Raw genomic sequence first — 72089 nt, forward strand, 5'->3', positions numbered from 1 at the left:
CCTCAGAACGCACTCAGACCCCATCCCTGATCACCTCGCCATTGCATTGCTTGCATCTATTCCCCCCTCTAATCACACCTTGAGACACCCATCAATCACCTCCTGTCACCCCCTAGCACACCTACCCATCAGATCAGGCCCTAATTTGCCCTGTGTGGGCTCCTGATCACTCGGCCAAACCCTCAGATCCCCCTCAGACCCCCTTCCGATCACCTCCCCAGTGCATTGATTGCATCTATTTTCCCCTCTAACCACCCCCTGAGACACCCATCAATCACCTCCTGTCACCCCTCTAGCACTCCTATCCATCAGATCAGGCCCAATACCACCTGTCATCTAAAAGGCCACCCTGCTTATGACCGGTTCCACAAAATTTGCCCCCTCATAGACCACCTGTCATCAAATTTTGCAGATGCTTATACCCCTGAACAGTCATTTTGAGACATTTGGTTTCCAGACTACTCACGGTTTTAGGCCCGTAAAATGCCAGGGCGGTATAGGAACCCCACAAGTGACCCCATTTTAGAAAAAAAGACACCCCAAGGTATTCTGTTAGGTGTATGACGAGTTCATAGAAGATTTTATTTTTTGTCAAAAGTTAGCGGAAATTGATTTTTATTGTTTTTTTTTCACAAAGTGTCATTTTTCACTAACTTGTGACAAAAAATAAAATCTTCTATGAACTCGCCATACACCTAATGGAATACCTTGGGGTGTCTTCTTTCTAAAATGGGGTCACTTGTGGGGTTCCTATACTGCCCTCGCATTTTAGGGGCCCTAAACCGTGAGGAGTAGTCTAGAAAACAAATGCCTCAAAATGACCTGTGAATAGGACGTTGGGCCCCTTAGCGCACCTAGGCTGCAAAAAAGTGTCACACATGTGGTATCGCCGTACTCAGGAGAAGTAGTATAATGTGTTTTGGGGTGTATTTTTACACATACCCAAGCTGGGTGGGAGAAATCTCTCTGTAAATGGACAATTGTGTGTAAAAAAAATCAAACAATTGTCATTTACAGAGATATTTCTCTCACCCAGCATGAGTATGTGTAAAAATACACCACAAAACACATTATACTACTTCTCCTGAGTACGGCGGTACCACATGTGTGGCACTTTTTTACACCCTAAGTGTGCTAAGGGGCCCAAAGTCCAATGAGTACCTTTAGGATTTCACAGGTCATTTTGCGACATTTGGTTTCAAGACTACTCCTCACGGTTTAGGGCCCCTAAAATACAGGGCAGTATAGGAACCCCACAAATGATCCCATTCTAGAAAGAAGACACCCAAAGGTATTCCGTTAGGAGTATGGTGAGTTCATAGAAGATTTTATATTTTGTCACAAGTTAGCGGAAAATGACACTTAGTGGAAATTAATTTTAATTGTTTTCTTTTTTGTCACAAAGTGTCATTTTCCGCTAATTTGTGACAAAAAATAAAATCTTCTATGAACTCACCATGCCTCTCAGTGAATACTTTGGGATGTCTTCTTTCCAAAATGGGGTCATTTGGGGGGTATTTATACTATCCTGGAATTCTAGCCCCTCATGAAACATGACAGGTGGTTAGAAAAGTCATACTGTAGATGCTTCAAAATGGGAAAATTCACTTTTTGCACCATAGTTTGTAAACGCTATAACTTTTAACCAAACCAATAAATATACACTGAATGGGTTTTTTTTTTATTCAAAACATGTTTGTCCACATTTTTCGTGCTGCATGTATACAGAAATTTTACTTTATTTGAAAAATGTCAACACAGAAAGTTAAAAAAAATAATTTTTTTTTAACAAAATTCATGTCTTTTTTGATGAATATAATACAAAGTAAAAATTGCAGCAGCAATCAAATAGCACCAAAAGAAAGCTTTATTAGTGACAAGAAAAGGAGCCAAAATTCATTTAGGTGGTAGTTTGTATGAGCGAGCAATAAACCGTGAAAACTACAGTGGTCTGAATGGAAAAAAAGGGTCTGGTCCTTAAGGGGGACCGTTTAATTGTTATGCTTGCTGATTCCTTGCAAAAGTCTGCCTTACAATTTGGGATTGCAATCGTTATCTTCCCGTTTAATTGGTATGCTTGCTGATTCCTTGCAAAAGTCTGCCTTACAATTTGGGACTGCAATTGTTATCTTCCCGTTTAATTGGTATGCTTGCTGATTCCTTGCAAAAGTCTGCCTTACAATTTGGGACTGCAATCGTTATCTTCCCATTTAATTGGTATGCTTGCTGATTCCTTGCAAAAGTCTGCCTTACAATTTGGGACTGCAATCGTTATCTTCCCGTTTAATTGGTATGCTTGCTGATTCCTTGCAAAAGTCTGCCTTACAATTTGGGACTGCAATCGTTATCTTCCCGTTTAATTGGTATGCTTGCTGATTCCTTGCAAAAGTCTGCCTTACAATTTGGGACTGCAATCGTTATCTTCCCGTTTAATTGGTATGCTTGCTGATTCCTTGCAAAAGTCTGCCTTACAATTTGGGACTGCAATCGTTATCTTCCCGTTTAATTGGTATGCTTGCTGATTCCTTGCAAAAGTCTGCCTTACAATTTGGGACTGCAATCGTTATCTTCCCGTTTAATTGGTATGCTTGCTGATTCCTTGCAAAAGTCTGCCTTACAATTTGGGACTGCAATCGTTATCTTCCCGTTTAATTGGTATGCTTGCTGCATACATTGCTACTAAGATTGTTTAATATAAATTTAAGTAGTTCAGCAGTGTTTGTAAATTCCCATATTACATCCTGTGAATCCTTGTGTTCCAGCCCAGTGACCACCAATTATTTATTACAGGCCTGTTTTTTGGTAGCCACTCCCATCCCCAGCTGAACTGTTTTCTCAATTTCTAATTGAGAATCACTTCCATTTCAGCCATGGCAGCTATCATACCTATTTAAACGCTGCAAGAAGGTCACTTGTGGCCTAGGTCATTTGGTGCCATTTAATTGCTAAGTGCCATTTATTACAAAGTGCTTTGCAACAATTTACCAAGAATTCACCCAGGAATTCAAACAGGAATCAACAGCCAAAGGACTCTGCTGGAAACTACTACTCTGCATCCACAACTGCCTCCAATGCTGTTGCTCAAAATGCCACTGCTGGACATATGTTGCACTACCAAGTAGACTCTTTATGTACACAGGTTTGCTTGCATTAACTGCATTCTCATATAAACTGTTTAGAGTTGGAAATTTCCTGCTGATAATCATTGACACTTACCATGTTTACTGCACTTTTTCTTATGTTCTGCCTGTCTGCAAACATCTACAAGTTGCATTGCAATATGCATCCTCCCAGTGTACCTCACTCCATATTCATTTCATCTGCTCTGCTTTGCTCACCTTACTCAGCTTTTCATGAACTGTTAGCTCTCCTGAAATCTCTCTCTCCCTCCAGCAGCTCAAAAACCTCACAAACATTTAAATCCCATTCACATTTGCTTACTCTCTCCCTCCTACTCTTACTTGCTGCTGGTGATATATCGCCTAACCCTGGGCCACAGCCTGCTGCCAGACAAGCATCCCCTGCTGACCCACTTCACAGCTCTCTGTCCACAAATAACTTCAACACCCATCCTCGCCCCAACCTCATTTCCATTCATCCCACTCACAAGCACATGCTCCCTCTACCCTGCGGTCTCTGGAATGCCAGATCCGTCCGCAATAAACTTACAGAGGTCCACAACCTCTTCCTCTCCAAATCCCTCACCATCCTCGCACTCACTGAGACATGGCTCACCCCCTCTGACTCTGCCGCAGAGGCTGCCCTCTCATACGGGGGGCTTCACCTCAGTCACACCCCCAGACCAGACAACAGGACCGGGGGAGGGGTGGGTCTGCTCCTCTCCCCATCCTGCACATTCCGTTTCCTCACTCCACCTTCCTCCCTACAATTCACATCCCAATGTTTCCAATCGATTCACTGCGCTTCCAATACCCTATAAAATCAGATTAAAACGCACATAGTGCAAAGTATTGTCTAAAAACACTATAGCTTGCACCCCGTGCTTGCACTCCTGGGGGTAGTGCCACCACCGAATGAGGGAACCAGCGTCACTCTCCCCTCGTGATTGCACTTACCAGAAGCGCATCTTGAATATCAGCATATCACAATCATCCGGAAGTCAGCTAAGGAGGACCCGATTGTAAAAGATGACATCCAACTTTATTGAACACTTTCAGCAGGTTTGACAGCAGGTACCTACGCTCCGCACCATGGATAGACTGGAGCCGCACGCCACCAAACCGTCCTTCCTACTCGCGATCACGTGACGTCAGCGCGTACACCCTTGACTCCGCCCTACGCGTTTCGTCACCAGTGCGTGACTCATTCAGGGGCTAAGGATCGCAACCCGACGTCTGCATTAAAAATATTCCGGCCGCGCCTCCTCCGCCCAGGGTTCCGCCCGCAACACCACCCTCTTCTGTTGCTAGGCTACCTCCCGGCGTGCTGACCATTATATCCACGGCTCGGATTACATAAATTAAAATACAACCTCAGTACTAATAAATATAAAAAGCTTTCAGATGTTATATCATACTCCTAAGCAATATCACCATAACGCACAGTGTCTATAAACAGCGCTTTGCATGACTCAAGTAAATTACACCATATAATACCACACCATATAGTTATGTGCTCATATATTACTACGGTATCCTAAATACCCTTTCATTACTTAATAAATGTATACTTCGATAAAGTGCTATTTAAATTCCATCTTAGCTAACCTATAAAATACATGTGATTATCTCATCAATACTACCCTCATTACCCCTCAACTACCACCCTATACAGTGACTAGGTCACATTCCTACTAGATCCATATCATTCTCTTTCTATATATCCATACGCCCATTACTATCATTGATGATATCCAATTACGTGATACATTATCTACATAAACCTCACTCTCCCTTAGGGGGGAAATCCCCCTTACATACTCAACCGTGTAAAACATAAATTACAAAATTAGTGAAAAATTACCATAAACTGTGAAATAAAGTGTCAGTGCAAATATTGTGCAACCTCAGCAATCTTATACATGTGTGATATATTAGATACCATCCTTTCTTATACGCAATACCCCATGGCTCTTAATCATGCATTAGCAATAAAACAATTGATGTCTAGTTCTATATTTAGACCCTTAGGCGAACTTGTTCCTAGCCTATAAATCCATTCAGTCTCTTTTTTACACAGTTGCTGCAGCCGATTTCCCCCGCGCCAGTGCGAACGCACATGTTCCACCGCAACAACCTTGAGACTGGAAGGATCACAGGCATGTGCTTCAGAAAAATGGGCCGATACACTGTGCCAATCATACCCCTTCCTGACATTATATATATGCTGATATATTCGCTTCTTTAACGGTTGCGTTGTTCTCCCCACATACTGCAACCCGCAGCCGCATGTTAAAACATACACCACAAATGTTGAAGAACACGTCATAAATTGTTTAATTTTAAAATCCCTCTTAAAATAGCCGGACCATATGTTGTCAACTGATTCACTTTCAGTATCCCTGCATATACAGCAATTCCTGCATCTATGATAACCCGGTCTCTGCCACGGAACAGCCCTTTGGATTGGTGGGTCCACACAGCTGGGGACCAGCATGTCCCTCAGATTGGGGGCCCTCCTATAGATGAACTTTGGTCTTGTGGGTATGATGCACTTAAGTTGTGCATCTTGTTGTAGTACTGACCAGTGCCTACTGATAATCTTCTCCACTAGTCTGTGCTGTACATTGAAGGTAGAAATGAACGGGATCTCAGATGAAATTTCCGAATCCTCCTTTATCTTACCCCTCACCAGACACTCTCTATCCATACTTTCCACCTCTCTTTCCAATTCCCCTATCCTCCCGGGGCTGTATCCCCTTTCTATAAATCTTCTGGATAATATAGATACCTGACTTTTGTACTCCGATAATTTGGAACAGTTCCTTCTAACTCGCTGAAACTGTCCCTTAGGTACTGCCTTCATCCAGGAGGGGTGATGGCAACTGGCCGTAGGTATAAAACCATTACGATCCGTCTTTTTGAAAAAACAACGGGTGAGCAATCTATCTCTTTCCTTATAAATGGTAAGGTCCAAAAAATTAACACTAGAGAAACTAATCTCTGCCTCCAGCGTGATATTAGGGTATAAAGAGTTAATGTCAGTTAGAAACCGACACCACTCATCAACAGACCCCCTCCACAAAATAAAAAGGTCGTCTATAAACCTACGCCATTCCATCACCCCTCCCAAGCCCCTACGTATGGCCAGCTCCTCCCACCTTGCCATATAAATATTAGCTAGGGACGGCGCGAAGGGCGCCCCCATCGCACATCCCTTTACCTGTGCATAGAATTCCCCCCTATACCAAAAGTAATTCCTAGACAGGGCGAAATCCAATAATTTGAGGATAAACTCAATCTGTATCACATGTAACGTTCCACTGTCCTTTAGGGATAGTTCAACCGCATCCAGTCCCCCCCGGTGGGTAATATTGGTATACAACGATGCAACGTCTGCCGTAACCAGCAGCGTTCCATCCTCCACCTTCACACCCTCCAGCACTTGGATAGTGTGAGAGGTGTCCTTAAGGACCCTGGGGAGTTTACCCACCAGGGGTTGTAGGAAACGGTCCAAGTATTGTCCAATCCTATACGTTATGGAATCGATACCATTAATTATAGGGCGCCCCGGGGGTGCACTAACCGATTTGTGGACTTTGGGCAACTGATATATTATGGGGGTTCTAGGATTCTTAGGAACCAAATGTTCAAATTCTTTGTCACTAATAAGCCCCTTGTCCAAACCCTCCTTCAGTATTCCAATTAGTTCCTTTTTGTACGCAGAGACCGGGTTACCCCTCAGTTTCTTATAAGCTGTATCATCTCCCACCAATCTGTCCAATTCACTAAAATATTGGTCCTTTCCCAAAACCACTACCCCTCCCCCTTTGTCCGCAGGTCTAATGATGAGTTCCTTATCTTTGAGCAGTTTGCATACGGCCCGATCGTTATCCCTGATCCGAGCCGTCTGCACCTTCTCAAGGTCCTCAATCACCAAATTTTTAAATATATCAATTGTATGCTTACTGGCATTATTAGATGGATTGAATACTGAATTATTTCTCATATCAGTGTGGATAAACCCACCCACCTGATTGATCCTACAATTCGGGCCTTCTTTATCCAGAAAATACCTCTTTAAATTTAATCTCCGGACAAATTTGTGCAAATCTACAAATGTTCCAAACTTGTCAAGACCCTTCTTGGGGGCATATTTCAAACCTCTATCCAACAAATTAATTTCAGCATTCTCCAATTTAATCCCACTCAGATTAAAAATGCCTTCCCCTTTCTTTATTCCTTTCTTTTCTTGTAACCTCCTTCCTCCTCTGATTCCCCTTCTGGCTCTCTTTTCCGAGCGTTCTTCGGGGTGGGATATGGTTCTATGTACCAATCGTCTTGCCGATACCGGGGTTTGTGAAAAAAAGGGGGTACCTCTTCATTAACATAGGGCTGTAATGGCTCAAACCTGTTATAAACTGGTAGTTCGGCAGGTTGGGGTCCCATATTCCTTATGGGGAACCTCCCAGGATTGTGGTAGAATCCCCCCGCCCCTCCTCCCCTGTTAATTCTCGGCGGGTTTGGGGAGTATGGCCTAACAGGGTAAGGATTATAACCCCTGCCTCTTCCCTGTCCCCCTCCCCCCCTTCCCCTGGGGGGTACATATGGGGTTGTTTGTGATTTAGGCGGGACCGGTTTTTGAGGCTCCTGCCCCCCCACAGCCCCTCCTTTGGGTCTACCTCCCATCTCCACTATTTTCTTTTCTTCCTTGGGAGTTGTTTCCTCACTGGGGTTAACCTCCATTTTATCAGTTCCTGCCTCATTACTTTTGATTTTTTGCCATTTATAAGCTTCCTTATTTTTATAAGCTAAAATATCCTTCGTGAACTGTTTTTGTTTTTCCAACATAATATCTCTTTCATTGTTATTCAATATCTCCTGTAATTTACTAGACCTTAATTGGAATTCCTCTGTATGCTTAAATGGATCTAGTTTCAATTTCTGTATATCAATCTCACCCCCTAACCTCTCCAACCTTCTCGTTTTTCTTTTGATCATTAATTTTACCATCCCCAAACCACATGTTTCCACATAATCAAACCATTCCTCATTGTTGTCATTGCTTTCCTCCCCGTCTGTGGGCATAATGTCCCACCTATATCTCTTAGGTATTAAACCTTTATTATCATATTTATGCAACGCTGCTAAATCCCACCAGGTTTGCAATTCTTTCACCATATTGTGCTGTAATTGCTTAAAGTCCTGATCCAAATCAGTTTGAACAGGTAGTTCTTCAACAAAAATTTTGTCCAAATCAATATTCCTATGTTTCCGGAATTCAAAAATCTCCATGTTTGCAGCAGCACACACAGTGAAACAGTCTTACCAACGATACAGAAGATATACTGCGCTCCAATGGAATTAGCTTCTTAAGTCACAAATAGGGGCTCGCAGAAAAAAATTAGGTCACTTCACCTCTCATATACCAATGTTTCCAATCGATTCACTGCGCTTCCAATACCCTATAAAATCAGATTAAAACGCACATAGTGCAAAGTATTGTCTAAAAACACTATAGCTTGCACCCCGTGCTTGCACTCCTGGGGGTAGTGCCACCACCGAATGAGGGAACCAGCGTCACTCTCCCCTCGTGATTGCACTTACCAGAAGCGCATCTTGAATATCAGCATATCACAATCATCCGGAAGTCAGCTAAGGAGGACCCGATTGTAAAAGATGACATCCAACTTTATTGAACACTTTCAGCAGGTTTGACAGCAGGTACCTACGCTCCGCACCATGGATAGACTGGAGCCGCACGCCACCAAACCGTCCTTCCTACTCGCGATCACGTGACGTCAGCGCGTACACCCTTGACTCCGCCCTACGCGTTTCGTCACCAGTGCGTGACTCATTCAGGGGCTAAGGATCGCAACCCGACGTCTGCATTAAAAATATTCCGGCCGCGCCTCCTCCGCCCAGGGTTCCGCCCGCAACACCACCCTCTTCTGTTGCTAGGCTACCTCCCGGCGTGCTGACCATTATATCCACGGCTCGGATTACATAAATTAAAATACAACCTCAGTACTAATAAATATAAAAAGCTTTCAGATGTTATATCATACTCCTAAGCAATATCACCATAACGCACAGTGTCTATAAACAGCGCTTTGCATGACTCAAGTAAATTACACCATATAATACCACACCATATAGTTATGTGCTCATATATTACTACGGTATCCTAAATACCCTTTCATTACTTAATAAATGTATACTTCGATAAAGTGCTATTTAAATTCCATCTTAGCTAACCTATAAAATACATGTGATTATCTCATCAATACTACCCTCATTACCCCTCAACTACCACCCTATACAGTGACTAGGTCACATTCCTACTAGATCCATATCATTCTCTTTCTATATATCCATACGCCCATTACTATCATTGATGATATCCAATTACGTGATACATTATCTACATAAACCTCACTCTCCCTTAGGGGGGAAATCCCCCTTACATACTCAACCGTGTAAAACATAAATTACAAAATTAGTGAAAAATTACCATAAACTGTGAAATAAAGTGTCAGTGCAAATATTGTGCAACCTCAGCAATCTTATACATGTGTGATATATTAGATACCATCCTTTCTTATACGCAATACCCCATGGCTCTTAATCATGCATTAGCAATAAAACAATTGATGTCTAGTTCTATATTTAGACCCTTAGGCGAACTTGTTCCTAGCCTATAAATCCATTCAGTCTCTTTTTTACACAGTTGCTGCAGCCGGTGAGGTTTATGTAGATAATGTATCACGTAATTGGATATCATCAATGATAGTAATGGGCGTATGGATATATAGAAAGAGAATGATATGGATCTAGTAGGAATGTGACCTAGTCACTGTATAGGGTGGTAGTTGAGGGGTAATGAGGGTAGTATTGATGAGATAATCACATGTATTTTATAGGTTAGCTAAGATGGAATTTAAATAGCACTTTATCGAAGTATACATTTATTAAGTAATGAAAGGGTATTTAGGATACCGTAGTAATATATGAGCACATAACTATATGGTGTGGTATTATATGGTGTAATTTACTTGAGTCATGCAAAGCGCTGTTTATAGACACTGTGCGTTATGGTGATATTGCTTAGGAGTATGATATAACATCTGAAAGCTTTTTATATTTATTAGTACTGAGGTTGTATTTTAATTTATGTAATCCGAGCCGTGGATATAATGGTCAGCACGCCGGGAGGTAGCCTAGCAACAGAAGAGGGTGGTGTTGCGGGCGGAACCCTGGGCGGAGGAGGCGCGGCCGGAATATTTTTAATGCAGACGTCGGGTTGCGATCCTTAGCCCCTGAATGAGTCACGCACTGGTGACGAAACGCGTAGGGCGGAGTCAAGGGTGTACGCGCTGACGTCACGTGATCGCGAGTAGGAAGGACGGTTTGGTGGCGTGCGGCTCCAGTCTATCCATGGTGCGGAGCGTAGGTACCTGCTGTCAAACCTGCTGAAAGTGTTCAATAAAGTTGGATGTCATCTTTTACAATCGGGTCCTCCTTAGCTGACTTCCGGATGATTGTGATATGCTGATATTCAAGATGCGCTTCTGGTAAGTGCAATCACGAGGGGAGAGTGACGCTGGTTCCCTCATTCGGTGGTGGCACTACCCCCAGGAGTGCAAGCACGGGGTGCAAGCTATAGTGTTTTTAGACAATACTTTGCACTATGTGCGTTTTAATCTGATTTTATAGGGTATTGGAAGCGCAGTGAATCGATTGGAAACATTGGTATATGAGAGGTGAAGTGACCTAATTTTTTTCTGCGAGCCCCTATTTGTGACTTAAGAAGCTAATTCCATTGGAGCGCAGTATATCTTCTGTATCGTTGGTAAGACTGTTTCACTGTGTGTGCTGCTGCAAACATGGAGATTTTTGAATTCCGGAAACATAGGAATATTGATTTGGACAAAATTTTTGTTGAAGAACTACCTGTTCAAACTGATTTGGATCAGGACTTTAAGCAATTACAGCACAATATGGTGAAAGAATTGCAAACCTGGTGGGATTTAGCAGCGTTGCATAAATATGATAATAAAGGTTTAATACCTAAGAGATATAGGTGGGACATTATGCCCACAGACGGGGAGGAAAGCAATGACAACAATGAGGAATGGTTTGATTATGTGGAAACATGTGGTTTGGGGATGGTAAAATTAATGATCAAAAGAAAAACGAGAAGGTTGGAGAGGTTAGGGGGTGAGATTGATATACAGAAATTGAAACTAGATCCATTTAAGCATACAGAGGAATTCCAATTAAGGTCTAGTAAATTACAGGAGATATTGAATAACAATGAAAGAGATATTATGTTGGAAAAACAAAAACAGTTCACGAAGGATATTTTAGCTTATAAAAATAAGGAAGCTTATAAATGGCAAAAAATCAAAAGTAATGAGGCAGGAACTGATAAAATGGAGGTTAACCCCAGTGAGGAAACAACTCCCAAGGAAGAAAAGAAAATAGTGGAGATGGGAGGTAGACCCAAAGGAGGGGCTGTGGGGGGGCAGGAGCCTCAAAAACCGGTCCCGCCTAAATCACAAACAACCCCATATGTACCCCCCAGGGGAAGGGGGGGAGGGGGACAGGGAAGAGGCAGGGGTTATAATCCTTACCCTGTTAGGCCATACTCCCCAAACCCGCCGAGAATTAACAGGGGAGGAGGGGCGGGGGGATTCTACCACAATCCTGGGAGGTTCCCCATAAGGAATATGGGACCCCAACCTGCCGAACTACCAGTTTATAGCAGGTTTGAGCCATTACAGCCCTATGTTAATGAAGAGGTACCCCCTTTTTTTCACAAACCCCGGTATCGGCAAGACGATTGGTACATAGAACCATATCCCACCCCGAAGAACGCTCGGAAAAGAGAGCCAGAAGGGGAATCAGAGGAGGAAGGAGGTTACAAGAAAAGAAAGGAATAAAGAAAGGGGAAGGCATTTTTAATCTGAGTGGGATTAAATTGGAGAATGCTGAAATTAATTTGTTGGATAGAGGTTTGAAATATGCCCCCAAGAAGGGTCTTGACAAGTTTGGAACATTTGTAGATTTGCACAAATTTGTCCGGAGATTAAATTTAAAGAGGTATTTTCTGGATAAAGAAGGCCCGAATTGTAGGATCAATCAGGTGGGTGGGTTTATCCACACTGATATGAGAAATAATTCAGTATTCAATCCATCTAATAATGCCAGTAAGCATACAATTGATATATTTAAAAATTTGGTGATTGAGGACCTTGAGAAGGTGCAGACGGCTCGGATCAGGGATAACGATCGGGCCGTATGCAAACTGCTCAAAGATAAGGAACTCATCATTAGACCTGCGGACAAAGGGGGAGGGGTAGTGGTTTTGGGAAAGGACCAATATTTTAGTGAATTGGACAGATTGGTGGGAGATGATACAGCTTATAAGAAACTGAGGGGTAACCCGGTCTCTGCGTACAAAAAGGAACTAATTGGAATACTGAAGGAGGGTTTGGACAAGGGGCTTATTAGTGACAAAGAATTTGAACATTTGGTTCCTAAGAATCCTAGAACCCCCATAATATATCAGTTGCCCAAAGTCCACAAATCGGTTAGTGCACCCCCGGGGCGCCCTATAATTAATGGTATCGATTCCATAACGTATAGGATTGGACAATACTTGGACCGTTTCCTACAACCCCTGGTGGGTAAACTCCCCAGGGTCCTTAAGGACACCTCTCACACTATCCAAGTGCTGGAGGGTGTGAAGGTGGAGGATGGAACGCTGCTGGTTACGGCAGACGTTGCATCGTTGTATACCAATATTACCCACCGGGGGGGACTGGATGCGGTTGAACTATCCCTAAAGGACAGTGGAACGTTACATGTGATACAGATTGAGTTTATCCTCAAATTATTGGATTTCGCCCTGTCTAGGAATTACTTTTGGTATAGGGGGGAATTCTATGCACAGGTAAAGGGATGTGCGATGGGGGCGCCCTTCGCGCCGTCCCTAGCTAATATTTATATGGCAAGGTGGGAGGAGCTGGCCATACGTAGGGGCTTGGGAGGGGTGATGGAATGGCGTAGGTTTATAGACGACCTTTTTATTTTGTGGAGGGGGTCTGTTGATGAGTGGTGTCGGTTTCTAACTGACATTAACTCTTTATACCCTAATATCACGCTGGAGGCAGAGATTAGTTTCTCTAGTGTTAATTTTTTGGACCTTACCATTTATAAGGAAAGAGATAGATTGCTCACCCGTTGTTTTTTCAAAAAGACGGATCGTAATGGTTTTATACCTACGGCCAGTTGCCATCACCCCTCCTGGATGAAGGCAGTACCTAAGGGACAGTTTCAGCGAGTTAGAAGGAACTGTTCCAAATTATCGGAGTACAAAAGTCAGGTATCTATATTATCCAGAAGATTTATAGAAAGGGGATACAGCCCCGGGAGGATAGGGGAATTGGAAAGAGAGGTGGAAAGTATGGATAGAGAGTGTCTGGTGAGGGGTAAGATAAAGGAGGATTCGGAAATTTCATCTGAGATCCCGTTCATTTCTACCTTCAATGTACAGCACAGACTAGTGGAGAAGATTATCAGTAGGCACTGGTCAGTACTACAACAAGATGCACAACTTAAGTGCATCATACCCACAAGACCAAAGTTCATCTATAGGAGGGCCCCCAATCTGAGGGACATGCTGGTCCCCAGCTGTGTGGACCCACCAATCCAAAGGGCTGTTCCGTGGCAGAGACCGGGTTATCATAGATGCAGGAATTGCTGTATATGCAGGGATACTGAAAGTGAATCAGTTGACAACATATGGTCCGGCTATTTTAAGAGGGATTTTAAAATTAAACAATTTATGACGTGTTCTTCAACATTTGTGGTGTATGTTTTAACATGCGGCTGCGGGTTGCAGTATGTGGGGAGAACAACGCAACCGTTAAAGAAGCGAATATATCAGCATATATATAATGTCAGGAAGGGGTATGATTGGCACAGTGTATCGGCCCATTTTTCTGAAGCACATGCCTGTGATCCTTCCAGTCTCAAGGTTGTTGCGGTGGAACATGTGCGTTCGCACTGGCGCGGGGGAAATCGGCTGCAGCAACTGTGTAAAAAAGAGACTGAATGGATTTATAGGCTAGGAACAAGTTCGCCTAAGGGTCTAAATATAGAACTAGACATCAATTGTTTTATTGCTAATGCATGATTAAGAGCCATGGGGTATTGCGTATAAGAAAGGATGGTATCTAATATATCACACATGTATAAGATTGCTGAGGTTGCACAATATTTGCACTGACACTTTATTTCACAGTTTATGGTAATTTTTCACTAATTTTGTAATTTATGTTTTACACGGTTGAGTATGTAAGGGGGATTTCCCCCCTAAGGGAGAGTGAGGTTTATGTAGATAATGTATCACGTAATTGGATATCATCAATGATAGTAATGGGCGTATGGATATATAGAAAGAGAATGATATGGATCTAGTAGGAATGTGACCTAGTCACTGTATAGGGTGGTAGTTGAGGGGTAATGAGGGTAGTATTGATGAGATAATCACATGTATTTTATAGGTTAGCTAAGATGGAATTTAAATAGCACTTTATCGAAGTATACATTTATTAAGTAATGAAAGGGTATTTAGGATACCGTAGTAATATATGAGCACATAACTATATGGTGTGGTATTATATGGTGTAATTTACTTGAGTCATGCAAAGCGCTGTTTATAGACACTGTGCGTTATGGTGATATTGCTTAGGAGTATGATATAACATCTGAAAGCTTTTTATATTTATTAGTACTGAGGTTGTATTTTAATTTATGTAATCCGAGCCGTGGATATAATGGTCAGCACGCCGGGAGGTAGCCTAGCAACAGAAGAGGGTGGTGTTGCGGGCGGAACCCTGGGCGGAGGAGGCGCGGCCGGAATATTTTTAATGCAGACGTCGGGTTGCGATCCTTAGCCCCTGAATGAGTCACGCACTGGTGACGAAACGCGTAGGGCGGAGTCAAGGGTGTACGCGCTGACGTCACGTGATCGCGAGTAGGAAGGACGGTTTGGTGGCGTGCGGCTCCAGTCTATCCATGGTGCGGAGCGTAGGTACCTGCTGTCAAACCTGCTGAAAGTGTTCAATAAAGTTGGATGTCATCTTTTACAATCGGGTCCTCCTTAGCTGACTTCCGGATGATTGTGATATGCTGATATTCAAGATGCGCTTCTGGTAAGTGCAATCACGAGGGGAGAGTGACGCTGGTTCCCTCATTCGGTGGTGGCACTACCCCCAGGAGTGCAAGCACGGGGTGCAAGCTATAGTGTTTTTAGACAATACTTTGCACTATGTGCGTTTTAATCTGATTTTATAGGGTATTGGAAGCGCAGTGAATCGATTGGAAACATTGGTATATGAGAGGTGAAGTGACCTAATTTTTTTCTGCGAGCCCCTATTTGTGACTTAAGAAGCTAATTCCATTGGAGCGCAGTATATCTTCTGTATCGTTGGTACAATTCACATCATTTGAGGCCCACACTATCCGCCTCTACAATCCCCTCCCAGCCATTGTTGCAGTCTTATACCGCTTTCCGGGCTCCACACGACAATTTCTCGACAACCTTGCCTCCTGGCTCCCACACATCCTCTCCTCTGACCTCCCCACCATCATCCTCGGGGATTTCAATATACCCATCAATGAACCCAAGAACTCTGTTGCGACCCGGCTACTCACCATAGCCAACTCACATGGCCTAGTACAACACACCAACGCCCCCACTCACACTGCACGTCACACTCTCGACCTTATATTCACTAAATCCACCACCATTGCAGACCTCGACATCGCACCATTTCCACCCTCAGACCATTACCTTCTCGCCTTCAACCTCCTCACGGAAGGCACCTCCAAACTGCCCGCCCACCCACCTGGTCGATGGCAGCGAGACCTACGCAAGCTCAACCCTGGCGTCCTTGCTGACTCCCTCCATGGCCTATCCTCCACTCTCCCCACCCTAACCTGTCCTAATCTTGCTGCAGCTCAGTATCACCAAATTCTCTCATCAGCCCCAGAGAAAGCTGCTCCACCAATATTCCGCCGCAACCGACCCCCTAACCCCCAGCCCTGGCGCACTACCCATACTCGCAACCTCCAGAGGGAAACACGCGCCACTGAACGAAAATGGCGGAAAACTCGACTAAACCAGGATTTCCTACAGTACAAGACTAACCTGCAGCAGTTCCACACTGCCCTTGCTCATGCGAAGCAGGAATACTTTACCAAGCTCATCGGAGCACAAGCTTCCAATCCCCGGCGTCTTTTTAGCACCTTTAACTCCCTGCTTAAACCCACCCCCCTACCTTCTGTTTCCTCCCTCTCTGCCACAGATTTAGCCACCCACTTCACCAACAAAATAGTCTCCATCCGTCAGGAAATATCCAATCTTCAATCTTCACCTCCCACCTGCTCACAACCTACTCCTTCTCCACCCTATCCTCCCCTCACCTCCTTCACTCCTACTACCACTGAGGAGGTCAACCACCTACTGCGGACTTCCCATACCACTACCTCCCCCCTTGACCCTATCCCTTCTGATCTACTTCAGCCTCACTTCACTGATCTGGCCCCAGTCCTCACTACCATGTTTAACCTCTCCCTATCCACAGGCACCTTCCCCTCAGACTTCAAGCAGGCCACTGTACTGCCTCTGCTCAAGAAACCCTCCCTCGACCCCTCGCTACCCTCCAACTACCGCCCGATCTCCCTCCTCCCCTTCGCCTCAAAACTCCTTGAGCGTCTGGTTCACAAACGCCTGACCCAGTACCTCAATGCCAACTCACTACTAGACCCACTGCAATCTGGATTTCGGCCTGCCCACTCAACCGAAACGGCTCTCACCAAAGTGGTCAATGACCTTGCCTTAGCTAAAGCTGAAGGTAAATACACCATTCTTCTCCTCCTTGACCTTTCAGCAGCTTTTGATACAGTAGATCATCCCCTACTCCTCCAGTCCCTCCAATCCATGGGCATTCATGATCTCGCCCTGACCTGGCTTTCATCCTACCTCTCCAACCGCTCCTTCACGACCTCCTTCAATGAGTCCTCGTCCACCCCCAACCACCTCTCAGTGGGAGTCCCCCAAGGCTTGGTCCTTGGCCCCCTACTGTTCTCCCTATACACATCCTCCATTGGCAAGGTTATCTCCTCCATGGGTTTTAACTATCATCTGTATGCAGATGACACCCAAATCTATCTCCACACCCCTGACATATCCACCACTACCATGGACAAGGTCTCCTCCTGCCTATCTGCCATCTCCTCCTGGATGTCCGCTAGGTTCCTAAAACTAAGTCTAGACAAAACGGAATTTATGATCTTCCCACCCCGGTCATCCCTGGACCTCCCAGATGTGCAGGTCACTGTTAACCACACTACTATTCACCCTACCTCTCAAGCCCGCTGTCTGGGTGTCACCCTGGACTCCGCACTCTCCTTCACTCCCCACATCCAAAACCTCACAAAGTCCTGCAACTTCCACCTTCGTAACATCTGTAAGATTCGCCCTTTCCTGACCCCTGCCACCACCAAACTCCTCATCCATGCCCTCATAATTTCCCGCCTCGACTACTGCAATGCCCTTCTGTCTGGACTCCCTAAGACCCGAATAGCCCCACTGCAGTCCATCATGAATGCGGCTGCCAGAATTATCCACTCCTCCCATCGCTCCACCAGGGCGACTCCCCTCCGTGAATCCCTCCACTGGCTTCCTATCCAGTCCATAATCAGATTCAAGATATTGTGTCTGACCTACAAATCCATCCACAAAACCTGTCCAACCTACATTTCTGATCTTACTCAGAGATACACACCAAGCCGCTCACTCCGCTCCTCCAATGAACTTCGCCTGACCGTCCCCCGCATCACCCAGTCCCATGCACGCCTCCAAGACTTCTCAAGAGCCGCTCCGACACTATGGAACTCCCTACCTCCACCCATTAGGGCAGCCCCCTCCTTCAACACCTTCAAGAAGGCCCTCAAAACTCACCTTTTCACTCTTGCCTACCACCCCTCACAATTGCTCTAAACCCAGCCGAACTCTGGTCCCCTACCTCTCGTGTCCCTACCTCTCCCTCTAGATTGTAAGCCTTTGGGCAGGGTCCTCACTCCTTTTGTGTCCTACCTGATCATGCACCTCTATTACTGTGCACCCATGCTATGCATTTGAGTGAACCTAACTTGCCTAACTCCATGCTCCCATCCAGTGACTGACTAAGCATTACCTTGTACTCATACTGTGCTGTGTGATCTGGTTTTCTTGTATTCCTGTATTGTCATATTGCTGTTTGTCACCCCTAAATATTGTCTGTAACCTAAATTAATGTCCAGCGCTGCGTAATATGTTGGCGCTTTATAAATACAACAAATAAATTAATAATAAATAAATAAGGGGGGGGGGGGGGTAAAGCTTACGGTCCTCAAGTGGTTAAATTACATACAACAGACTTACATAACCATTTTTTATACTGTATGAAGATACCACGGTGCTCCACACTATTGGCCTGACTCTGATAAACATAAACTGTAAGCAGCAATAAAAGAACTTTGAACATTTTAAAACTGCTGCACCTATCTTGACCCCCCCCCCCCACACACACACACACACACACATACACACACACAGAAATTACTAGGAAAGTATCTATTGTCCTTGCAAACATAAGGACTTTGATCTTGCAAGTCATTGCCTTGGTAGGCAGACAGAGAAGCAAACATGGATATAGATCAGCTCAAAAATCACATTCATAGTTTTACTTTTGAAAAGTGTAAAAATGGTAGCCAGGGATTTGTAAGAATCCTCATCCAGCTCTTTGGGTTTTTGGGACATGGAAAGTCTTCCTTTATTAATTCCTGTATATATGTCCTTTCCGACGGAGAATATCAGAACTGGGCAAAAGCCAGAGAAGGTGATGGAGGAATAACAACAGAAAGAATATCTTACAGGCTGACAGGAAACATAACACTGGTGGACAATCGAGGGTGTAAACAACTGAGTGACTATGAGACGGGAGAGATCTTTGCTCAACTCAGTAAGTATTAGTAACAATCCAGTTATGATATGTTCTACTTGTATTAACTGTGATTTATGTGTCAATCAATCAATCAATCAATCAATCAATCAATCAGCTAGGTATTCGGTTTATCTTTCTATCTACAACATAATTTCTGAAAAAAGTTGGAACACTGTGTAAAATGTAAATAAAGACAGAATACAATGATTTGCAAACCATGTAGACTTTCTATTACAGTGTAGCCGAGCTAACATATGTCATGACGATATAACATGGGTACATATTGTACAAGTTGGAACAATGTGCCCCTCTGTGCCTCCAGTGGTCCCTCCTTGCCTCCCCTGTGCTTGTGCTGTCCCCCTCTGTGCTATCTCTGTCCCTCCGTGCCTCCACTGTGCCTTCCTGTTCTTCCAGTGTCCATTTTGGTGCCACCCCTGTCCCCTTCTGTGCCACCTCTCTCCCCATCTATGCCCATAGCTCCCAACTGTCCCTCTTTTGGAGGGATGGTCCCTCTTTGGGAGCCATGTCGCTCTGTTCCTCTTTTTCCCTCATGTGTCCCTCTTTCAGCACTTTGTCATTCTTTCTATGTAAATATATATATATTTCTCTACTAAAAATGTTTTTCATTGATTCTAAACTTTATTCCCAGCCTTTAAATTGATATATTACTATTTTTAAACTGTTAATTTGAAGGAACATGAACCAGAATAGAAAGGACCAGTGTGGTTTGAATTATAAAACAATGTATTTTTCTTATGAAATGTTCATGGTATATGGGACTAGGCGTGTGATGGGGGCGTGGTTAGGGGTGTGGCAGGGGCGTGGCTTAAGTGTCCCTCTTTCTCATCTCAAAAAGTTGGGAGGTATGTCTATGCCTCCCCTGTCCACTGTGTCGTCAGTGCCCCCTTGTATGCCATCTTGTCGCCCTGTACCTGTACTGTGCCACCCTGTGTCTTCACTGTGCCCTCTTTATCTCCAGTGTACCCTTCTGTCCCCCTGTTCCTCCAGTGTCTCCCTCTGTGTCACCTCTTACCCCCTGTACCTCCACTGTACCCAGGGCCGGATTTAGGCCAAGGCCGGCTAGGCCATGGCCTAGGGCACCACAGGAGCAGGGACACCAAAGCAGCAGGCTAAACTGGTGCATCATGTGCAAGCTTGCAAATGCTGCAGTGCACCTGTGCAGCGGCCACCTTGCTCTCTGTGCACGTTGGTGTTGTGGCGGGAAGCTACAGACTTGGACAGCATTGGAGACGGAGGGGAAGAGAAAGCTTCTGCACTGGAGATGAGCAGAGAAGTGAGTAACACTGATGGCTGCTGCAGTGTGGAGGTGAGCTGTACTGAAAGAGGGGGAGTGGGAAAGGGAGTCATCAGGCTACCTATACGGGAGGGGAAGGGGTCATCAGGCTACCTATAATGGAGGGAAAGGGGGGGGGGGGTCATCCGGTTACCTATACTGGAGGGGGTGTCATGGAGGGGGGGTCATCAGGCTACCTATACTAGAGGGAAGGGTTCATCTGGCTACCTATACTGGAGGGAACGGGATAGGGGTCATCTCACTAGCTATACTGAAGGGGGGCTGGTGACAGTGGCCTTGGGCGGTAAAGAGTAAAAATACAGCCCTGACTGTACCCCACCTGTGCCTCTAGTGCCTCCCTTTGTGCCTCCCTCTATACTCCCTTTGTGACTCATCAGCCTTAACTGTCCTCTCCCATTGCCACCAGGGTCCCCCTCTAAGATTATTCATGAAAATGTCCATTGCGGCTCTGACGAAATCTTCAAACTCATCGTCTTCTTCTCCTTTGGTGCACGATTTTGTGAGCATTTAGGGAGCAATTCAAACCGCTAGCAATTTCCCTAAACACTCAGCTAATGTTAATGGATGGGCCAAATTCCACTGGAGCGATTGCGATTACCAAAATCACAAACGCAGGACATGCAGCATTTTTGAGCATTAGCGATTAGCATTAGCATTTCTGCAATGTATATCAACGCTGGCATAATCACTCATCAAAACCTACACAGAGCGATTTTGCTAGCGTTTTTACATTACTGCACACTGTAAAAAAAATAAAATTGACTGAAAGGACCACTCAGAATTAAAAATGCTAATCGCTACACACCCACTAGAAAATTGATTACACTTTTTAAAATTGCTACCGAAAATGCTCATGAAATTGCTTACAAACCGTTCCTACAAAACGCTAGCGATTGCAATTAGCTATAGCGTTTTGTAGTGGTTTCCAGGCCTGAAATGAGTTTACACCAGACTGTCTGTCATGGTTACTGTTTAAAATTCAGTCTTAGCTCCTCTTCCCCTCGCTCTGTTCCTGATCACGTAGACACACGTCATGTAGACACGCCCCTCTTCTCCTCCTCCTCCTGCAGCGATAGAGCGGGACACTGTGGCGGCCTGCCGCCATACATCCTCACTAAGTCCTCGATACTATACTTCTGGCTTCAGTACTGCCACATTAGTGGTTTTCCCTGTAACCCCAGTGGCACATTCACGAGGGTCACGCATGATGTGTGACACACGTGCGCCGCTGTTGTGCATCTGTAAGTGTTTTAAGAATTTAGCGTGTCTAATTCCCTCTCATGTGTGACTAATCACAAGTGTAATTTGATCTCTTAGCTGTGCCAGCTGACTTCCACGGCAGAGCAGCTCATTTTCAGAAATAGGATGTTAGCCCTATGTCTGCTTCCATGAAAGCAGGAAGTAGACAAATTGCAGATTTATTGCTGGATTTGTATCAGCTGTAACAAATAAATGTTTTTTTAATTTAAATGTCTATCTATCTATCTATCTATCTATCTATCTATCTATCTATCTATCTATCTATCTGTCTACTCTATCTATCTATCTACTCCATCTATCTATATATCTATCTATCTACTCTATCTATCTATTTATCTTGGTGTCTATCTTATATGTATATTTCAGGTAATCTGCTTCCTCTGGGAAAAACAGTGGAGTTCAATCAGGGCTTTACACTAATAGACAGGATTATTAGAGCACAAAAATCATTACAGACATCTGACTTTGTCTTCCCAGTCTTTGTACACAGGTAAGAGCATGATTGATGGTGGTCAGTAATTTACCCATAGTTTTGTCTTTTGACATAATGTTTGTAGAGTGGATTGAAAATGATTGTTTTAATTAAAGTGAACACGAGGTGGGAGTTATATGGACGACTGCCATATGTAATACCATTTAAGCAATACCAGTTGCCTGGCTGCCCTGCTGATCCTCATCCTCTAATACTTAGAGCCATAGACCGTGAACAAGCATATGCAGATCAGGGGCTTGATTCACGAAGGCGTGACTATATATAGTTAGCACGCCTAACAGCTTTGGACGCTAAGTAGTTTGCACGTCTAAAGCTGTTACAGATCACGCGCAAAGTTTAGCACTACATATTTACTAGCTCCTCCTTTTGCAGAAATTACTAAATGCTTCCTTAAAGTTCCAATGAGAGTCTCCATTCTGGTTGAAGGAATTTTGGACCATGCCTCTTTACAAAACATCTCTAGTTCATTCAGGTTTGATGGCTTCCGAGCATGGACAGCTCTTTTTAACTCACACCACAGATTTTCAATTATATTCAGGTCTGGGGACTGAGATTGCCATTCCAGAATGTTGTACTTGTTCCTCTGCAAGAATGCCTTAGTGGATTTTGAGCAGTGTTTAGGGTCGTTGTCTTGTTGAAAGATCCAGCCCAGGTGCAGCTTCAGCTTTGTCACTGATTCCTGGTCATTGGTCTCCAGAATCTGCTGATACTGAGTGGAATCCATGTGTACCTCAACTTTGTCAAAATTCCCAATCCCTGCACTGGCCACACAGCCCCACCGCATGATGAAACCCCCACCATATTTTACTTTAGGTAGCAGTTGTTTTTCTTAGAATGCTGTGTTGTTTTTCCTCCATGCATAACGGCCCTTGTTATTGTGAGAAAACGCGGAAAAGCCGCCGCGTGTGCTCAGAACAAGGCGGCTCATTCCGCGTCCAACGCGGCGGTTTGCAAGCGTGGGCCTACATCTGATAGTATGGCTAAACGCGGAGAAACCGCCGCATGCTTTGATAGCAGTGCGGCTGCTTCCGCGTTCAGCGCGGCGGGTGGTTCACAACACATGTCTGGTGTGGCTGGGACTGATAGTCCACACAGGTTCAGAAGGACGCGCGCGTGCGCTGAGAGGTAGAACTTTTATGACAGCCAGAAAGGAGTCAGCTGACCAAGCCGGTCAGCTGACGTTGCAACCAGTTCCCATTCGTCCAGCACTTAGGGGAGGCGCTGGAGAGCGCTGTACTATATATACTGGGTGCTGGTCATTCACTGTTTGTCTGCCGTTGCGATCACTACGTGGAAGCACTCAGACCTTTTTGTCAGAATCTGTGTTGTTGTTATTCTGTTATACTTCAGACTAGTGCCAGGGTGTTGATGATCAAGGACCTCACACCCAAGACTAGGGATCTGTATTACCATTCTGTTATACTTCAGACTATTGCCAGGGTGTTGATGATCAAGGACCTCACACCCAAGACTACGGATCTGTATTACCATTCTGTTATACTTCAGACTAGTGCCAGGGTGTTCATGATCAAGGACCTCACACCCAAGACTAGGGATCTGTATTACCATTCTGTTATACTTCAGACTAGTTCCAGGGTGTTGATGATCAAGGACCTCACACCCAAGACTAGGGACTTGTGTTACCATTCTGTTATATATCAGACTAGTTCCAGGGTGTTGATGATCATGGAGCTCACACCCAAGACTAGGCATTGTTTATTATCTGTTATGACTTTCTGCTTTCCTGACCACTCTTCTGATCTCTGATTCGGTACCTCGCACATCTGATACTCTGTTGCCAAACCCTGCTTGCCTTAGGATTACCGAATCAGTCTCCTGTCTTTGTACTTTGTCTGTCCATGTGTTGCCGACCTAGCTTGCCCGACCTCGAGAACTATCTTCTCAGTTAAGAGATAGTTCACAGATCAGTTAGTGACATCCTGCCTTTGGTGTCACTCACGCTCTGGTCCTTCCTACCCCTAGCCTGGCTCCTCCCTGCGGGAGAGTCCCAGGTTACTGGAAGGTACTTGTTCTCCAGGACAGTATTACCTACTGCCCTGGTACCTCTTCCCCAGGTATTTCCCTCAAAGTATTACTGTTACACCAAACACTCTTATTACTCAGGTATCCAGAGGTTAGTGATATATCTGATTATCGGTGATACTGCAGATCATTAATAATCAGGTATATATCTGCATTTTTGGTGATACTGCAGATCACCAATAATCAGATTCTCTCTGTGTTACACCGATCGTTACAGTTATGCCCAATTAACCAAATGTTAGTTTCATCAGTCACCTACTTCCAAAATGAAGCTGGCTTGTCCAAATGTGCTTTAGCATGCCTCAAGTGGCTCTGTTTGTGATGCGGGCAGAGAAAAGGTTTCCTCTGCATCACTCTCGCATACTGCAACGACTTGTGTAAAGTGTGCCGAATAGTTGAACCATGCAGTGACTTCATCTGCAGCAACATGATGTTGTAGGTCTTTGGTGCTGGTCTGTGGGTTGACTGACTGCTCTCACCATTCGTCGCTTCTGTTTATCCGAGATTTTTCTTGGTCTGCACTTCCAGCCTTAACTTGAACTGAGCCTGTGGTCTTCTATTTCCTCAATATGTTGCTAACTGTGGAAAAAGACAGCTGAAACCTCTGAGACAGCTTTCTGTATCCTTCCCCTAAACCATGATGGGGAACAATCTTTGTCTTCAGGTCATTTGAAATTTGTTTTGAGACCCCCATGTTGCTACTCTTTAGAAAAAATTAAAAGAGGAGCGAAACTTACCATTAACCCCCTTAAATACTCTTTGTCATAATTTAGTTCACCTGTGTATGTAGGTCAATGGGTCACTGAGCTTACCAAGCCAATTTGAGTTCCAATAACTATTTCTAAAGGTTGTGGAATAAAAAAAAAATGACAATAGTGCCAAAATGTATGCACCTGCCTAATTTTATTAAAACAAGTATTGCACACTTTCTGTAAATACAATAAACTTAATTTCACTTCTCAAATATCACCGTGTGTGTCTCCTATGTGATATATTTAGCTGATATTTAATATTTTTTATCGTAACAACCAACGATTTATACAGGAAAATCATTACGCTTAACAAGGTTGCCCAAACTTTCACATCCCACTGTATATAGCAGTAGTCTACAGTATATGGGCAGCATGGTGGTGTAATGGATAGCACTCTCACCCTGCAGCACACACAAACCTTGTGTGGGTTTTTCTCTGGGCACTCCGGTTCTCTCTCACATCCCAAAAAACACACAGATAAGTGAATTGGCTTACCCCTAAATTGGCACAAGAGTACAAGTGACATATGACTATGGTAAGGAATATGCATTTGCAGGTCCAATTACCTGGATCTGGCAGTATTTTTCCTGGGATCTTTGTACTATTTATAGCAGGAGAGTATCTAATAGACAGACTGGAAATAACAGGATAATCTTCTCTTCATCTTAAAAACCACCCTCTGACGCACCTGACTGTAAATGCCTGAGTCATTTCTCCAACCCACAGCAGGCACACTGTCTCTGAGTCATCTTTTAACCCTCTGTCATCCTTCACATTCAGAACATCTCTAGAACTTGCCAGGTACACTTGATTTTTTGCTCCTACATCTGGCCTATAGATGTTACTGTTCTACTTGCACAACTGTATAGGATTGTCTAGACTGTTGTGGGTCATTGGTTTCTGCTTTCTGCCTGTCTGAAGACACATATAAAACCCACTGTTTATGTTTAGAGCTGGATAATTCTGTAAATAGATCTATTTTTAATATCCAGTCTCTATGACTACTGAACACAAGATATTGGCAACGAGGATGGCTTTAGCATTATAACAGCCTGAAACATTTCTTTCACACCCGAGTGAGCTTGTAACACACTTCACTGCTTGGAAGCCACCATTGATGTAGAGCGCTGGTGAATCCTGTAAATTAGCCTAGTTTCAGTTATCCTGCCTGACCAGGGGTGTAACTAGACTTAATAAGGCCCTCCTGCAAAAATTATAGCATGGGGCCCCCTTGATCCCTGAACCCCATGAGGGTCATGTGATCGGGAGTCAGTGAATGGCAGCAGGGAGTGTTCTGCTGTGAAGCAGCGTCTGGAAGCTGGAAAAAATTACACACACTCCCGCTACTCGCTACCCTACATGGCAGGAGGAGGTGGCAGAGATTTCATTTTATGAGTGTAACGATTGGTGTCAGCACACAGAGAGAATCTGATTGTTGATGATCTGCAGAATCATCAACAATACAGATATATACTTGATTATGGATGATCTGCAGAATCACCAATAATACAAGTATGACTAACCTCTGGACACCTAATGAGTAAAGTGCTAGATGAACTGAAGGCTATCTCCCGAGGAGCGGGAGAAGTAAACGGCTCGGCCAAGAGCCACCTGAGGGGCAGGTGGCCCTGGGCAGTGCAGAAACTATCTCCTTGATAGTGAGGACCTGGTAACCAGGGATAATGATATCAGATGTTAAACCATACTGCAGCCAGAGTAAGAGAGTAAAGAGACCACTGGCTGCTAACAGGCCGGATTCTCTGAGGAGCAGGTGTCCTGGTTGCAGCTGACACCTGGTGGAATGGTGTTACTGCTAGTACAGATAAACTGAGCACTCAGGGAGAGTGACAGCTAGAGTGGTCAGGCAGGCCAGGTTGGCAGCACACAAGCAGATCAGGTACAGAGAGAGAGAGACTGATTCAGTAACCAGGTACAGGCAGGGTCTGGCAACAGGTAGGCAGATATGCAGAGGTACCGAATCAGAAAGCAAGAGAAAGGTCGACAATGCAATTGGTCATAACATATAAGTATAACAAAGTCCTAGACTGGGGTGTGAGTTCCTTGGTCTCGACACCCTGGAACTAGTCTAGTGTATAACACAGTAATAGCACAATGTTCCTAAGCTTGAGTGTGTGGTCCTTGGTCATAACACCCTGGAACTGGTCTAAATAATAACACAGCAATGACACAATATCCCTAAGCTTGGGTGTAAGATCCTTGGTCACAACACCCTGGAACTGGTCTAAAGTATAACACAGCAATGACACAGTATCCCTAAGCTTGGGTGTGAGGTCCTTGGTCACAACACCCTGGAACTGGTCTAAAGTATAACACATCAATGACACAAACGTAATCTGGCTAAGTGTGAATTCCCAGGTCCTCCTGGTTCTAACACACTGTGAGATCTGACTGGTCTGAGTGCTCACACGTTAGTATTCACAACGGCAGACAACCAGCAACTGACAGGCAAGAAGTATATATAGTGCAGTGCTCCTCAGCGCCGCCCAGTCCCACTCAGCCTATCACCCACTGTGCTGGGATCAGCTGATCGTCCTGATCAGCTGATCCTTCTCCTATTGGCATAAAGGTCCTGCCTCCTAGCGCGCACGCGCGTAGCTCTCCATCTGTGTGCACTACTAGGCTCAAACAAACCAGACGCATGCTGCTGTGCGGAAACCGCCGGTCTGAACACGGAGACAGCCGCCCCGCTGCCTGACCGCGCGGCGGTGTCTCCGCAATCCATTACAATGAGCGAATGGGGAGGTTTTTTTGATAATTGGCTGCACTTTCAGTTGAGGAGAAGGAGGAGGGGCCCCAAAGCCTCTGAGCCCCCCTGCGATGACAGGGGTCGCAGGGGTGATTGCTACGCCCATGCCTGCCACTGTGATTACTGAACACAACATTGTGCATCATTTATAAACCACCCTTTCCCCTTCTATCCTCCTAAACTCTCAAAATGCTTGCACACTGTGGAAGTCACTTACTTACCAATACACCAAGATTTCAAAAATAAGCCAGGAGATGCAAAGAAAAAACAACTTATGGCTTTATTCAAAAATAGCACATGTATACATGAGGGAAACCCAGATAAGCCTAGCAAAAGGGTCAAGGCAGTTTAAGGTTTCTGCTTCAACTTCCGCTGTGCACCAGTTCTTATACCCCGAATTACGTGGTCATGATGTAATTTACTTGTCCAATAATAATATATGTCTCTAAGGGTCTTCTTCTTTCACTCCAAGAGGGCGGAGAATTCTCACAGCCTTGCACCTGGTCTGGACTCCAGCACACAATCTTCTCCGGTATCCTGTTCCCATAGTTATTTTCAAGGCCTTTACTAGTGTGTCTTGAACCATCCCCCGATGGGAGGTTGCCGTACCAAGCACGCCATATCAGTTTAGAAATTCCTGAGAAGACAAAAAACTCACACAGTACCAGGTCTTGGCTAGAGCATGTCTGTAATGAAAGAATCTAAGACTAACTTTAAAGGGTAACTCTATTCATCTGAATCATCTGTGTTACATTGGTCTTATTAAACATTGGTGTCAACTTATATCTATTAAGTGCATATATATGAAACTTGGATTAACATACAGCTATGACATTAACAACACACATACTCTCTTTATTATTATTATTATTTAGTATTTATATAGCACCAACATCTACTGCAGTGTTGTACAGAGTATATATTCACTAAACCGTGATAACTCATATCACGGGCGTTTTTGCGTTTGCATGCGATCGCCGATTATCGCACGCAATTGAGAATTATTGCGCACAATCATGAAAAATTGTGATTGCGTGTGGTAATTCGCGACCACGCGCAAACGTGAATATGCGCGCAAAAACGGCTGTGATATGAGTTATCACGGTTTAGTGAATCAAGCCGTATGTTTGTATTGTGAAGTGTATGTCTAGGGCCTATTTAGGGAAAAAACAATTAACTTATCTGTATGTTGTTGGGATCCTCATCAGTTGTCTCAACTATGGAGACATCCTCCAATCTCCTATCACAGCTCTCTTACTTCTAATGCTGGGCATACACGGCGCGATAGTTCTTATCAATCGAGCCGCTGATGGCTCGATTGATAATATCCGACGTGTCTGATCACCACGGTGGATTGATACCGTGCTCGATCCCAGTGGGCGGACAATGCAGAAAATGAAGCGCTGATAAGGAAGCGCCCACGGGGACGAGCGGGAATTGATCTGCGTGCACGCTCGGATGAGCGGTGACGCACCGGCATCGCGATTCCGGCGCATTATCTCACCGTGTATGCCCAGCATCAGACTGTTGTCTTAGGGATCGATGACCTGCTGCAACAGGTAAATACATGTTTTATTTTAAATTTAAAAAATGGACAGAATAGTAAAGGAATATGTTATATCTACATTGTGTAATTATTACATTGCATGTATTAAGGTACAGGCAGGCAACAGGTGGTTAGCTCTCTTGACTTGAAGGACTAGAGTGCTGAATTGCCCCTATGGAACAAAAAAAATGAGTTTGAACCCAATAAGAGACAGCTAGTTACCTGCTATTTATCTGTTACTACCAAAGGCAGGTTGGGCATCAGGGAATGGGCATAGATTGAATAAGAAGCTGGCAGGGGAGGACTGGGACCTTTTGGCCTTGGGGGGAAAACACAAACCCCTTTTCATGGCACCACCAGCCCAAATGATGTCACACACGCGCCCCACATGCTACATGTTGGTAGTCAAGCGGGTAGCCAATGCCAAAATACAGCAAGGACACACGAGGGACAATGTGACATGTTAAGTATAAATGCACAGGTACATAATACATTTTGAGGGACAACAGCCGGAGTTTTTGCTGTGTTCATCATTCGTGATTATTGCACTTGATCAACCACATAGGCCCGAGACTTTCCACCCGAAATCTGTCAAATCATCGATTGGGCATGCTTGTGTTGGCACAGATTTTCATCCAATTCGATAATAATTATTGAAGTGGTTGGTGGATCAGCCGTCACATTGAGAAATGTATGGCCACTTTAATTTCCCAAAGCTCACCATTCCTCATTCCCCCCTCCCCCACACACTTACACTTATGTCCTCCCCTTCACCACATTTCTACGAATCCTTCAAATATGCCCCTCTTCCATCTGTGATACCCCCTCCCCCTTTATCAGACCACCACCTTTGTCAGTCAGACAACACATCTTTACTAACCTCCCTCCTGGCACCATGATCTCTGCTAATGCTAATTCCTGAAATTACAGCACCCCTCCTCCCATCACTGTTGGCAAGGGTGGGAAGGATGAAAAGCTAGGTGGCCATGCAACCATTCCTGCTAACCTAAAGCTTACTTATAGACAGGCATATGAGGCACATGCCCGGTGCAGGGCTGTGTGGTGAGTCAACACATTGGCTTAAGACTTTACCAAATCCAATGCTCCAATATGGGGAAGCTTCTCTGTTTGCTGATTTTTGTTTTTGTTTTTAAGTGTGGTGTCACAGTTCACTCATCTCTTCAACCACAAGAAAGGCCCAGGAGTAGTCTTAGCTACCGTAATATCTATGTTACGGCAGGGCCCTTATTACACTTTCTCTTACAGGGCTATGGAAACCGTTTTGTCCATGCGATAAAGCGAGGTGCAAAAATGAAATCATGCCTAGCAGAGGATGGTTTTGATCCATCAACCTCTGGGTTATGTGCTCAGCATGCTACCGCTGCGCCACTCTGCACTAGAGAGAGATTAATCTACATGGGTTCTCTTCAGACAACTGTTGAACACAAAAGGCAAGGCCATCCCTGGGTGGGCAATGCACCAGCCCTAAATCATGAAATGAGAGGCAGCCTTGGGGGAAAACTCCCCCCTTCCCCCCTTGTCAGTCCTATTCTGGATGCTGGAAGGACCCAGTGATGTGAAGACAAAGCATTAGGATTGGTTAAGGAACTTTTCAAGCATGTTCAACTTTGGAGGAGGGCGAGTGTTGGTTTTGAGTACAAAAGTTAGTCTAGTTGGGTCAGCAGTACAAACAAGTAACCAACAAGAGTCATTAGGATGTTTTTTGGGCCTCCAGACCAGTGAGAATCTACAGATGCAGGTCTGTGCTGGTCAGTAGTGTTGGGCGAACATCTAGATGTTCGGGTTCGGGCCGAACAGGCCGAACATGGCCGCGATGTTCGGGTGTTCGAGCCGAACTCCGAACATAATGGAAGTCAATGGGGACCCGAACTTTCATGTTTTTTAAAGCCTCCTTACATGCTACATACCCCAAATTTACAGGGTATGTGCACCTTGGGAGTGGGTACAAGAGGAAAAAAAATTTAACAAAAAGAGCTTATAGTTTTTGAGAAAATCGATTTTAAAGTTTCAAAGGGAAAACTGTCTTTTAAATGCAGGAAATGTCTGTTTTCTTTGCACAGGTAACATGCTTTTTGTCGGCATGCAGTCATAAATCTAATACAGATGAGAGGTTCCAGGAAAAGGGACCGGTAACGCTAACCCAGCACAGCAGCAGCACACGTGATGGAACAGGAGGAGGGCGGCGCAGGAGGAGAAGGCCACGCTTTGAGACACAACAACCCAGGCCTTGCATGCGGAAAAGAAGCGTGCGGACAGCAATTTGCTTTTTGTCGGCATGCAGTCATAAATGTAATACAGATGAGAGGTTCCAGGAAAAGGGACCGGTAACGCTAACCCAGCAGCAGCACACGTGATGGAACAGGAGGAGGGCGGCGCAGGAGGAGAAGGCCACGCTTTGAGACACAACAACCCAGGCCTTGCATGAGGACAAGAAGCGTGTGGATAGCAATTTGCTTTTTGTCAGCATGCAGTCATAAATGTTAGACAGAGGAGAGGTTCCAGGAAAAGGGACCGGTAACGCTAACCCAGCAGCAGCACACGTGATGGAACAGGAGGAGGGCGGCGCAGGAGGAGAAGGCCACGCTTTGAGACACAACAACCCAGGCCTTGCATGCGGACAAGAAGCGTGCGGATAGCAATTTGCTTTTTGTCGGCATGCAGTCATAAATGTAATACAGAGGAGAGGTTCCAGGAAAAGGGACCGGTAACGCTAACCCAGCAGCAGCACACGTGATGGAACAGGAGGAGGGCGGCGCAGGAGGAGAAGGCCACGCTTTGAGACACAACAACCCAGGCCTTGCATGCGGACAAGAAGCGTGCGGATAGCAATTTGCTTTTTGTCGGCATGCAGTCATAAATGTAATACAGATGGGAGGTTCCAGGAAAAGGGACCGGTAACGCTAACCCAGCAGCAGCACACGTGATGGAACAGGAGGAGGGCGGCACAGGAGGAGAAGGCCTCACTTTGAGACACAACAACCCAGGCCTTGCATGCGGACAAGAAGCGTGCGGATAGCAATTTGCTTTTTGTCGGCATGCAGTCATAAATGTAATACAGAGGAGAGGTTCCAGGAAAAGGGACCGGTAACGCTAACCCATCACAGATGTTCATTGTTCATGTTACTTGGTTGGGGTCCGGGAGTGTTGTGTAGTCGTTTCCAATCCAGGATTGATTCATTTTAATTTGAGTCAGACGGTCTGCATTTTCTGTGGAGAGGCGGATACACCGATCTGTGACGATGCCTCCGGCAGCACTGAAACATCGTTCCGACATAACGCTGGCTGCCGGGCAAGCCAGCACCTCTATTGCGTACATTGCCAGTTCATGCCAGGTGTCTAGCTTCGATACCCAATAGTTGAAGGGTGCAGATGGATTGTTCAACACAGCTACGCCATCTGACATGTAGTCCTTGACCATCTTCTCCAGGCGATCGGTGTTGGAGGTGGATCTGCACGCTTGCTGTTCTGTGGGCTGCTGCATGGGTGTCAGAAAATTTTCCCACTCCAAGGACACTGCCGATACCATTCCCTTTTGGGCACTAGCTGCGGCTTGTGTTGTTTGATGCCCTCCTGGTTGTCCTGGGTTTGCGGAAGTCAGTCTGTCGGCCTACAACTGGCTAGAGGAGGGGGAGGATGTCAATCTCCTCTCTAAAGTCTCCACAAGGGCCTGCAGGTATTCTTCCATTTTGACCTGTCGGACTCTTTCTTCAGGCAGTTTTGGAACATTGTGTTTGTACCGTGGATCCAGAAGGGTATAAACCCAGTAATTGGTGTTGTCCAGAATGCGCACAATGCGTGGGTCGCGTTCAATGCAGTCTAGCATGAATTGAGCCATGTGTGCCAGAGTCCTGCCAGAATCCTCATCATCCTCTTGTGAGCGTTGTGATAGTTGTTGTGATGCATCATAGTCGTCACCTTCTTCCTGGTCTGCTTCTGCTGACCATTTGCGCTGAATTGTGGAAGTCCAACGTGCACCGCTCTGGCCCTCGTCAGTGGTGGCATGAAATTCCTGCTCCAACTCCAGCTGTTCCTCCTCCTCTTCTTCGTCATAGCTGCTGGGGCCAGCGTTTCCTAAAGCAGATGGCCTGATGTTGGTATCATCACGCTGATCGTTTTCTCCTTCAGATTCCCCCAGTTGCATCATGACAGCTGTTTCCTTGATTTTCAACATTGACTTCTTCAGTAAACACAGCAGTGGTATGGTAATGCTGACTGAAGAGTTGTCACTGCTCACAAGCAACGTGGATTGCTCAAAATTTTGGAGGACTTGGCAGAGGTCCAACATGTTGGCCCAATCGGATCCACAGAAGCTTGGCAGCTGTCCGGATGCGCCTCAGTACTGTGCCGTCATGTACTGGACCACTGCACTCTTTTGCTCGCAAAAGCGGGCTAGCGTGTGCAGCATAGAATTCCAGCGCGTAGGGACATCACACAGCAAGCGATGGTGGGGTAGATTGAAGCGCTCCTGCATCTTGGCGAGTGCCCCCGAAGCAGTACTGGAATTTCTACAATGTTTGGCCACTCATCGCACCTTCAACAGAAGATCGGCCACGCCTGGGTATGTCCTCAGGAACTGCTGAACTACTAGGTTCATCACGTGCGCCAGGCAAGGGATGTGTGTCAGCTTAGCCAACCTTAAAGCGTGAATGAGATTACTCCCATTATCACACACAACCATGCCCGGTTTCAGGTCCAGCGGTGCCAGCCACAAATCCGTCTGTTCCTTTATTCCCCTCCAAATTTCCTACCCTGTGTGCTGCTTATCCCCAAGGCAGATCAGCTTCAGCAACGCTTGCTGACGCATGCCAACAGCTGTGCTGTACTGCTTCCACGATCCTACTGCTGCTGGGTTAGCGTTTCCGGTTGAGGTACAGCTTTGAGATGCGTTGGAGGAGAAGGAGTCAGAGAGGTAGGTGCTGCTGTTGTTATCCAGTGAGAGGGACGGCGGTGCAGCTGTTTGCAGCGTGGGCAACACCTGCGCCGTAGCAGGTGAGGAATCGCTGCCAGGCTCCACAAGGTTCACCCAGTGCGCGGTAAGGGAGAGGTATCGACCCTGGCCGAACGCACTCGTCCAGGTGTCAGTGGTGAGGTGAACCTTGCAGGCAATGGCATTCCTCAAGCTTCGGGTTATTTTGCTGACTACATGCTCATGCAACTCAGGCACTGCAGAGCGCTCAAAGTGGTAGCGGCTGGGAACCACGTAACGTGGGATGGCCACTGACATCATGCCCTTGAAGCTGTTTGTCTCCACCACTCGATATGGCAGCATTTCGCAGGCCAGAAGCTTGGCTATGCTGGCTGTTAGTGTCACGGCCCGGGGGTCATTTGCTGGCAATTTCCTCTTGCGCTCAAACATCTCCGAGACAGACAACTGAACCGTAGGGCTGCACACTGAAGGGCTGTTGGTTGTTGTGTTTGATGAAGACTGGGAGACCTCAAGAGCACTATTCCGGAAAGTGACAGTGTCAGCGTTGTCTGATGTTTGTGAATGTTGTTGTGAACCACGCAATGGCTGGGCTACTGCTGCTACTGAGGAGGGTCTGGTGGTGAGTCTGGTGACCCCAAGGGAGGCAGTGTTGCTGGTACCCTGTCCTGGCGCCCACAGAGTGGGATGTTTGGATACCATGTGGCGGGTCATGCTGGTGGTGGAGAGGTTGTTAATATGTTTCCCCCTGCTCAGGCGGGTCTTGCACACCTTGCAAATCACCATGGTACCATCCTCACTGCAGTCTTCAAAGAAAGGCCAGACTTTGGAGCACCTGCCTTGCTGGCGATTTCTGTTTGCGCCTCTTTTGCATCTCACTTGAACTTCCACGCTTGTGGTGCCTGAAATTTCACGCCGCCTACCTTGGCACAAGGCGAACTCGTGCAGCAGTGGGTTCTTCAACAGACTCATCTGTGCTGCTACGACGGCGATGTTCTCCTTCACATACAAAATCTGGGTCTCTGTCAACATTGTCCATACCCTCCTCCTCTTCCATCTCCTCAAACTCGTCATATGTGATTGTGGGCCGCCGCCGTGGAGTAGAGCTCCCCAGAACAACCTCTGCGCAGCTCACTCCAACGTCGTCTTCCAGATCTTCTCGGCCGACCTCCTGCAATTGAAACCCCTCCTGCCCAACTTGCTCTGGGATTTGGGTTTCAAAGTCCTCGGACTCGCCTTGCATTTCAGTGCGCGGTGTATTTCCCGCAGTAAATGGTTGTGAATCCGGGCACAACATTTCTGGCTGTTCCATTGACCTTTGAAAGGTGGAAGTTTGTTGGGCTGGGAATAGCTCCTGCGAATACCCCATTGTGTCCTGAGGAAATTCTTCGGACTGGTTATTTGGCAGTTGTGTGCGTGGTGTCGCTGCCGGTTGTGTCAGCTTTGTGCCCACTGGCTCCTTGTAACTGGCTGAGGACTCGGACCTCGTGCGTGATGTGCTGGTGCTGCTTAACCCACTGCTGGACGCTTGAGAGGTCATCCAATTAATTATCTGGTCCTGTTCTTTTGGATTTGTGAGGGTTGATTTCCTGGACAACATGGGCGGTATTGAGTGGGTTTTCTTCGGTGCTCCACTGTGGCCTGTATGTGAACCATCAGGGGAAACACCTCTTCCCTTGCCCCTCCCTCTTTTACAGGATTTCTTCTTCATTTCACTTATCCTTAAAGTACACGCTGACTGGCAGCAGTACGGTGGCAGTACAGAAATGCTATACAGTGGCGGGTGAGCGGTGTACTACTATTCCCTGCAGCGACACAGAGCACAATGCTATACAGTGGTGGGTGAGCGGTGTACTACTGTTCCCAGCAGCGACACAGAGCACAATGCTATACAGTGGCGGGTGAGCGGTGTACTACTATTCCCAGCAGCGACACAGAGCACAATGCTATACAGTGGTGGGTGAGCGGTGTACTACTGTTCCCAGCAGCAACACAGAGCACAATGCTATACAGTGGTGGGTGAGTAGTGTACTACTGTTCCCAGCAGAGACACAGAGTGGCAGTAAACACAATGCTATATAGTGTGGGGAGCGGTGTACTACTGTTCCCAGCAGTGACACAGAGCACAATGCTATACAGTGGTGGGTGAGCGGTGTACTACTGTTCCCAGCAGCGACACAGAGCACAATGCTATACAGTGGTGGGTGAGCGGTGTACTACTGTTCCCAGCAGAGACACAGAGTGGCAGTAAACACAATGCTATATAGTGTGGGTGAGCGGTGTACTACTGTTCCCAGCAGCGACACAGAGCACAATGCTATACAGTGGTGGGTGAGCGGTGTACTACTGTTCCCAGCAGCGACACAGAGCACAATGCTATACAGTGGTGGGTGAGCGGTGTACTACTGTTCCCAGCAGAGACACAGAGTGGCAGTAAACACAATGCTATATAGTGTGGGTGAGCGGTGTACTACTGTTCCCAGCAGCGACACAGAGCACAATGCTATACAGTGGTGGGTGGGTGAGCGGTGTACTACTGTTCCCAGCAGCGACACAGAGCACAATGCTATACAGTGGTGGGTGAGCGGTGTACTACTGTTCCCAGCAGAGACACAGAGTGGCAGTAAACACAATGCTATATAGTGTGGGTGAGCGGTGTACTACTGTTCCCAGCAGAGACACAGAGTGGCAGTAAACACAATGCTCTATAGTGTGGGTGAGCGGTGTACTACTGTTCCCAGCAGCGACACAGAGCACAATGCTATACAGTGGTGGGTGGGTGAGCGGTGTACTACTGTTCCCAGCAGCGACACAGAGCACAATGCTATACAGTGGTGGGTGGGTGAGCGGTGTACTACTATTCCCAGCAGCGACACAGAGCACAATGCTATACAGGGTGAGCGGTGTACTACTGTTCCCAGCAGAGACACAGAGTGGCAGTAAACACAATGCTATATAGTGTGGGTGAGCGGTGTACTACTGTTCCCAGCAGAGACACAGAGTGGCAGTAAACACAATGCTATATAGTGTGGGTGAGCGGTGTACTACTGTTCCCAGCAGCGACACAGAGCACAATGCTATACAGTGGTGGGTGGGTGAGCGGTGTACTACTATTCCCAGCAGCGACACAGAGCACAATGCTATACAGGGTGAGCGGTGTACTACTGTTCCCAGCAGAGACACAGAGTGGCAGTAAACACAATGCTATATAGTGTGGGTGAGTGGTGTACTACTGTTCCCAGCAGAGACACAGAGTGGCAGTAAACACAATGCTATATAGTGTGGGTGAGCGGTGTACTACTGTTCCCAGGCCAGCAGCGACACAGAGCACAATGCTATACAGTGGTGGGTGGGTGAGCGGTGTACTACTGTTCCCAGCAGCGACACAGAGCACAATGCTATACAGTGGTGGGTGGGTGGGTGAGCGGTGTACTACTATTCCCAGCAGCGACACAGAGCACAATGCTATACAGGGTGAGCGGTGTACTACTGTTCCCAGCAGAGACACAGAGTGGCAGTAAACACAATGCTATATAGTGTGGGTGAGCGGTGTACTACTGTTCCCAGCAGCGACACAATGACTGGGGGGACCCTGGCTAGCCTGGCTGGAGAGAGAACTACCCTGCCTGCCTACCCAAAGCTAAACCCACAGACAAATGGCGGAGAAATGACGTGGATCGGGTATTTATTTACCCGAACCACGTGACCCGTTCGGCCAATCAGAGCGCGTTCGGGTCCGAACCACGTGACCCGTTCGGCCAATCACAGCGCTAGCCGAACGTTCGGGGAACGTTCGGCCATGCGCTCTTAGTTCGGCCATATGGCCAAACAGTTTGGCCGAACACCATAAGGTGTTCGGCCGAACTCGAACATCACCCGAACAGGGTGATGTTCTGCAGAACCCGAACAGTGGCGAACACTGTTCGCCCAACACTACTGGTCAGTATGACTTAAAACCATTTACTGATACTATGCTTTCAATTATTTTTCCCTTTACAGTGTCAAAAGAGGAATTCCACCTGAGGATTTAAATGATTTAAAGTTTTTGCTCACAACTGCCAGAAAACTGTCAGGTAAATATCCACTTAAAGTGTTCATAAAAATGTGTTCTGCAACAAAAAGAGTTTGAACGACATTCAATTCAATTTAATTCACTTTATTGTCATTGTGTAACACAACAAAATTACTTTTCATGACAACCCCACGGTGCATATAGGGAACATAGTGATAGTAACAAGGAAGAGAAGAAATTATACAAGTATGCCAGGTATTACAGATGTTTAAACAATTTGTACACAGTGTTAATTATTTAAGAGAGGATTCAGAGTTTATCAAGTTTATGACATCTAAACAATTAGTCTGATGCACAAAGAGCCTGCAAAATTGCAGTGCACAAGCAGCGCTGGGCAATTTTACTGTTAGTAGTGGTGGGGAACACAAAGCGGTGTACAAAGTTCAGCTACTATGCAGTCAAACTTCTTTGGATAATGAAGGAAATAGTTGAATATTGGAAAGATTACCAATAATATAACTAATCATTTTTTCTTTGCTTCAGCTCCATAACTACCCAGGCACCTTTTTTTTACATTTACTGGACATATATTTCCAGGATTTAGAAAATTCTTATCTACCATCATCTACTTACCTTATGGCGAACTAGTGGAGAGATGGATTTTGGGATGTGATGAGGACACAGTTTAACATTTTAGTTGTTTCCTTGGAAAGGAATTGGAAAAACATTTTTTTTTCTATTTTGTATGATGCTTAAATTTTATCTCTGGTCTCAAACATTAAAGGGAAGGTTCAGGGCCGATAAAAAAAAAAAAATCCAAATCCACTTACCTGGGGCTTCCTCCAGCCCGTGGCAGGCAGGAGGTGCCCTCTGCGCCGCTCCGCAGGCTCCCGGTGGTCTCTGGTGGCTGACCCGACCTGGCCAGGCCGGCGGCCAGGTCGGGCTTCTTCTGCACTCTATTCTGCGTCCTCCAGTAGTTCTGAGCCTGCGCAGTACAGCCCGGAGGATGTCCGATGACGTCAGCGCGCCGGCGTGAAATGCAGAATGGAGCGCAGAAGAAGCCCGACCTGGCCGCCGGCCTGGCCAGGTCGGGTCAGCCACCGGAGACCACCGGGAGCCTGCGAAGCGGCGCCGAGGGCACCTCCTGCCTGCCACGGGCTGGAGGAAGCCCCAGGTAAGTGGATATGGATTTTTATTTTTTTTATCGTCCCTGAACCTTCCCTTTAAATACAGCATGAAACCAATTGGCAAAAAATATATACATGGTTTTCAAGTAAGTGGAAGAGTAATTGATTCCCGTTGCAATTCCAAAACTATAAGATTCTGTTCAGCTGTATGTGCAGAATAAATAAAGAGGGATATATCCCTCTGACACGGGGCTGTGTTAGGGAGTGATCAACACAGTGATGACTGTAATCAGCTAATTACGATTACATGAAATTACGCATGTATTTTCATATTTATGCCTATATGTAATTATGAATTGTTATTCAAGTGACTTAGTTTAAGCATTCGTAATTACGCAGGAATTTACATGTCATTTACGTGTAATTTCATGCCGATTTTGGCATTAAAGCCCCAAAATTGGGGGCTGACAGTAAAGCCCCCATACGTGCAATATTAGTACCAAAATAGCTACTTATGTTAACCTGTGTGCCCGACTGTGTCGGGCATAGTGCTTGCTGGCACCAGGAGTCCTCCATGCATAATAAATGTAATCCAATGGCTTTAAAACCTTTAACTAGGACTAGGCTAGCTAGTACAATTGTCCGGCATCCCCCGATCCCCACCGCTCCCGTTTATACATTACCCAGCCGATCGGCGCAGCCTCCCCACACAGCTTTGGTCTCTCTATGGGGAGGATCGGGTTTGTGCATGATGTCATGGTGTCGGCGACGTCATGTCATCATGTGCGATCCTCCCCATAGTGAAAACCAAAGCTGTGTGGGGAGGCTGCGCCAATCGGCTGGGTAATGTATAAACGGGAGCGGTGGGGATCAGGGGATGCCGGACACTTGTATTAGCTAGCCTAGTCCTAGCTAAAGGTTTTAAAGCCATTGGATCACAATAATTATACTGGTGGATACAAACTGGCAAAACCTCCTAGAGGCGTAACGCTCCGGAGGTTAAGGAGAATAGTGGTGCAAGTAAAAAAAAAAAATACCTTGTAGTTTTTGAGAAAATCGATTTAAAAAATGCAAAGAATTTTTTTTTTAAACTCAAAAAAAAGAAAAAATGACAGTTTAAAAAACCATTTGGTAGCAATATCATGTATAGGGGCTTTTCTACAGAAAAAGTCGGCACAAAATTATGTGTAAATTAGGCTTAAAGGAATACTATCAATACCCAAGTGTTCTAAAATGACAGTGTACAAATAATGTCTAAGTAGCTGTGTAAACATTTTCCTACTTTTCATGTTAAATATCAGAGGCAAAAACTGTATTTTTTGAGGGTAGGATTTAGCTATATTGGGACAAATCAACTGCAGAAGGGGTGTCTGCTTCAATGCACAGCCAGAGTTGCATATCAGACTACAGAAAGCAAATATCAAACATATCAAACTCTGAAAGCAAAAATAGTATGAAAAGCTGTGACAATTAGTTACATTTCCTCTGCTCTCTTCAGACACTTCAGCCAGAAACACAGGACACAGGATCTGCAGCTGTTCTCTCTGTCACACACAGAGTTACACATAGGGCTTGATTCACAAAAGAGTGCTAACTGTTAGCACGGCCGTTTTCGCGCAAATTTTTGCGTGAAATCGATATTGTTTTCACGCACAAATTCTCGTTTGCGCGCAAAAACTTTATCGTTTCGCGCGGAAATTCGCAATCGCACGCAATGTGTAAATTCACGCGAAAACGGCCGTGCTAACAGTTAGCACTCTTTTGTGAATCAAGCCCATAGAGTTAACTGATCAAGTGTTAGGGGAATTTCCCCTCTCCTCATGGCTCAGTCTGCCGTCAGTTTTGGCGTCAGTAAAGTTTGTAAGTATTTTGATAACAGTAAACAAAGAGGTTGCTACTAAAATGTATACACCAGTACTTAGCAGAACTTCCCGAACAATTCCTGTGTCAATTGAAAAAAATATGTGAATCGATAGTATTCCTTTAAATTCATGCATAATCACGAATGCTTACAATCACATACGAAATTATACTTTTCCCCAAAATTTCGTATTACAATTACGATGCGTAAATGTGAATTATGATGCATAATTACGCATAGGCGTAATTTTTGCTTATCTCTAGTGATAAACACTTTAAAAAAGAAGAACACAGAAACAACGGGAGCCCAAATGGTACAATACATCACAAGTTCACTGACAAGTGTACTCACAAAGGAAGGTTGCATGGGGGCAACCAACCACTGAAGGCAGATGGAGATTTATAAATCCGAGGTGCTCTGTTCTTGGATCTTGATACATATCTGACACAGTATTTGGCCTGCGGAAATGGGCATTAGACAGTGGCATAGCTAAGGAGCTGTGGGCCCAGATGCAAGTCTTACATTGGGGCCCCCCAAACGCTCTATACGTAACAATTTATACGGCACACCGAAACCTGCCAAACGCAAATACAGTATTAGAGGTGCAAGAAGGGATTGGGAAACAGTTTTTTAATGATTATCAATATTAAAAGTATCCATAGAAGTTATTATTATGAGCACAGGGCCAATAAAGAGTTAATACTACAGTTGAGGGAGGGCCCTTTGGGGCCCCTCTGGCCCAAGGGCCCCGGTGCGGTCGCAACCTCTGCAACCCCTATTGCTACGCCCCTGGGCCAGATAGCAAATGTTTAATCCACCACTAAACCTGCCGCCAGTACACACGCACAGCCGGGCCCCCCCTCAAGGCTGCAGGAGCCGGGCTCGGTCGCAGGTGTGACTGCTGCGACCTCGGGCCCTACGCCAGTGACGTTAAACCCACAAAATGCATTGCCTGTGCATGATTAAATGCTATATGTGTATGAATGTGTCATTATAGAGTAAAGCCACCTCTCCCTTTATTATTTTAGCTATTTTTAACACAGGTTTATCTATTATTGGGCACCTCTTCCCTCCTTTGTTCTGATACGGGGGGAGCCAGAGAACTTTCTCAGGTTTATTTCGCAATTACAATACAAAATCGTAAAGCAACATTTGAGGATAAAAATCATAATTAACAGCTTGAGGACCACAGACTTAAACCACCATAGTGACCAGGCCATTTTTTACAATTCAGCACACTGCAACTTTAACAGTGTGCTGAATAGCCATACAACTTAGCACAAGTGAATATTGCCCCATTTTCTTGCCACCAACAAAGCATCTCTGTTGGTGGCATCTGATTGCTGCTGCAATGTGTGTGGTTTTTTTTTTTTCATCCATCCCCCCAAGAGCCAATCAGTTTAATCATCTCTCATAGACATCAGCCTATTGCAATCACTTTGTGAGCCTCTCTTGGAGACAGCTCAGTGACAGAGCTTACCCCCGTACAGCGCTGCACTAGACTGTGTATAGCCCTGTTAAGACTGAAGTAGGATGATAATATTCCTTATAAGTTAGTAACAATCACCAGAAAACTGTGCTATGTGATAATTACTTACCCTCCTTTTATTCATTATTGCATACGGGTTGTGCTTTACAGCACATTGTTTAGTAGAATTGAATCTAATGGATTGCTTTTTTTCCAGGGGTGTTTCCCATTGTTGCTCTCACTCACAAGACCAGTGGGAGACTCACAACGACAGAGAGCATTTTTCGTGACATGGGAGTTGAGAGAATTTTCTCATTTGAAAACTACACGATAGAAGATCACTTTAAGACGAGAGGAAGACACGAGGAGGTGCTGAAGTTTGTACATGAGGTGATCAAAGATGTTCAGTTTCGAGTTGAACATCAACCACGGGATCCAACCAAAGAAATGATGGAGAGAAGACAGTTCATTATGAACTACATTCATGAGTGTGGGAAAAAAGCTGAACAGGAGAACATTGAGAGGCAAAAAGCCATGGAGAAAGCATTGTTAGAGAGGAAAAAGAAGCTGCAAGAGGAAGAGATGAGACGACGGATCGAGCTGGAGAGACAGGCCCAGTCTGAGGAACTCATGAGAAAACGGGAAGTATTGGAAAGGCAGAGAAAAGCAGAAAAAGCCAGACTAGATGATGAACTGCATCAACAAGAGAAACTTAACAAGAAAAATAAGAAAAAATGTTGCCTTTTTGGGTGACAATTACAATTAGGAAAACACTGTGATGATGAAAGTTATCTTTTAAACTTACTAAAAAATGAATACCAGAGCTGCTACATGTGCATAGTTAAAAAAAAAAATACTAGTTGTTATTATGTGACTTTAAGAAAAGTTACAAAAGGTCATTGACCCCATAAAACCAATTAAAAACATGGACCAGCACAGTGAACAGCTCATAATTATGATTCAACTGACCATAATCTGAACAAGACCAAACCAAATCACCCAGCATACAGCCTATGCAAAAATGGTTGATCTTTCAATCTCAATTGGTCATCTGCAGTGGCGTAGCTAAGGAGCTGTGGGCCCAGATGCAAGTCTTACATTGGGGCCCCCCAAACGCTCTATACGTAACAATTTATACAGCACACCGAAACCTGCCAAACGCAACTACAGTATTAGAGGTGCAAGAAGGGATTGGGAAACAGTTTTTTAATGATTACCAATATTGAAAGTATCCATAGAAGTTATTATTATGAGCACAGGGCCAATAAAGAGTTAATACTACAGTTGAGGGAGGGCCCTTTGGGGTCCCCTCTGGCCCAAGGGCCCCGGTGCGGTCGCAACCTCTGCAACCCCTATTGCTACGCCTCTGGTCATCTGTAGACCCGCCACTGCTGCACACTGAGGCCTCACACACTATAATTACAGGGCCTTTCTAAAGTGTTATTCTCCGTCAGTGCAGGACTGCATGTATGGATACTGTCCAATGGATGGGCTCTGTAAGATCTCAACCTTCTAAACTTTTAAGAGCATTCCCATGTATATATCCAGACCACCAATCAATGATCATTTTAATAAGTCCCAAATGCAACTGTGGAGTGTATCACAAGCCAGAAGGGAAGCGCAGACAGAGGGCTATACCCTCTGTGCTTTTTACAGGGCCCAGTATGTACAGTGTGTCCTCACCTCAGTTGTGCGCCAATGGCAGGACTATAGATGACCAATCTAGATTGAAAGCAGGGCCGGATTTACCATAAGGCAGTGTAGGCCCGTGCCTACAGTCGCCTGATGATGGAAAGGTGGCTCACTTCCCTCCCCTAGTGCCTCCCTCCCTTCTTCCCTAGCCAGCTTGATGAGACTGTAAATGAGGGGTTACAATACTCACCCTGCTCTTGCCACTCCACTGGCTATATCTCCCTTCAGTCAGGGCCAGGACACCTCAAGATACCTAATATTGAGGTTCCTCTAGCTACCTAACACTTGGGAGCACCTCTAGCTACTTAATATTAAGGGTACTTAAAGGGAAGGTTCAGGGAGGGGATTACAAAAATAAAAATAAATTTCCACTTACCTGGGGCTTCCTCCAGCCCGTGGCAGGCAGGAGGTGCCCTCGCCGCCGCTCCGCAGGCTCCCGGTGGTCTCCGGTGCCCGACCAGGCCAGGCCGGCTGCCAGGTCGGGCTCTTCTGCGCTCCATTTCCTGGGACTTCTGCGTCCCACGCCGGCGCGCTGACGTCATCGGACGTCCGCCGGGCTGTACTGCGCATGCGGAGCGGCGGCGAGGGCACCTCCTGCCTGCCACGGGCTGGAGGAAGCCCCAGGTAAGTGGAAATGTATTTTTATTTTTTTAATCCCCTCCCTGAACCTTCCCTTTAAGGGTACTTCTAGCTACCTAATACTAAGAGGCACCTGTAGCTATCTATGATGGGCGAGGGAAGTAAGGGAGAAGTGACAGCTGGGTCAGCCAGCACACTTGCGGTGCAGTTTGGTGGGGGTTGCAGGTTTCTGGAGGGCAAAGTCTATGGTGCCAGGACATCTGTGCCTATAGGCCTATAGGCTCCTATTGTACTGTAAATACAGGCCTGATTGAAAGATCAACCATTTTTTGCATAGGCTGTACACTGGGTAATTTGGTTTGGTCTTGTTCAGATTATGGTCAGCGGAATCATGATTATGAGCTTTTTACAGTGCTGGTCCAAGTTTGTAATTGGTTTTATGGGGTCAGTGACCTTTTGCAACTTTTTTGGAAGTCACACAATAAAAATATGCCGTTTTTTACTATGCACATTTAGCAGCACTGGTATTCTATTTTGGGTAATCAGATACTTTAGCACACGAGAGCTGCTCCTCTAATGAGAGTAGTGCTTGCTGTTTAAAGCGGAGGCCACCCACTTGTACAGTATTTTCTGTTAGTAATATATAGATTCAACTTATTGGTCAAAGCAAGACTTCACTTTTGTTAAAACCAAAACTTGTTGTGAGCTAAAATTCACAGGCATTTAATCAAATAAAATAAAAAATAGCTTTATTGGCATGCCCAAAATACAAACAGGCATGGCCAAAACAAAGGGAAATGGAGGACATGAAAAGGGGTAAGTCCTGGGGGTTGGGGTGGGATATTGGTAGAATGGGTAAGCGTTTACATGTTCAGAATGCTGCAGCAGTGCAAATGCCTGGTGCTTACATGGTAATGAATGCGTCACTTGCCAACCATCCATATAAATTTAGCCTTACAAAACAAGTCATCAGTGCGTAAAATGTCACATAACTAATTTTATAATCCTTCAAAAGCCCTGAGGACCCATTTCCACTAGAGCGAATCTGCATGCATTTTCTGCATGCAAATTCGCATAGCCAATAATAGTCAATGGGCCTGTTTCCATTTGTCAGGAAAACTGAGTGTTTTACTGTACAGGAAAAATCTGCATAGCAGAGCCATCAGAATTCGCACACCGCAAGGCTGGTGTGCGATTCACATGTAATGTAATTAATAGGAAATTCTCATGCGTTTTTGCTATGAAAATTTTTCATACGAATTCACATGTTTTCATGTAAAATCAATGTAAAAGCACACAGACACTGATATAGTTAAAATTGCATACCTACAAGCATACACGGAAATGCATGCAAATTTGTTTATGCGTTTTCCGCAAAGAAATCGCACCGCGCTAGTGGAAACGGACCCTCATGAGATCTAAGTAGAATTTTTTTAAATAAAGCAGTCACTGCTTTAATTAAAGAACACATGACGTTAAAAGAGAGAGAGAAGAGATGAATACCTCCAGAGCTTCTTCCCTAGCTAGCTGTTTCAGTACTGAAGTTCCCCTGTGCCCAAAGGCTGCAGCTGTCTCCCTGTAAGATCCCAACATGTGGCTGAGTTGTGGTCTTCTGCTTATGTGCCATGCACCTCTAGTGATCACAGTGCTGTGGCTGGGAGCACTCTGCGCTTGAGCAGTTCAAGTCTTTAAAGGGAACCTAAACTGAGAGAGATATGGACAGGGCCGGGCCGAGGCATAGGCTGGAGAGGCTCCAGCCTCAGGGCACAGTGTAGGAGGGGGCGCACAATTCATTCAGCTGTCATTCCTAATTGTGTTTGAAGCAGAAAGAAATAAGAAAAGGGGATACATGGCAGTGACTGCAAGCCAGATAACTAGATATTAAGGTGTTGGGGAGGTTGGGGGCCCTGTGGCGCCTCTTAGTCTCATAGCAATCAGTGTGTGACAGCTGGGGTGGGAGGGATGGAGGGGCGCACTTTGGTGTCTCAGCCTTGGGTGCTGGAGGACCTTATCCTGGCTCTGGATATGGATGCTTCTTTTTAAACAATACCAGTTGCCTGGCAGTCCTGCTGATCTCTTTGGCTGCAGTATCACAGACCTGAAAAAAGTATGCAGCTAATCCAGTCTGACTTCCATCAGAGAACCTGATCTGCATGCTTGTTAAGGGGCTGTGGCTGAAAGTATTAGAGACACAGGATCAGCAGGAGAGTCAGGCAACCGGTATTATTTTAAAAGGAAAAATCCACATCCTTCTCAGTTTAGGTTCCTTTTAAGAACTTTGACACTTTACCTGGACAATATTAACTAATATTAACTAATGTAAACACATTCCGCACACATTCCGATACCACACAACATGACTTGTGTTAAAGTTACGCAGAGATGAAATAAAGTAAAGTTTTGATACTTACCCAGGGCTTCCTCCCGCCCCATAAACATGTCTAAGTCCCACGCCGTCCTCCCGCGGTCTGCCTTTCAGCCGCGGTGAGTAACAGGCTCAGTGACGTCAGTCCAGCTCTATTGCGCATGCGTGGGAGGTCTGCACATGCGCAGAAGACCCAGACTGGCATCAGCTGAGCCTGTTACCGGCGCTCATCGTAGCTCAACGTGTTTATGGGGCAGGAGAAAGCCCCGGGTAAGTATCAAAGCTTTCATTTAGTTCATTTTTAGGTCACTTTAAGATAAGTTCACAGTGGGAGTTACGTTGCCTTCCCTGTGACAGCTAGTGGCGGGCAGAAATGATGCCTATGCGTAATTACGCATTGTAATTCGCAATTACGCATGGTAATCGTAATGCAAAATGTATAGATTACATGCAAAAAATGTTGCATGTAAACGTGATCCCTAACCATAATTATGCATAGTTGCGTAATTTGCACATCTTTTTGTTCACAAATGTTTTTACGCAAACGAACGTTTTTTCGCAGTGTGCAGTGTATTGGGAGATGAATGCATGTCTTTGCACATACAAATGCATTTTTGCATTGAATATTTAAAGGAAACCTTAACTGGGGGTAAAAAAAAAAAGTTTCACTTACCTGGGGCTACCACCGCCCCCCTACAGACGTACTGTGCCTGCGCTGGGAAAAAACGATCCTCCGGTCACCCGCAGGCAGCCAGTTTTGTGGTCCATTGTGCTTGTGCTGCGCTGGCTGTGTGCATCCTCGATCAGGCTTCCGGGGGTTGTGGCCGCCCTTCACATGTGCAGTATGAGATTTCTCAGTCACCAGCTAGTATGCTGCACACGTGAGGCTGTTATTTAAAGGGCACCTTAAATGGGGGTGGAAAAAAAGTTTCACTTACCTGGGCCTTCTTGTGCCCCGGCATGGGTAAAACCGATCCTTTGGTCCCCTAGCAGAGTTCTCCAACCCTGTCCTCAAGGCCCACCAACAGTACATGTATTGCAGGAAAACACAAACATGCACAGGTGAGGTAATTAGCCTCTCAAAAGCTGATTAACTACCTCTATGGTTTTATGCAAAACATGCAGTGTTGATGGGACTTGAGGACAGGGTTGGGGAACACTGCCCTACAGGCAGTCAGTTTTGGGTTTGTTTTCACCGGGCCCCTGCAGACATCCTGTGCCTGTGCTGGGCAAAACCGATCCTCTGGTTCCCCGCAGGCAGCCAATTTCCACTGCACTGCAACGTGTTGTGAAAGTACCCATAGAGGAAATGATGAACTTTCTAGCCTGTGAAAAAGATTCTCCAAATCAGATATCATTAATTTGGTAAGGATTCCCCACCCAGCTACAAGACTTCCAAGTGAGGAATTATCTGCTCAGCACAAATTGTCCACAAGAGAGCAAAGTACTGCTCTGCTGAGACTGAGGCTGTGTTCACAGTGGCACGTTGTGATGTGATGCGTCAAACAGTATAATTAAAGTGCTAACACATTGCAATATTATTGTAATGGTTCATTCAATGGCATTGTTTACATTGACACATTAGGTCAAAAGTTCATGGGGACCCTTAATAGACTGCCATTGAGCAGAGACAATACACATTTAATCTATTTTGTAAATGTTTTGTGGACATACATTTTATGTTCATTTTATTTATGTATAAATGTATATATGCCTGTTGTTCATATTCCCCTAACATTAAAGCGGTATAAAACTCTGACATAATATTCAATAAAAACATGTTTTCCTACGTTTTATATTCCATACAGTTATCATATTTGCATTTGTGCATAAGTTCCCTAAGTATTTTTTTTTGCTTTGAGAGCCTACATTGCAGTTTATTCATAACTGGTGTATTCATACTGTAATGTGTCCAGAAATGCTTTCTGAGTATCTGTCTGTATTCTGGAGTGTCTGACATGCCAGAAAATGTTAACATTCCTCACTTGATACAATTAAGTAAACACAAGATAACATTATCTCCAGTTCGGATGCATCCAGCTTTCCCTGCAGGGAGCTTGTAAGTCCTGTGTTTTACTAGCTGAATGTTGTTCTATTAAAAAAAAAAAATGATGGTAGTATGTAATATTCTGTAAATAATCTTTTAGAGCAAAGAAAAAATGCTGGGTTTCATACCACTTTAAGCACCAAATTAACAAATGGTTTGTAATATGCATAAAGTTGCACAGAATAAATGTCTATGGCCTCAATTCACCAGAGAAGAGTTAGTTAGTAATAAAAGGTCAGTATTTTACCTCATGCAATATTTTAACATTTTTTTTTTTTTTTCAATTCACTACTGTGCGAGGATAATTAGAGGAGAATTCGGTAGCAGGCGATAATGGAGCGATAATGATGCGATATGGATGCAAAAACCGAGCAAAAAACAGTCGGTAGTTATGCGATGTTAATGATTTTCATGCTATGCTTTGCCACTCTGGATGCTGGAAGTAGAGGATTGTGGGTAGGAGGAGGAGGTTATTAACAGCATGTGACCGCAGAGAGTTTTCCTCCCTGTTTTTTGACCCTCTCCTTCCATTACAAATCTCTCCCTCCATTCTGTATATATTAAGCATTTACAATATCAAGTGGATTGGTGAAATGAAGGAGGAATTTGGATACATTTTCACACTCCCTCCCAATGAAAAATGTATCCAAATACCTCCTTCGTTTGGCCCATCCACTTAATATTGTAAATACTTTATATTGCTTAATATGCTTAATATTGTAAATGGGCTGCTCTCTGGTGCCTGAAATGTACAGTATAGGCTGCTACTGTGTGCTGCTAGGAAACTAGCTGCAGAGTGAGCTGCAGCAGCTGTGAGAAAAACCAGATATCCCCAGGTACATTTAGGTGATAAATAGATCTAACATAACGAATGGCAACGCCCCCTTTTTTCCCTGGTGAATTGTGATTTTGAGAAAAAAGAATGAATAACTACCGACTATTTATCGCACAAATTTTGCACGAATTTCAACCTGTCGGTATGTCAGCCTATATTTCTGGAGAATTTCTATTTTGAATCATCACATGAGGTAAATTACCGACTATGTGATAAATAGTTTGGTAACCTCTGGTGAATTGACGTCTATGTCACTGTTTGACCCTCAAGTAGATTCAAGCCATTTGAGCTATTTGACTTTTAAACAGTTCAAAGATATCATCAATGGATATATAGAAGTACAGTATATTGTATTAAACTCAACAAGATCAGTTTACTAGTAAAAGGTAAATCACATTCATCCCTCACAAAACACTGTTGTTAGTAATTGTTTATGTCCATTCTGTTATTTATTGTGAGACTCTACAAATAATTGTAATTTATAACATGGAAAAGTTAGTCTCTTAGTAATTACTTGTTCATATTCTTATAGGTATCTGTTATGTAGGCTTTGCAAATATCTACAATGGGCATGATTCACAAAACTTTTTCACCTGTTATTTATCTCTTCTGTTTATTTTCACCTAGGGTTCACCTTAAAGGGACCCCGAGTAGTAGATAAAAATGAAATCGGTACTTACCTGGTGCTTCCTCCAGCCCACTGTAGGCAGCAAGGTCCCCCGGCATCCTCCTGGCTCCTCTCCCGGTCCCGCTGGTGACTTCATTACCGGCGAAACCCAAGGCTAAGTGTCGGCCCAACACTTCCTGAACAGTGACGCTCCGCATTATCACGCCGGCCGCTACGCATCATCACGCTGGCTGGCGTGACAGTTCTGCGCATGTGCGGTTCAGAGTTAGAAAACCGTGCATGTGCAGGACTGTCACGCCGGCTGCCGTGATGACACATAGAGGCTGGCATGATGACGTGGAGCGTCACTTTTCAGGAAGTGTTGGACCAACACTCGGTCCGGGTGTCGCCGGTAATGAAGTCGCCAGTGGGACCCCAGGTAAGTACCAATTTCATTTTTTTTCATGCTCAGGGTCCCTTTAAAGGGAATGTCTGAGCTTAAAAAAACGCAGCTACTTACTTAGGCCTTCCTCCAGCCCCTGGCAGCCGATCTGTCCCTCGCCGCAGCTCCGCTTCCAGCTGGTGACCCTGGGTTTCCCTCGTCGCAGCTCCGTTCGCAGCCGCTCGTGCTCATGATCATGCCCACATGGTCTGGAGCACTCTGCTCAGGTGCAGTACTTCTGCACCTGTGCAGAACGCTCCAAGCCACATGAGCACGCTCGCAAGTGGGGGGCTGCACGCTCATGCAGGTGCAGAAGATGCAGACCTGGTGAGGTCGGCATCTTCTGCACCTGCATGAGCGTGCAGCCCCCCACTGGCGAGCGTGCTCATGTGGCTTGGAGCGTTCTGCGCAGGTGCAGAAGTACTGCACCTGAGCAGAGTGCTCCAGACCATGTGGGCGTGATCATGAGCACGAACGGCTGCGAACGGAGCTGCGACGAGGGACAGATTGGCTGCAAGGGGCTGGAAGCCGCAGGTATGTAGATGTTTTCTTTTTGTGGTGTTATTAATTGAGCAGGGTGAGATCATGGAGAGATTTGGAGCAGTTAAAAGATAGGAGTTTGGAGATGTAGATAGGCAGATGCCAGGATGCCATAACAAAGCCTGTCTTGTTGTTTCATTGTTAAATAAAAGAATAGAGCGCTCTGAGTGTCAACAATAAAAGCTGGCAGCCGCTCTCCTAGCCAGGACAGGTCTCCCCTGATGTATTGTGGCCGTCTAGAAGGATCAGCCAAAGAGGACTTTGTCCCTCTTACGCTGGGGACCAGGCTTGCGAACATTACAGCCGCATCAGGGTCATTGGCACATAGGAGCAGTAGCGATGGGTGTCCGAGGTCGGCAGTCGGCATGACTCATCAAAGGCAGTGTGCGCGTGATGCCACTCTCTCACTCCGTACTGTACAAGAGAGGAGGGGCGGCTATCATGTGGTCACTGGAAGAGGTTGTCACAAGCAGTGCTGGAGCGCAGGGCTGTGGCGATGTGGGAAATAAAATATTACAGGAACAGTGGGGTATAAACCAAAAGCACTTTATTGTCCGTAAGGGAGGTATAAAAATTATAAAAGATGACGCGTTTCACAGAAAAGCCACTTGCTGTTTCATCAGGTGCGATATACGCCCTCCTCCCTTTCATTGTAAGGAGTAAGACAGCGGTATGAAGCGCACACTGTCTTTGATGTTTTAAGCTGACTGCCGATAGCGGACATCGATCGCCGCTGCCAGCTGACTGTTCCTATGTGCCGATGACCCGGATGCGACTGGAGTGATCGTAAGCCTGGTCCCCGGCGTAAGAGGGACAAAGTCCTCTTTGGCTGATCCTTCTAGATGGCCACTACACATCAGGTGAGTCCTGTCCTGGCCAGTAGAGATGGCCCGAATGGTTTGCCTGGCGGGTAGTTTGTGCGAATTTCACATTCAACATGCCTCCTATACCTCGTCATTGGGCTAAACTTTGACCCTCTACATCACAGTCAGCAGACACATGGCAGCCAATCAGGCTGCACTCACACACGGACCCCTCGCCCCCATAAAAACGCAGCAGCATCGGCCATGTTCTCAGTCTGGTTCTGCTGCTGTAGTGAGTGGAAGGGAAAGACATTGCTGCAGAAACAGGGACTGTTAGCTGGCACTTCTGTTTGTTGCTGATTGCTGAAAGCATCCCAAATCAAAAGCCCTTTTGAGGGCTCATATTGTTCTAAGTGTGTGTGTGTGTGTGTGTGTGTGTGTGTGTGTGTGTGTGTGTGTGTGTGTGTGTGTGTCATACAACACACTGCATGGAGCAGATAACATGAAAGTGAATAAAAAATGCATACAGCCCTGTCGCACCAGTGCATATCTTTCCACTGTATTTGTGATTGAACTTACCATAGCATAGATCTATTTGTGGGTGACACTGCATAGGTACAGCCCACAGTTCCCAGCTGGCATTTGTAGTCCGCCACTGTCTTCCAGCACACTGTATTATACCAGTGCATATCTTTCCACTGTATTTGTGATTGAACTTACTATACCATATCTCTCTTTGTGGGTGACACTGCATAGGTACAGCCCACTGTTCCCTGCTGGCATTTTTAGCCTGCCACAGTCTGCCAGCACAGTGTATTATACCAGTGCATATCTTTTCACTGTATTTGTGATTAAACTTACTAAAGCATAGCTCTCTTTATGGGTAACTCTGCATAGATACAGCCCACAGTTCCCAGCTGGCATTTGTAGCCCACCACTGTCTGCCAGCACACTGTATTATACCAGTGCATATATTTCCACTGTATTTGTGATTGAACTTACTAAAGCATAGCTCTCTTTGTGGGCGACACACACAGCACACAGCCCATAGAGAGACACGGACAGTTAGCTCTGCTGTTCTTTATTGCTGAAAGCACCCTAAAACAAAAGCCTTTTTGAGGGATCATATTGTACTATTTTGTGTGTGTGTGTGTGTGTGTGTGTTTGTGTGTGTGTGTGACACTGCATACAGGCCAGGCCACAGTCATTGCTGGGCCTTGCAGTTCCTCTTCTATCTATTACAAGCCAGCACACTGTCTATCATCATAAGCAGTGCTTAGCTGGCAACTGTATTTGTGATTGAAAGTACTATAGGCTTGGCCGGATTTACCATAAGGTACTGTAAGCACGTGCCTAAAGGTGGCTGATGGTTAAAAGGCCGCTCTCTGCCCTCCCCAAGTGCCTCCCTCTCTCCTTCCCTATGCAGAGTCCTGAAGAAATGAGAAGTTGCTCACCCTACTATCAGGATTCCACTGACGAGATCTCCCTTCAGTCAGGGCTCAGGAGCACATCTAAATACTTATTACTGACGGTACTCCTGGCTACCTAATACTAAGGGACACTTGTAGCCACCTATGGCAGGCAAGGGAAGTAAGGTAAAAGTGACATCTTGGACAGCCAGCACATTTGCAGTGCAATTTTGTGGGGGTTTGAAGGTTCATGGAGGATGAAATCTAAGGTGCCAGGACATCCGTGCCTATAGGCTCCTTGAAGGTAAATCCAGGCCTGACTATAGGATATCTCTTTGTGTGTGTTAAAGTACACAGCCCTGTGATACACACACACACACACACGCACACAGCTGCTGTGTATTTGACGCTGATTGTGTGCCTCTTTGTGATTACACACACTGACTACCACTATTGAATATTGTTAGTAGTACTGCATACCCCCTATATGGGAAAAATAACAGGCAGAGGTAGGCCACCCTTCAGGTCTGTTCAAGGTCGTGCTGGCATGATTTTGTGCGGCCCTTGACCAAAGTACAGGGTTCAGAAGGCATGTACCCTCAACCCCCAAAATTGTCAGGATGTAGTTGACTATTTAACACAGAACACCTCATCTTCCTCAGCTTCTGCATGGAACCGTGACATATCTTCCTCCTCCTGCTCTGACTTGAGCACCCCACAACTACTTAAAACTCAGCCGACAGCCACCACCGCTACTACTAGCACCACAGCAGCTCCACATCAGATGTTGCAGGAGTTATTCACACATGTTTCTGGGGAATTTACTGATTCACAACCATTATTGTTACAAGATGAAGGTGCTAAGGATGTCACATCACCTCATATGTCTCAGTTAAGTGTCACTATGGATGTAAGGTGTGAGAATGATGAATTACCTGTTGTTGGTGCAGTTTTGGAGGTGTCTGATGCAAGCAAAGCTGTGGATGATGATGATGATGATCATCATAGCATGGATGTCACATGGGATCACAGAAGACAAGATGAACAAGGGGACAGTTCAGAGGGTGAGACAGAGAGGAGGAGGAGACGAGTTGCTATAAGAAGCAGGGGGAGCTCATCAGAAACAGCTCGTGGCAGTGACAGCCAGCCAACATGCCCTTCAACATCAGCTGCTGCCACCACCACAATGCCGTTAACCCAGAACTTATCAGTGTGAATTTTTTTGTGTGTGTCTGCCTCAGACTACAGCGATGCCATCTGTACACTCTGCCACCAAAAATTGAGTCGGGGAAAAAGGAACACCCACCTAGGGACCACTACCTTACGAAGGCACTTGATCAAGAAGCACAAACACCAATGGGATGAGCACATGAGGAAAAGCAACACACAAACACAAAGCCACCCTCCGCCTCCTCTTCCTTCTCCAGGTGCAGCATCCTCAGCCGCTTTATCCTCTGCTGCCCTTACACCTTCACAGCCACCCTCCTCCACTCTGCCTCTCACCTTGACCAGTTCCTGCTCCTCTGTCCACAGCAGCCAGGTGTCTGTTAAGGAAATATTTGAGCAGAAGAAGCCAATGTCTGCCAGTCACCTCCTTGCCTGGCATCTGACAGCTAGCTTGGCGGAACTGTTAGCCCGCCAGCTGTTACCATACAAGCTGGTGGACTCTGAGGCCTTAAAAAAATATGTGGCAATTGGGACTCTGCACTGGAAGATACCAGGCCGCAATTATTTTTCTAAAAAGGCGATACCCAAACTGTACCGTGATGTTGAAAGGCAAGTGGTGTCCTCTCTGACACAAAGCATTGGATCAAGGGTCCATCTGACCACGGATGCCTGGTCTGCAAAGCACGTTCAGGGCAAGTATATTACTTATATGGCACATTGGGTAAGCCTGGTGACCACTGGCAAGCATGGAGTATGTGGCTCTGCAGCTGAGTTGGTGGTGACACCCCCACGGCTTGCAGGCAGGCCTGCTGACACCTCCTCTTCTTCTCCTCTTACTCCTCCATCCTCTTCACTGATGTCCTCTTCCTTGGCTGAATCCTACTCTACTGCTGTGCTCTCCTCTCCTCCAATTGCACACCCCCAGCTCCCCAGGGCCTCTTCCGCATGCCAGGTACGACGGTGTCACACCATCTTTATCATGTCTTGCCTCAAAGCTGAGAGTCACACCGGACCAGCACTCCTGGCCACTCTGAACAAACAGGTGGATCAGTGGCTGACCCTGCACCAACTGGAGATTGGCAACGTGGTGTGTGACAATGGAAGTAATGGCTTTGAATTTGGGCAGGTAGACACATGTGCTCTGCATGGCACATGTTCTGAATCTTATAATCCAATCATTTGTCTGTGTGTTTCCAGGCTTACAGGAGGTCCTGAGGCAGTCCAGGAAGGTGTGTGTGCATTTCAGGCGTTCCTCCATGGCCATGGCGCTTCCCCGAAATTCAGCGGAAAAAAACTTGCCAGTGTGATGCTTGATTTGCGATAGCCTGACTCGCTGTAATTCAATGCTCCTCATGTTTGACCACCTGCTACAATGGGAGAAAGTCGTCAATGAGTATCTGTACAGCTATGGTGCTAGGGCAGGCTCTGGGGAGCTGGGGATTTTCTTTCCGAGGTACTGGTCTGGACACTCATGCGTAATGCCTGCAGGCTAATGCGTCCATTTGAGGAGGTGACAAACCTGGTGAGTCGCAGTGAAGGCGCCATCAGCGACCTGTTCCCATATGCTTTCTTCCAGAAGCATGCCATGCGTAGAGTGGTGGATCAAACTGTTGAGGAGCATGAACAGGAAGAGGAGAAAGAGTTGCGGGAACCAGAACCAGATTTGTCGTCAACACCTGCAGCAGCACAGAGGAGGGGAGGAGGAGGAGCGCTGCTGCAGATGGTCACCCTGGGGAAGAACAAGCTTACGGCAGACCATGTCCTGACCAAGCTCCGAGAGCAGAAGAGGAGTTGGCTGACCCTCAGAGGCCTCAGAGTCGGAGAAGTGGTGGCCGACAATGGGGCAAACCTGGTTGCTGCCATCCACCGGGTAAACCTCACCCACATCCCCTGTCTGGCCCACGTTCTGAACCTGGTGGTGCAGAAATTCCTGCGCACCTACCAGGGGATGGACACTTTTTTGGGAGCGGCAAGGAAAACCATGGGTCATTTTCGCCGCTCGGGTGGTGCCACAGCGTCCCTGGAAGCTGTGCAGCTTGAGCTGAACCTCCCACGGCACCGGCTCATTATAGACGTTCCAACACACTGGAATTCCACCCTGGCAATGTGTGAATGTCTGGTTGAACAGAGGCAGGCTGTCAACCGCTACCTGGCCAAAGCCACAACTTGTCCGGGACCGGCACCACCCACCTCCCGGACATCATACCCCCTGCTGAGTGGGGAAAAATGCACCTGGTGTGCTTGGTGCTGGCACCCTTCCTGGAGGCCACCAACATGGGCAGCCAGGACCATGCATCGCTGTGTGAGTGGGTGACCATGGTGTGCATGCTGGAAAAGGCCCTCGATGCTCTGCTGGAAGTGGGAGAGGAAGCTTTGATCCAGCAGGAGCAGCAGCAGCAACCTTCACAGTCCACCTCTGTGTGGCAGGAGGAGGAGTTTGAGGACTTGGAGGAGTTGGAGGTCCCTGGCCTTGAAGAAGAGGGGGCACAGCGGAGTGCTCAACAAACCAGCTGTCTCTGACAAAGGCGTTCTACGCCACGCCAGTACCGCTGCCTACAGAGGAGGTGCCTGCAGCAGCATCCGGCTCTCAAAGCCAGAACCAGCACCTGACCTGGATGGTGGCCGACTACATGGGGTCCTGCAGCGGGCTTGACACCGACACCCCTGTGGACCCCTTGTAGTACTGGGTCAAGCACCTGGATATCTGGAGTGAGCTGGCGCAGTACGCCCTGGAAGTGAGGTCCTGCCCACCTTCCAGCGTGCTGTCAGAAGGTGCTTCAGTGTGGCCTGTGGCGTGGTCACCGAGAAGCGCTCTTGTCTGTCCACCCAGTCTGTGGACAGACTGACTTTTTTAAAAGTAAACCAGGCTTGGGCGGTTGGTGAGTTCCTGGCCCCTGTTGTTGGCAAGAGGGGGAAATGAAGCGGCTGAGTGGGAATCACTATGCCTGCCTCACCACCCTTTACCCCCACAACCTCCTGGCTCCATCTCCATTAAGCCAAGTGCAATTTTTTTTACAGCCGTGGTACCAACACTAGGTGCCATAGCGCTTCTCTGAACACAATAGCTGTGTAATTTTTTTGGAGGTGTCTGTGCTGTCCAAGTTGTGGGGAGGCCCCAACTGCAGCAGTACGACCGCTTCCTGGAACCTAGTCCTGATGTTAATTGACAGCCATTTTTTTCTTTTTTTTTTGGGAGGGGGGGATTTTAAGTCCCCACATCATCAATTAGTGTTCCCCTTTACAAAATAATGATGCTACATGCCTCATTTAAAGGCCACTTTTGGTTTTCTATCCGGATATCCAAATCCGTCAGATATTGCGGTCGGATATCCGATTCTGATCGGAAAATTTTGAACTCGGATATCCGACCCAGATCGGATAGAGGGGTATCCGGATCCGAATTAGATCCTGATAGTGAAAAGTGGTATCCGAGCAGCACTGGTCGCATCCAACCTTGTGCAGATGGGGTCTTTCATGCTGTCTAGCCTGTTGACGGACCCCCGTATAAAAAAAACTCAAGGGGAATGACCTGTACTGGGTGCCAATGCTACTTATACTCGGTATAAGCACAAAGTGGTAGAGATGTTACCAAATTACCAGAAGGCTGAAAGGATGCAACATTTGCAACACAATTTGGCAAGTATTTACAGTGCATTTAAGGGTGATGTCACCGCACAACAGAAAAAAGGTGCCAGTAATCCTACTCCTCCTCCCATGTCCATGCAGGCAAGGACAGGACGCTCTGGGGATCTGATGGTGATGTCGGACATGCGTACTCTCCTTGGTCCAAAGCATCACTTTAGCCCTTCCGGATCCACCCTCCATGAATGCCTCGACCGGCAGGTAGCCGACTACCTGTCCTTAAGTGCGGATATAGACACTCTGACCAGCGACGATGAACCACTGGACTACTAACCTCAAGCATGAGCCTGGAGTACAGCCAGTCATGTCAACTGGAGACTAACCTACAATATAGGGATAATAATGCTATGGGGAATTAGGGTCACCGACCCTACCAGTATATTCAAAAGACAAAAGAAAAAGTAGTTCCCTCTTATAAATACAGTATAAATCAATACACTGTTACTGCAGTTTGCCCAATGATATGTTCATGGTCAAGCTGCAGTAACAGTGTATTGATTTATAGTGATAAGAGGGAACTACTTTTTCTTTTGTCTTTTGAACCACTTGACTACTAGGTGTGCAGGCTTGACATGTGGCCAGAGCTTTCACAATTTGTCATCCAACTTCTGGCTTGAAAGGACCTTCAGCACAGCAGGAGGCATTGTCACTGACAAGAGAAGTCGCCTAGGTCAAAAAAGTGTTCAATACCTCACCTTTATTAAAATTAATGATACATGGATCCTGGAGGTCTACTGCCTGCCCGAAGAGTAAGTGAGTCCCCACACAGCATCTCTGCCTGCATGACACATGACTGCCTGCCCGAAGACTAAAAGAACGACAATAATGTGTGCTCCTCTCCACAACACTCAAATATCTAAAATTGCTATTTTCCTGGTGCGCTCTGAGCAGTAGAGATGTGTGTCCCCTTATGATAATTTTATATTACAAAAACCAAGCGCTCAACAGGTCTGAATTATAACAGTAATGCAGCATCTAACATGTAAACATCACTTAATGAATGCATAGACATATAATTTATCCTCTGGTTTCAGATAATCCTAATATACATGCCCCCCTTAACACAAAATATGTAATAACAATCACAAGAGTCAATGGAACCATAAAAGTAGTGCACAATTCATATGTTCTCCACACTGTGAGATAATGGGCAAAGGTCCCAGTGCTCAAGCCCAGAATTAGTTTCATAGGCAGATATCCTCAATACAATCCTCTCAACTGTATTGCCAGTCCTTATACTTCTACACTTAAAGTCCCATAAACATCAGGAATAAGAGTGTAACGATTGTGGAATCGTCTCCGTGGTCAGCGCACCAGACGTGCGCTGACGCGGCGGATTTCCTCCACAAGCGTATTATTGCGGACACCCAGGCTAGGTGCTATGCACCCGCAGAGGGCAATTCCCACCGGCAGATGGCGCTGTGGAGTGCAGGCGAACACAGCCGCTGCACAGCCACAGATGCCAATGGGAATTGTACAGATCCGGGACAAGGTACAATCAGGCAGGGCTGGATAGCCCACAGGGAACAGAGCAAAGGGACAGAACCAATGTGTGCCCACCAAATTAGTCGCCACCCAGCGACGGCGAACACACAACGGCGGAAACGAAGTAGGAAACGCAATCGCAAGAATGGCGATTGCCAATAGCGACACAAGACTGAGCAGGAGAGAGCACAAGGGTAGCAAAGGCACAGCAAATCATACAAAGAGAAAGATAAAGAAAATAACAAACGCTAGCTGAACGCGAACACCGCACTCATTCGCAACAGTGCACGCGTTCGTGCGCAGTCTCCGCGTGTTACGCACAACAGAGACAAGCACGCCTAACTAACCAAAGACTGACAAACACGAAACATAGAACGCGAGCGCTTGCTTAACGGTTACCTCACCGAGCCTACAGCAAGCGTTTCGAATCAGACAAGACAGACAAACGTGAAACAGGAACTAGGCAGAAAGGATCCACTGCTCTTCCGTCAGAGCAAGTGTGATCCAAGCAGAAACACAGATCAGAACGATCCACAGCCGCTACCGCTAGCGGTTAGTGCGATTCAGGAAGACAGATCAGAAGGATCCACAGCACTAGCGAAAAATGGCTAGCGCGATCCAGGTACAGAGTAGCAGAACAGAAGGATCCCCAGCGCTAGCGAAAAGTAGCTAGCGCGATCCCAGGAGACAGAACAGAAGGATCCCCAACGCTAGCGAAAAGTGGCTAGCGCGATCCCAGAAGACAGAAAAGAAGGATCCACAGCACTAGCGCAAAGAGACTAGTGCGATCCAGAGAAGATAATAACAGAACAGAAGGGCCTACCAGTAGCAACCGCTGCTCTGGTTAGCACCCCACAGAACAGGCAATACAAATAATACAATCCTAACTAGACTAGGGAATCTGCCTAGCGCAGTCCCACGAATAACTCTAAACTAATCTTCAACGAGAAGTAGCATGGCTGACACTCACTAGGAGTGTATACTACATAGCAACGGCTGACACTCCAGCAGTGTCCATCAGGAACAGACCATGGAAGGGAAATGTCCAGCAAAGCATTCTGGGAGCAGAATGCTTTTATAGTGCCAGTCATCAAAAGAAGGCAGGTAAGGGATTTGCATGACAAATGTATGCAAATCCCTCAGCAACACAAGCTGCACAACTGACAGAAGGTCTCCTTTCCAGAGTCCTGCAGCAAGCAAACCTAAACAATGGTCAAAAGGCTGCCTGCCTGCACAGGCAGCTGAGCGGATTCTCACAGTACCCCCCCTCCTAGGGTCGAATTCCAGACGACCCTCAAAACTGCTATCTCCAAACCACTTTAACAGAAGACTCATGAAGGTCGGGCCAGCCCGACAAGGTCCAATTCCAGAGTCAGTCCACCCGAAACCGACCTCATCGGAAACAGAAGCCACCGAAACATGCCCGTCAGCACTACAAGTCTCAGCGTAACACCCATCAGGACTGTGGATACCAGAGAAGAAGCCATCGACACCCTCCAGACAATACCCACCACCTTCCAAGGAGCGTCCGAAAATACCAAATCTGCCACAAACCTGTTCGAAGTGTCTCTTTCAAAACAAAAGCCGTTGTTGATCGTATTCAGGGTACCAAGCAAAACTTCTCTCAGAATCTCCCAGAACGCCTTGAAGCTCTGCAGAGATTCCAAGAAGCCAGAACGCTCACTAGGCTCACATGGAGAGCTACCAAGCACCCCCATGGAACCTATGACAGTTCCAGATTCAGAATTAGCAGGACACCTATCAAGATCCGGACTTTCAGGGACCACTTCTGGGCATGCAAGCAGGCAGGCTAAATCAGAACATGTCTCCACCGAGGAAGCATCTGAGTACGCTAGTAACCGAGGCACACTTGGTCTTTCTGGGTCACAGAGCACACTGGGGTACACCAGCACAGGAGAAACCTCAGGACATGTCGGGGAACTGCCAACCTCAGAGTCCGGCACGACAAGACCAAAACCAGGACCGGGCAGAAAATCGTCACGAGTAGAGGTCACAGGTACTGGTCTTTCAAAAGAAGAGTCGGTCTCAGGCTTAAAAATCTCAATGACTGTAATGATATCTGACAGAAATTCATCATTGACTACACATGACTGAAGCTCCACCAGAGCTGAAAAGGTAGCTAGCAAGGCAGCAATGCCTACTGAAGTGGGCAATACCTCAGAAGGACTTGGGGGGCAGGAGACGTCTCCTACAAGTTCTGCACCCTTTGGGAGGAACTCGGAGATCTCCAGGAGGTCAGACAGGACCTCAAGAACATCCTTTTTCAAGTTTCCTAAGAAGGATTCTGAACTATCCATGTTACAGGGCAAAGCTTGAACTTTATTTTGTGAACCGGGCAGATGTCCCAGGGAAGGTTCCACCATAAACTGAGACTGAATTTCATCATCAGGACAGGGATACACAGAAATATCTTGAGAAACTAACTCTGGCCTTCTGAGTTTCGTTTCACTGCAGGGAAATTCCTCCATAGCAGTCAAACCAGACTGCAATTCCAAAATAGCAGAGAAACAGGTAACAATGGTTGCAATACCTAGACGAGCCTCTAGGGACACTGCAGGAGATTTTAAACAAGGTAATATTGACTCATCCAGATTACTGGGTGGAGAGTCAGTACTTACTTCAGAATCAGACTCGCAAATGTCAATGCCAGTGGACATAATGTCTTTATTCATGATACAGGGCAGGCTCAGAGACATCTTCTCTGGACAGAGCAAAGGTGCTTCAGTATCAGGTTCACAAAACCAAAGTGCTGTCTCACTCTTAGACTCGACTAAGGATGTCGAATCCGAGGAGACAGAACGCAAAATTTGCGAATCCACAATCGCTTTAGGTTGCGAAACCGAACACTCCAAAGACAGGGATTCTGAGGTCTCCAGGCTGGATTGCTGGATCTCAGAAACGCCAGCTGACAATGTACCTTTACAAACGTCACCTGAATGACGTACACGTAATTCATTCAGAATAATTTTCCACATACAAATCAGCGGACTCCCAAAGTCAAATTCACACCCCTTTTTTTCTCTTAAGGCGGAAGCATAACTTATACATGCTCTCAAGACAGATTCAATTCTGGCAATGTAGTACTCACAAAACGACTCTGAATCATTCTCCAATTCATACGACAACGCTTCGAGCTGTTTTTTCTGGAACGGGGGCTCCCATTCACACCTGACTAGGTCTGAGCATTCATACTGAACAATGTTAGGGTGTTAGGGGAAGTTGTGACAACAACATGAGGAATCATATTAATTTTACTCTTGAAACTGCATAGTTTGGGAATTTTCCCCATAGCAAGATCATAGATGGAGGATCTTAAAGTAGTACTGAGAGAAGAAGATCTGTTTTTACATGACAAGGGATCCCACAAATCATTGACAAAACTGACACACTCAGGCCGATCACAATCGACAGGAACATCTGAGAAACAGGCATCAGATCACACAGATTTAACCTCTAAACAAACGGGAGGAACTCCATCAGAATTCACGCAGGTGTCCACAGTCGAGGCACACCTATTCATTTCAGGTCGCACAGTGTCCAAACTCACTTGCTTTACCCCAGAAAGACAGGAATAATCATGTGACAATGGTGTCTCTTTATTGGAAATAATTGGTTGGTGTGTGTGCAATTCGTCCAAAATAGTCTGCCACACATAAATCACCAGATCCACATCACACTCATCACATTCATCAGAATCGATCAAAAGGTACATAGAGTCGAGACAATCATTCAGGTCATCCGCGCTCTTTGCGATATAAAAATCGCAAAAGGCTTTCCAATCGAAATCAAACTCTTCCAACAAGGCCCCAATCTCCCATGAGGCAAATGGCGGTTCAAACAACCCAGTATCTAGGTAATCTCCATATGGGTTGGGGTCAGGAATGAGGACAGACTTTTTAACTGCTTTAATGTAGTGTGCGATCCTACCTATAATAGGATCCACATATGCCTTTGCCTCAGGCAATGACATCTGAAACAAATCGAAGGTTCCCTCTGCCCTGGGAAATTCTGTAACGATTGTGGAATTGTCTCCGTGGTCAGCGCACTAGACGTGCGCTGATGCGGCGGATTTCCTCCACAAGCGTATTATTGCGGACACCCAGGCTAGGTGCTATGCACCCGCAGAGGGCAATTCCCACCGGCAGATGGCGCTGTGGAGTGCAGGCGAACACAGCTGCTGCACAGCCACAGATGCCATATGGGAATTGTACAGATCCGGGACAAGGTACAATCAGGCAGGGCTGGATAGCCCACAGGGAACAGAGCAAAGGGACAGAACCAATGTGTGCCCACCAAATTAGTCGCCACCCAGCGACGGCGAACACACAACGGCGGAAACGAAGTAGGAAACGCAATCGCAAGAATGGCGATTGCCAAAAGCGACACAAGACTGAGCAGGACAGAGCACAATGGTAGCAAAGGCACAGCAAATCATACAAAGAGAAAGATAATAACAAACGCTAGCTGAACGCGAACACCGCACTCATTCGCAACAGTGCACGCGTTCGTGCGCGGTCTCCGCGTGTTACGCACAACAGAGACAAGCACGCCTAACTAACCAAAGACAAACACGAAACAGAGAACACGAGCGCTTGCTTAACGGTTACCTCACCGAGCCTACAGCAAGCGTTTCGAATCAGACAAGACAGACAAACGTGAAACAGGAACTAGGCAGAAAGGATCCACTGCTCTTCCGTCAGAGCAAGTGTGATCCAAGCAGAAACACAGATCAGAACGATCCACAACCGCTACCGCTAGCGTTTAGTGCAATTCAGGAAGACAGATCAGAAGGATCCACAGCACTAGCGAAAAGTGGCTAGCGCGATCCAGGTACAGAGTAGCAGAACAGAAGGATCCCCAGCGCAAGCGAAAAGTGGCTAGCGCGATCCCAGAAGACAGAACAGAAGGATCCACAGCACTAGCGCAAAGAGACTAGTGCGATCCAGAGAAGATAATAACAGAACAGAAGGGCCTACCAGTAGCAACCGCTGCTCTGGTTAGCACCCCACAGAACAGGCAATACAAATAATACAATCCTAACTAGACTAGGGAATCTGCCTAGCGCAGTCCCACGAATAACTCTAAACTAATCTTCAACGAGAAGTAGCATGGCTGACACTCACTAGGAGTGTATACTACATAGCAACGGTTGACACTCCAGCAGTGTCCATCAGGAACAGACCATGGAAGGGAAATGTCCAGCAAAGCATTCTGGGAGCAGAATGCTTTTATAGTGCCAGTCATCAAAAGAAGGCAGGTAAGGGATTTGCATGACTAATGTATGCAAATCCCTCAGCAACACAAGCTGCACAACTGACAGAAGGTCTCCTTTCCAGAGTCCTGCAGCAAGCAAACCTAAACAATGGTCAAAAGGCTGCCTGCCTGCGCAGTCAGCTGAGCGGATTCTCACAAAGAGCTTGCAATATTCTCGTCAGTAAGAGGAATGCTTAATGCAACAACGATTATGCTCACCAGATGAAAACGCCAATCACAACAGTTGGCATTTAGTGTATGTGGCCCAGCCAGCAATAGTCTTCCTGCGTCCTCAGTGGTCTCACCGCCGTACATACAGGGGAAAAAAAGAAGCCTCTATAGCGTAGTATGTCGGTCGCATATACACAGCCAAAATCGTGCACACATAGGACTCAACCCTCTACGGATATATATCCAATATTTATTGCATCTCAATGGCAGTAGTACAACAGTATATCCAACAGCATGACGTTTCGGGCGGAGGCCCTTTCTCAAATGCTGAAGCTTCCTACATTTCATTACAACATATAAAGACATCAGACAACACACCCCTATCAATTAGCAAAGAGCGGCGGGCACATCTCTTAAAGTTACTTAACCCTTACTAGGGCAGAGAGCAGCGGTGAGAAATCACAAAAAGCATCTAAGGCTAAAATCCTCATTTAACCCGCCTGGTGACTGAGTGCCCAGCCTGTCCATCCAATAGGCCTCCCGACTCAGGAGGGAGTTCCTGTGATCCCTCCCTTCCTGAAATTGCAGTACCTCTAACACCTGCCACCTAATCTGTGTCACTCTGTGTCTCATTTCTCTGAAATGGCGCGCCAAGGGGGACTCTCTTTTATTCTGTATTTCTCCTTCTTTTACCTTTGGTGGATTTTGTATGTTACTCTTATGTTCGTTAAGTCTCGTTTTTATATCCCGAGTGGTCTGTCCAACATACGCCAGATCACACGGGCATTTGATAAGATAGACCACCCCCCTAGTATAGCATGTGGCAAAATGTTTGAGCGGGATGGGTACCCCTGAGCTGGGATGACGTACTTCGGGACCTTTAATTACACTATTACAGTGTTGACAATTTAAACATGGATATGTTCCAACTTTTTGGGGGCCCAAAAACATCTGTATCTTACCCCTTTTGGGGCTTACGTCAGCCCTTACCAGGTGATCCCTCAATGACTTCCCTCATCTATATACAAACCTTGGTGGGGCCTTACAAGTATGGACAAGCTGGGGGTCACTCTTAGTGTTGGGCGAACAGTGTTCGCCACTATTCGGGTTCTGCAGAACATCACCCTGTTCGGGTGATGTTCGAGTTCGGCCGAACACCTGATGGTGTTCGACCAAACCGTTCGGCCACATGGCCGAACTAAGAGCGCATGGCCGAACGTTCCCCGAACGTTCGGCTAGCGCTGTGATTGGCCGAACGGGTCACGTGGTTCGGGCCCGAACGCGCTCTGATTGGCCGAACGGTCACGTGGTTCGGGTAAATAAATACCCGAACCACGTCATATCTCCGCCATTTCTCTGTGGGTTTAGCTTTGGGTAGGCAGGCAGGGTAGTTCGCTCTCCAGCCACGCTAGCCAGGGTCCCCCCCAGTCATTGTGTGTCGCTGCTGGGAACAGTAGTACACCGCTCGCTCAGCCACACTATATATATAGCATTGTTTACTGCCACTGTGTACCTCGCTCAGCCACGCTATATATAGCATTGTGTTTTCTGACACTCTGTGTACACGGCTTAGCCTGACTATATAGCATTGTGTGTACTGCCACTGTGCACCTCGCTCAGCCACGCTATATATAGCATTGTGTTTTCTGACACTCTGTGTACACGGCTTAGCCTGACTATATAGCATTGTGTGTACTGCCACTGTGCACCTCGCTCAGCCACGCTATATATAGCATTGTGTTTACTGCCACTCTGTGTACACCGCTCAGCCAGACTATATACCATTGTTTACTGACACTCTGTGTACACCGCTCAGCCAGACTATATACCATTGTTTACTGACACTCTGTGTACACGGCTCAGCCTGACTATATAGCATTGTGTGTACTGCCACTGTGCACCTCGCTCAGCCACGCTATATATAGCATTGTGTTTACTGCCACTCTGTGTACACCGCTCAGCCAGACTATATTACCATTGTTTACTGACACTCTGTGTACACCGCTCAGCCAGACTATATACCATTGTTTACTGACAATCTGTGTACACGGCTCAGCCTGACTATATAGCATTGTGTGTACTGCCACTGTGTACCTCGCTCAGCCACGCTATATATAGCATTGTTTACTGACACTCTGTGTACACGGGTCAGCCAGACTATATAGCATTGTGTGTACTGCCACTCTGTGTACACGGCTCAGCCAGACTATATATCATTGTGTGTACTGCCACTCTGTGTACACCGCTCAGCCAGACTATATAGCATTGTGTGTACTGCCACTCTGTGTACACCGCTCAGCCAGACTATATAGCATTGTGTGTACTGCCACTCTGTGTACACCGCTCAGCCAGACTATATAGCATTGTGTGTACTGCCACTCTGTGTACACCGCTCAGCCAGACTATATACCATTGTTTACTGCCACTCTGTGTACACCGCTCAGCCAGACTATATACCATTGTTTACTGACACTCTGTGTACACCGCTCAGCCAGACTATATACCATTGTTTACTGACACTGTGTGTACACCGCTCAGCCAGACTATATAACATTGTGTGTACTGCCACTGTGTACCTCGCTCAGCCACGCTATATATAGCATTGTTTACTGACACTCTATGTACACGGCTCAGCCAGACTATATAGCATTGTGTGTACTGTCACTCTGTGTACACCGCTCAGCCAGACTATATAGCATTGTGTGTACTGCCACTCTGTGTACACCGCTCAGCCAGACTATATAGCATTGTGTTTACTTCCACTCTGTGTCTGCTGGGCCTGGGAACAGTAGTACACCGCTCACCTGCCACTGTATAGCATTGTGCTCTGTGTCGCTGCTGGGAATAGTGGTACACCGCTCACCCGCCACTGTATAGCATTGTGCTCTGTGTCGCTGCTGGAAATAGTGGTACTGTATAGCATTTCTGTACTGCCACTGTACTGCTGCCAGTCAGCGTGTACTGTAAGGATAAGTGAAATGAGGAAGAAATCCGGTGAAAGAGGAAGGGGCAAGGGAAGAGGTGTTTCCCCTGACGGTTCACGTACAGGCCACAGGGGAGCACCCAAGAAAACCCACTCAATACCGCCCATGTTGTCCAGGACAACAACCCTCACAGATCCAAAAGAACAGGACCAGATAATTACTTGGATGACCTCTCAAGCGTCCAGCAGTGGGTTAAGCAGCACCAGCACATCACGCACGAGGTCCGAGTCCTCAGCCAGTTACAAGGAGCCAGTGGGCACAAAGCTGATACAACCGGCAGCGACACCACGCACACAACTGCCAGATAACCAGTCCGATGAATTACCTCAGGACACAATGGGGTATTCGCAGGAGCTATTCCCAGCCCAACAAACTTCCACCTTTCAAAGGTCAATGGAGGAACAGCCAGAAATGTTGTGCCCGGATTCACAACCATTAACTGTGGGAAATGCACCGCGCACTGAAATACAAGGCGAGTCCGAGGAGGACTCGGAAACCCAAATCCCAGAGCAAGTTGGGCAGGAGGGGTTGCAATTGCAGGAGGTCGGCCGACAAGATCTGGAAGACGACGTTGGAGTGAGCTGCGCAGAGGTTGTTCTGAGGAGCTCTACTCCACGGCGGCGGCCCCCCACAATGACATATGACGAGTTTCAGGAGATGGAAGAGGAGGGTATGGACAATGTGGACAGAGACCCAGATTTTGTTTGTGAACGAGAACATCGCCGTCGTAGCAGCAGCACAGATGAGTCTGTTGAAGAACCCACTGCTGCACGAGTTCGCCTTGTGCCACAAGGTAGGCGGCGCGCAATTTCAGGCACCACAAGCGTGGAAGTTCAAGTGAGAGGCAAAAGAGGAGCAAACAGAAATCGCCAGCAAGGAGGCAGGTGCTCCAAAGTCTGGGCTTTCTTTGAAGACTGCACTGAGGATGTTACCATGGCGAATTGCAAGGTGTGCAAGACCCGCCTGAGCAGGGGGAAAAGTATTAACAACCTCTCCACCACCAGCATGAGCCGCCACATGCTATCCAAACATCCCACTCTGTGGGCAAACGCGGCAGGACAGGGTACCAGCAACACTGCCTCCCTTGGGTTCACCAGACTCACCACCAGACCCGCCTCAGCAGCAGCAGTAGCCCAGCCATTGCGTGGTTCACAACATTCACAAACATCAGACGACGCTGACACTGTCACTTTCCGGAGTAGTGCTCTTGAGGTCTCCCAGTGTTCATCAAACACAACAACCAACAGCCCTTCCGTGTGCAGCACTACGGTTCAGTTGTCTGTGTCGGAGTTGTTTGAGCGCAAGAGGAAATTGCCAGCAAATGACCCCCGGGCCGTGGCAGTAACAGCCAGCATAGCCAAGCTTCTGGCCTGCGAAATGCTGCCATATCGAGTGGTGGAGACAAACAGCTTCAAGGGCATGATGTCAGTGGCCATCCCACGTTACGTGGTTCCCAGCCGCTACCACTTTGCGCGCTCTGCAGTGCCTGAGTTGCATGAGCACGTGGTCAGCAAAATAACCCGAAGCTTGAAGAATGCCGTTGCCTGCAAGGTTCACCTCACCACTGACACTTGGATGAGTGCGTTCGGCCAGGGTCGATACATCTCCCTTACCGCGCACTGGGTGAACCTTGTGGAGCCTGGCAGCGATTCCTCACCTGCTACGGCGCGGGTGTTGCCCACGCCGCAAACAGCTGCACCGCCGTCCCTCCCACTGGATAACAACAGCAGCACCTACCTCTCTGACTCCTTCTCCTCCAACGCATCTCAAAGCTGTACCTCATCCGGAAACGCTAACCCAGCAGCAGTAGGATCGTGGAAGCAGTGCAGCACAGCTGTTGGCATGCGTCAGCAAGCGTTGCTGAAGCTGATCTGCCTTGGGGATAAGCAGCACACAGGGGAGGAAATTTGGAAGGGAATAAAGGAACAGACGGATTTGTGGCTGGCACCGCTGGACCTGAAACCGGGCATGGTTGTGTGTGATAATGGGAGTAATCTCATTCGCGCTTTAAGGTTGGCTACGCTGACACACATCCCTTGCCTGGCGCACGTGATGAACCTAGTAGTTCAGCGGTTCCTGAGGACATACCCAGGCGTGGCCGATCTTCTGTTGAAGGTGCGTCGAGTGGCCAAACATTGTAGAAATTCCAGTACTGCTTTGGGGGCACTCGCCAAGATGCAGGAGCGCTTCAATCTCCCCCACCATCGCTTGCTGTGTGATGTCCCTACGCGCTGGAATTCTACGCTGCACATGCTAGCACGCTTTTGTGAGCAGAAGAGTGCAGTGGTCCAGTACATGACGGCGCAGTACCGAGGCGCATCCAGACAGCTGCCAAGCTTCTGTGGATCCGATTGGGCCAACATGTTGGACCTCTGCCAAGTCCTCCAAAATTTTGAGCAATCCACGTTGCTTGTGAGCAGTGACAACTCTTCAGTCAGCATTACCATACCACTGCTGTGTTTACTGAAGAGGTCAATGTTGAAAATCAAGGAAACAGCTGTCATGATGCAACTGGGGGAATCTGAAGGAGAAAACGATCAGCGTGATGGTACCAACATCAGGCCATCCGCCTCAGGGAACGCTGGCCCCAGCAGCTATGACGAAGAAGAGAAGGAGGAACAGCTGGAGTTGGAGCAGGAATTTCATGCCACCACTGACGAGGGCCAGAGCGGTGCACGTTGGACTTCCACAATTCAGCGCGAATGGTCAGCAGAAGCAGACCAGGAGGAAGGTGACGACTATGATGCATCACAACAACTATCACAACGCTCACAAGAAGATGATGAGGATTCTGGTAGGACTCTGGAACACATGGCTCAATTCATGCTAGACTGCATTGAACGCGACCCACGCATTGTGCGCATTCTGGACAACACCAATTACTGGGTTTATACCCTTCTGGATCCACGGTACAAACACAATGTTCCAAAACTGCTTGAAGAAAGAGTCAGACAGGTCAAAATGGAAGAATACCAGCAGGCCCTTGTGGAGACTTTAGAGAGGAGATTGACATCCTCCCCCTCCTCTAGCCAGTTGTACACCGACAGACTGACTTCCGCAAACCCAGGACGACCAGGAGGGCAGCAAACAACGCAAGCCGCAGCTAGTGCCCAAAAGGGAATGGTATCGGCAGTGTCCTTGGAGTGGGAAAATTTTCTGACACCCATGCAGCAGCAGCCCACTGAACAGCAAGCGTGCAGATCCACCTCCAACACCGATCGCCTGGAGAAGATGGTCAAGGACTACATGTCAGATGACGTAGCTGTGTCGAACAATCC

General features: G+C 46.5%; 1 protein-coding gene across 1 annotated transcript; it reads left to right on the top strand.

Annotated features, from left to right (window-relative positions):
• The first annotated feature begins 18871 nt into the window (after nt 1-18871).
• LOC137525539 (uncharacterized) lies at nt 18872-43621 on the top strand. Its single transcript, XM_068246669.1, has 4 exons — nt 18872-19198; nt 22122-22245; nt 38301-38374; nt 42987-43621. The coding sequence occupies exons 1-4, from the start codon at nt 18883-18885 to the stop codon at nt 43520-43522; spliced, it is 1050 nt and encodes a 349-aa protein (XP_068102770.1). The 5' UTR covers nt 18872-18882; the 3' UTR covers nt 43523-43621.
• Nucleotides 43622-72089: the final 28468 nt, after the last annotated feature.

Source organism: Hyperolius riggenbachi, chromosome 7 (assembly GCF_040937935.1).
Source record: "Hyperolius riggenbachi isolate aHypRig1 chromosome 7, aHypRig1.pri, whole genome shotgun sequence".
Classification (NCBI taxonomy): Eukaryota; Metazoa; Chordata; class Amphibia; order Anura; family Hyperoliidae; genus Hyperolius; species Hyperolius riggenbachi.

Bases quoted from the DNA above. Each gene is read 5' to 3' on its own strand.
- LOC137525539 (XM_068246669.1), top strand. From the start codon at position 18,883: ATGGATATAGATCAGCTCAAAAATCACATTCATAGTTTTACTTTTGAA. The intron at 19,199-22,121 runs GTAAGTATTAGT...TGTATATTTCAG, and splicing joins AGAGATCTTTGCTCAACTCA to GTAATCTGCTTCCTCTGGGA. The intron at 38,375-42,986 runs GTAAATATCCAC...CTTTTTTTCCAG, and splicing joins AACTGCCAGAAAACTGTCAG to GGGTGTTTCCCATTGTTGCT.